The sequence below is a fragment of the Colossoma macropomum genome, unplaced genomic scaffold, assembly GCF_904425465.1.
Source record: "Colossoma macropomum unplaced genomic scaffold, Colossoma_macropomum, whole genome shotgun sequence".
Lineage (NCBI taxonomy): Eukaryota > Metazoa > Chordata > Actinopteri > Characiformes > Serrasalmidae > Colossoma > Colossoma macropomum.
The window spans coordinates 55,788,915-55,845,710 of NW_023494792.1; the positions used below are offsets into that span (position 1 = coordinate 55,788,915).

Genomic DNA, 56,796 nt, shown 5'->3' on the forward strand with positions numbered 1-56,796 from the left:
GAATGGAACCAGACGTCTGAAGACCGAAGACTAATGCCTCTAAAAGCTCCCTCACAGAAAGATATTACATGAAAGAAATAGTTATGTTGCCTGATGTCTGAGACACTGATTACAAAAGTTTTATATTAAAAAAAAAAAAGCTTTTGGCCTACAATGTACTTATTTGTAAATCCAATCACTGCAGAGAGATAGAAGCAGCGCCTTACCCTACACAAAGCACTCTGAATTCAACAAATGAATTATGTAGAAATCCTGTAAAATTATGCAATTTCCCCTTTAATTTTAGACCCCAGCTACATAATTAGACACTACTGGAATTACTGGACTGGAGTTAGACAACCTTAAAATCAAAATCTGAAATACGTAATAATCTATTTTGATCTTAAAAAGGATCAGTTAAGAGCTGAAAAAACAAGGTTAAAAAACATTCAAAAGGTTCAATAAAAGACACTTGATTATGAAATAACATGTATTATAATAGTCAACCGTTTACACCATGAGGCAAAAGTGCACATCTCAACATCATTCATTTAAGGGACAATGGTTAAACAAGATCTTAGTAGAAATGGAAAAGTGCCATTACAAAAAACAACCGATGTCAAACAGTTCCTGCAGCTACTTGTGACTGGTCAGATAAATAGGCTTAGCAGGTCATCCTCTAATCTCTGAATCATTACAGAGAATAATAATATGAATAAACATCACGTGTAACATTTTCCAAACGTGACCATCAGTCAAACGTCCTGGCACACCCAATCACTCGGGAGCAGGTTTCAACATCATGAAGGAATGTAGTGGTTCTGACACGTAGCGTATGATGTAATGCTGCAGTCTCTGGTGAGTAGACCAAAAAATACTTTGCTGATGACAGAAGGTGTTTTAAATGAATGCATGGAATTGGACGGCAACTCTGGATTGAACATTAGTGAAGCAAATACACAAAACGAATCCGCCCTCCTGCCCTTTGTTCCTGAGAAAGACGATGGTAAAATGGGGCAGTTGAGCTCACTTCCTCTTGCGTGGGCTTTTGTCTGAGTCCTGCTTCCTCTCCTCGGAGTTGTCCTTCTTCCCTCCCCGACTGGGAGGCGCACGGCTTTTCTCAGAGCCTTCGTGAGCCTCTCTGGGTTTCTTATTTTTGTGCTCGGACACAGATTTCGGCTTCGGGCCTTTGGGGTGGTGGGGCCGAGAGAACAGGGCTTTTAGGAGGAGGATGGAGACCACGGTGGCGAACAGAGTTAAAAGCACCAAGGGCCCAGAGAGGCCCCTCACATGACCGCGTAAGAGACCCAGGGCCTGGGATACAGGTGTGTCTGAACTGGGCTGGACTGGAAATTTCCCCTGGATAGAGACAGACAAAGAATGGACACATACATACTCAGCAACATGTACTAGATACATACATACATACATACATAGTCATTTGCAAAAGTCTGAATACCCCCAGCTAAATTATGTTATGTTGAAGTTAACAAACGCTTTACTTAAATACAAAGAAAACGAATTACTGCACAATTTCTATATATCTGCGGAGTTTAACATACTGGAAAAAAGACACATAACATACTAAATGTGCCATAACTTTTGCACAGGACACGATTTCTCAAATATATTAAATTCAGAGTAAAAGTGCAATAACATGTGCAGAGGAAATTAATTTCACTTAGAAAACCAACAAAACATTATTTTAACCAGGGGTGCCTAAATATTTGCATACTGTATATAAGACGTAATAAGCCAATAAAAACACAGTATAAGATGATTATAACTAAAGTCTGCTGCATACCAGGGGAGCCATGCTAGGGCAGATAATACAAAACACAACTACACACAGTAAAGCGTCACAGTGACAGTGCTAATAAACATCAAGCTCATTTTACACTTTACTCGTACATATTTAATGTAATAAAACATTCAACACAATTTATATGTTTATCACGTATGATTTTAGCTCACCACCTCTTTACAAACTCACTGTATTCGAGCTAAAAGATAAGGTGTAAAAAGACTAGGCTAACCTCAGCTCAGGTAACAGGCCATTAGCACTTTATCTAAAACAGCAGTTCTCAATCGTTTTTTTAGTCTAAGGCCCCTTTAGTGGATAGTAAGTACCACTGTTCACACCCCTTACCCTACCCCGCTGGCCTCCTTGTATCCCAGTACTGCGGTATAGTTTAATACCATTATACCATCCAACCCTAATCGCCTATACGTCCCTCAGTCTCTTCCAGTGGACTCATTTGCTGTGTTTTGTAGACTTTGTGTAAATTTTGCACATATTTCAGTTTTAGTTTTGTGACATTTTCACATACCAATTTTAGGGAGTTAAAAACACTACAGTTTTATATGAGACAATTCAGGTTTTTGTATGACTTACAGCTGAGTTGCACCGTTTCTTACACAATAAAATTCTACTTTATAACCTTTGGTTCTGAAATGAAATTAATATTCAGAGCCAAACCAATAATGTATATAATTAGCACTCTGAAGCTCAGAATTGAGAAATTAAAGCATTAAACATCAAAAATCAAATCAAAGTTTATTCTCAGAATCCAAAATCGTTATCAATCTGAAATTAGTGCATCTTGGTCAGATAAGGATGACACTGTGGTCCATCACAAGCCTCAATTACCTTCAGTCCAGCATCACTCAGCAGTGTATCAAGTGTAGGGTCACCCAAGTGCACTGTGGGAAAGAACGCCCTCACGTACTGCCTTTTCCACCAGGCCTGCGGATGGGTCCTGCCACACAACACAGTTACAGGAATGTCTGAGTATCACTTCAACCACTACACAGCACATAAAATCCTCTCGGTTCCTCTCTCAGGCTTTCGTTCTGTTGCTCTGAGGGAGTTTTTCCTTCCCACAGTGTCTGTATTTCTCTGGATGTCCGTAAATGCTGCTGTAAAAAGCACTATACAAATAAATTAGAAGTCTGAACTGAATAACTGATTTCTAAAGTAGACAGAAGCTAATGTCAGTCTTTTAGAGAATTTTTCATCTTTTTGACATGAGGGTGAGCATTTGTCAGTGTTAAACGACCAACTCCTCCACTTCTGTGGTCCAGTGTCAATGTTAATTATGTCAGAAAATATCAGGCCTGCAATCACTCTGGAGCTGGACTGGAAGAGTGCCTCGTTTCCCCTCTCACCCTATCAGATCGTCCATGCATCAACTGCTTCCGATCGAGATCCTGATCTGCAAATTCACTTACGTTTGTCTATACAGGGTTCATACATCTTTTCCAAGGTCAAATTCAAGCACTTTTCAAGCACTTTCAAGGTTCATTTTCAAGCTTTTCCAGCCCTTTACAGCTGTAGTAAATTACATATATCCGGTGTCCACCAGAGGAGGATGGGTTCCCCTTTTGAGTCTGGTTCCTCTCAAGGTTTCTTCCTCCTGTTGAGGGAGTTTTTCCTTGCCACTGTCGCCAAGGCTTGCTCACTGGGGGCGTGGACTCTCTGTAAAGCTGCTTTGTGACAACATCTGTTGTAAAAGGCGCTATATAAATAAATTTGACTTGACTTGACATATTTATCCAAATACAAACATACTCAAAATAATTCATTCACTTTGTATCACTTTAAAAGAGATGGTATTATGCTATGAACAACCAGAATTGTGTTTGGTGATAGCATAACAAATGAAAGGAAAACATACGGTTTATGTTCCAAAATGTGTCACCTGTTTGTAAGTAGACTTTCCTTGCTATCTAACCCTGCTGAGTCAGGATAAAACAATTTCCCAAAAACTTACTCAACAAATAACTTCACTGAAAATGTCCAAAACAACAACATTCACCTCTGAGGTAGGGAGTCAATCAGCTCTGTAACTTTCCACAGTATTGTGCAAATCAAAACAATAGGAATAGTGGCTAGAGATACAACCTGAAAACAGACTGGCAGATCGCAGTCACACACTAGCTGGCGGTGTACGGGTTGCGAACGAGCTCTTTGAGCAGGTCTTTTAAGTCAGAGGTCGACAACCCAAATGCTTAGAAGAGCCATTTTGTCCTTTCAACAAAAACCAAACCACCTTGTTAGCCACAATATTTCATGTCCATTTTAACATCTTGGCTGTAAATATGTCTCAGTATGTGCTGATGTACTAGTATAAGCTAAAACATATATAATATAAAACACAGACTTACTTTGCTCTGCTTTAAGCTTTAGCTCAGCTATAGCTGCTTTTCTCGCATCTTTAGCAGGAAACTTTTCAACAAAAGTAGAACAGTTTCCTGTAAAATGTCTCTCAATGTTTGACTTTAACGAGGCTGAAGTCGCTTCTCATGCACCAGCTCCTTGTTTTAATTTTTCCGTTGCACCTTAAATGGTGCCTCAAGTGCCAGAATGCAACTGCTGCACTATTTAAAGTGGAACAGGACAATTCTAACAAGAAACTGACTTCAGCGTCGCGACTTTTTAGTGTTTGACAGTTTCTCGTTGCAGATTAAACGTATCTGGAAACCAGCTGGAGTGATTATAAATGCAAGCAAGTCATTTAATCTCCAAATTATCGATGTTCGTCTTAAATCTTTCTCTTTGCCATTTCGTTAGCTACTAGCTAGGCTAGACTTGTCTGCGTTGCTGCGGTGACCAGCAGCCTGTGCTGATCTTCAGGGTTAAAGCATGAATTAGCAGTTATATATTAACTGCAGCGTTTAAGATTATTTATTGTTAAAACTGTGTTGAATGATCAGCAGAGCTTTATTTTACTGTAAAGGATTTTTACCTACAAATCTAATTCTGCTGTGGAGCCACAACAGGGCAGTCACGATGGGAGCCGGCTCCCGTCCAAGAGCCGTTTTTCTGTCTTTCTTTTTTGTAACTTAATAGTTACAACGGCAGAGCCATTTGGGAGCCAAAAGAGTCGCCACGAGACGAAATTCACATCATACACACATGCAGGCACGCAAGCGAGGCCAGGCGGAGCAGTTTTCATTTTAGGCTGCGACTTATTTTATTTCTCCATCTAATAACCGAACTATTCAGTCAGAGAGCTGTTTGCTGTGAATGAAATACATTATCAAGCACTTTCAATTCCAGCACTTTTCAAACCTGAAACATACAACATTCAAATTCAAGTATTTGCAAGGATTTCAAGCACCCGTACAAACGCCGTCTATATTTGTTGTGAAGGGCAAATCTGGGGGTTACAGGGGAATTCCACTGATTTTTCTAAATTTCAACTGTCAATATGCAAAAAGTAATTCAGAGTGTTTTGATGCAAAATGATTAATTTGCAGAGACTTTGTCTTTACAGTGGTGGTGATAGGAACCAGGAGTCACAATGTCTACAATGCAAAATAGCAATTTTATTTACTATCCAAAATAACCAGTGGACCCTTTTTTTTGAGGTTTTATATTTTGATAATGATAAAATAGTAGTGATTAGAAAAATGTATCATTTAATGATAAGTAAGTTTTAAAGGACAAAACTATCATAAAACAATGTCATCAGGCAGCATATTCAAGATCATTTCATTGTATGTAATAACTTTCGGTGAGGGAGCTTTTAAAGGTGTATGTCTGGTTCCATCACCACCACTGAACAAGTCTGACTTTGTAAGTTTCTCCAGAACGGACCATTTCACACCAAACCACTCTGAACGCCTTTATTTACATCTTAATGATTTAAAAGTATGCAGACGTTTTGCAAAATTGGTGGAATTCCCCTTTAAAATCAGGCTAAAACCAGTGTACCATACACCTGTCATTATCTATGGTGGAGCAGGAGCAGCCGTCATCTTCTGTATCCTTTTTGTTGAGCTAAAGGTAGCAGCTTCATAAAGCTGATGTCTACCTCATGTATCTTCTGCTTCACAACGCTTGTAATGTAATGTAAATGTGATCATCCATGCATACATGAAAAAGGTCATTATTCAGTATCAAAAAAACGCTGGCTGTGTCTGCGTTCAACTCACCCATCCTCGGTGGTCCGGGTGAAGTGGTAGTGGTAGACTTTGGCTCTAATGAAAGCTGGTGGAGTTTGGCTGAAGGGGTACTGAGCTTCATCCACCTGCAGCAGACTCACCACTACAGCAGAGCAGAGACAGACAGAAACAGCTCAATAAACCCAACTGATTCAGAAGAAAGCAGCCTGTTAGTCTGGCTATGCATTCTGCATCTGGACAAGAGAAGGTTAAGTTTCAGGATTCAGTGCATCAATCCGGAATCCTATCAATACATTTAAATAAGGGTACAAGAAACCTGAATTTGAAAATTCATCATCTGATATGAATAACTGCTTTTGTCCATGTTAAATTTACTGTATGACTGCATACGAGAAAACAAAAGTAAATTTATTTACTGGCTGTTTTCTTGTTTTCTGGGTTTCAGCACATTTAATCATTTATTTCCCATTTATTGTCAACATTTATATAATTCTGAGTGGGGCGTCTGCGTGTTGGTGACAGCCGATCTTTCTGAGATGAGTGGACCGTGTTATGCTGCATTCGACTTGGCTCAAAAGAGGGAAGCTGGAGTTTGTACGTTTTTTTTTTTAAGTGAACTTAATGTTCAATGTTACAGTTTAATAAAATACTGTGTATGTTAGAGCAGTGGTTCTTTATTACTGTTGACTGTGTGAGCCATGTTGGTTTGGTATCATACGCTGATCCGAGTTGAGGACACCATCCAAAATTTCTGAGCAGGAATTTCCAGCTGATCCTAGTCAGAGGTGAGACATTCCAAGTTATGAGCTTCAGTCAAATGCAGCATTAAACTGGAACCTTTTTTTCTACCGCTTCATTACTGAATTTTGGCCTTAGTATGCAATTAACTGTACTGCATTGTGCTTAACATCACTGCAATGTTCCTCTTTTCCATCACGTGTTCTGATTTCTAACATGCAGCCTATCCATTACATTTACAGTGCTGACATTAACTTAAGCAAGTACACTTTCCCACCATCAGCAGGAGTAGAAAACATGTTGTAACTCAACCGTTTTTGTTTCGTTTCTTAATCCTTGTCATTTTGCTGTGACATGTTACCTCTGCTTTGCATACTGTGCTTTGCACGCTGTGCCTTTTGTGGCGTGTTTATCTCTCTTTGCCCCCAACACTAAAGTTCTGTCTGTGCCATATATGATTTCTTCATATAATACAATGAAAAGACTGAAGCTGCACTGCCCCCATGTGACTAGAGTGCATTGAAATCTGCAGGAATTCACACACAAATATTAACATCATAGTGTTTTACAAAGTAAAAAAAAGTCTTATAATAGACGTAGAAATCTTTGCAGCCCTATATGAAATCTCAAATCTCACCATGATTTGAATAGATTCCATTATTTTAGCAGGACTCAGAACTATTTTTAAAAATATACTGAATACACAAATGTGACTGGAGAAATTCCATGGTGGAACATAGAAAATAGTCTGACCAATAAATGACCAAGATTTTGAATAAATGACTACAATTATAACATCCCAAAAGAGATGCAGCCTTATCGTCACCTTCAGAGTGATGCTTAACACCTACTGTACGACAATGGCCTGTGTAACTGCTCAGATATGGCTCACCGTCCTGCTTGCCCTCCAGCAGACGCTGCATTAGGCCTGTAAACCAGTGGTTCTGGTCGTGCTCCCCCACAGCAGCCTCCCACAGCAGCCAGTCTAGCCGAGGCTGGTGAGGCCCCACCACCGGAGGACCTTCACTCAGACTGTCCGGTTTGTACATGAGGTTCAGTTCCTGAAATGGGACAGGAAGACGGAGAGTCTGTATCAGCAAAAAGAGCTTGGGCACATGCTGTTTCCTGACAGACACAGCACACAATGTGGCTGCTATGGTCTCTGGTGGTGATGTGGTATCACATGTGATTATACATGAATAACCCTGAGCTGAGAGAGGAAATCAAGGGGAAAAGCTGCACTGGCCAATATGTTAAAATGCAGTTTAACAGAGAAGCACAACTGTTTTAAATAGGTTTAAAAAGTTTTAAAGAAAAAAGTTTAAAAAGGTAAAAGTTTACATTTAAAACAAGGACAAAAACTGCTATTTTTTTCTATCTGCACTCAGGACTCATGGAAATGTGTTACACAAATGTTAGTCCTAGCTTTGGGTCGATAACCAATATTAAGGAACACTGCAATAATTTAAATAAGAGCTGATATTATTCAAGTTATCATTCTTTCGTTCTCTTTGATATAACGATTTTTTTTTAAAGCTACGCCTTTATTCCTTTTGTACAATCATTCTAATCTATGGTTAATCCAAAAATGCATACAGTAGAAAAGACTGCTTTTGATTGGCTTTAAAAACAGAAAATCACCGTCTACACACACACATACATACATACATACTTGCATACAGACAGTCATATGCAAAAGTTTGGGCACACCTGGCCAAATGACATTTTGTATGACTTTCTAAGTGAAATTTTTCTAAGTGAAACACACTTTAATAAACAATTACCATTTATCTCCTGAAATTAACATATTGGTAAAAAATGAAACATAAAATGTGGCCTGTGCAAAAGTTATGGCATAGTGTTATGCTGGGGAACATTCAAATGAAACAAAGAAACTCTGCTCTCTGGTAGAGAATAAAATAGATGAGGTTTTCAAGAAGAAGGGTGTCAACATTACAGTTTGGCAATACTTTGGTTTCCAACCAAACCAACCATGAGAGCCACTGGATGTTAACAATGTTACATGCTGTCTGTGTAGAATGTAGTCATCACTATCATCATAAATGATGAAGCAAGTAATTTTACAACCTAGCTCACTTGGTAATTATATTACTATCAATAAAAATGTAAGCTGTGGGGCCAGGTCTTAATCAAATTTGGATCACAGGGATATTGCTTTTCATGATAATTCTGCAAATGACCATTTGTCTAAATTCATATTAGAATTTCTATTCATGTGTTACTTATTTGAGGCCAATTCATGTACATCACTGCGAACTGTATTTGTGAGGGGGAGTCACCTCTATCAGTGCATGGAAAGCAGCCAGACCTGTTATTATGTAACTGTATTTATTACAGCAGCTTTATTACAGCAGTTTTATAGCTATTTTCATACACCTGCACTCTTCATTTCACTCCATTTTCACTAAGGTAAAACGGTATTTACCACTACTGAATTTAGTGTTACAGGATAATGTCTGCTAAACCAGTTAGACACATCATAATCTATACATTAGAGCCTAGTCATAATTATTTGAGCTGAATGTAGTTATTTTTCCCCCACAGATATTTTCACAATGATTTTTATGTCCCTAATGGTAACTGAGTGCATTTTTATTCACTGGTTTGAGTCAAATTAATGTAAATAATAACAAAAAAAGCAGAAAACTTGTTGAGACACGTCGTGAGTTTTACAAAAAACAACAAACAACTGATTTGGTGCTTTAACAACTTTAGGGGGCAGCGGTGAGTAGCGTTTGTTTATTTGAGCTTTATTGGGTGCACAGTGGGAGCTACTAAGTGTCGACAGCTAGGAAGCAAGACAGCTAATCAGCCACTTTAATCTTGTACTTTCATTTTTGCAAACAATGAACAAAAACGAGCTCTCATTAAAATGTTAATCACAAGACTTTTTAAAGCAATTAATCGTCAGCTAAAACTTCAGGATCGTGACGGACCTAGAATACTTCAAAGCCTTGCTTGCTGACCAGGGGTGTGTTCCACGAAGCAGGATTTCGCAGTTAGCCAGATAACTTAAGCCCAAAGATGAGGAGTGTCCAATGGGAATGTCCCTCAGCTCTTTTCCTATTGGACAGGCTTGACGTTGGGCTAAAGTTATCTAGCTAAACAGAGAAATCCTGCTGTGTGGAATATAGTTTTCTTTTCATGACTTTTACTCATATCTGTGCTTATGCTAAAATGATTTTAATTCGGCCCCACTGGAATGACACTTTAGCTCTTCTGAGTATAAATGACTGCTCAAAATGACTATAAATAATTATACAAGCAATAAAATATTCATGTTGATGTTTTAGCCCTTGTGAACCTCACTAGCCTTTGTTTTGATGGCCCCAGGTCTCATGTATGCAGTGTTGCAGGTGCTCTCATGAATATTTAAAATCACGCCCACATAAACCAACATTAGAATTCAAGAGCACAGAATGACTGCTGCTACTATACTACTGTGCATTAGGCTTTATTTGGCTAGTTTCATCAATGTTAGGCAGACGAGCCGAAAACTCTCTTACCGTCCATGTCTTCTTATCCGCACTGCCTTCAATGACGATTTCAGGCCGTCCTGCAGGAGGGACCATTCTGTGCTGAATGCCGTACGCGCTGACCAGCTGATACTTCTCCACAGCACCGTAAGCCTTCCTTACCTCGGGTAAAATTTTACCGCCAGACATACCAGCCATGGCAGTGTATGGAACCTGGAGGTGAACACAAGCAAATCAGACTTGCACAAATATAACAGTAAACTGAGGAAGCACAGAAACCTAATTGTGTAGTTTTCAGCCTTACAAGCAAAATAAACCATTGGCCATTTCATGTTAGTGTGCACAAATCTGAAAACCTCTCTGTAGACCAGTCAGATATCATATACAGTCATATGCAAAAGTTTAGGTGCCCCTTGTGAAATGAAACATTGTTGAATTTCTAAGTGAAAATAAGCAAACATCCTCTACAGAGAGCACTTTCACATATTTATATGCATACGTTGTTTATTTTCTGAATTAAAATACTCAAAAAATTATAGCACATTATATTTTGTTTTCCATTTTGTTAAACTTAGCCACAAAAAATAAACACACACAAAACAAAACAACACCCTGCACAAAGATTTGCAAATGAATAAATAAATAAATAAAAAAATGTTAAATGTCATTTAAAAGGGATGCTCAAATTTTTTCAAATGACTGTATAGTGGCCTCAAAAGTGTTAAACGTTTTATGAAGAAACCTAAAGAACATCTTTGAAAGAAAGTACACAAATAAAGTTGTTTTTTTCATTTGAGAGCATAATTTTAATTCATTATAAGTCATAGTTTTATTAATTTCTTTTCCATAAAAATAATAATACTCATATGTAATTTCCTTTGGTACCTTTCGCTACTAAAATAACTTAAAATGCTAACAGATTAAAAAAAAAATAATAATAATTATGTAACAACCCATTTGTTCTCTCCTTGGGTTAAAACATCCCTCTGGCGGACCAACTTAGGCCCACGGACACCACTTTGTGCAGCCTTATATATTTGTTTTGTCCAAAACAAACTGATCTTATCAAACACCAGAGCACCAAATGTTCTGTATCCCAAGTTACTGCTTAGAGAAATTAAGTTTAGAAGAAAAAACACTCAAATATGGAAATACTACAAATTGCTTTGAGTTTTTACTTACAAGACTGAGAGCGAATACAGCTGCAGCTGCAGCAGTGAAGACGGCCCACTGAATGAGACTCAAGAACTTGTTCAGGATGCCTCGAGCACATACACACCTGTGACAGAGGTTTACAGACAGTTTGGTAACATTTTTGCAAAGGTTCATTTAAAAAACACAAAAAACAAAACATTACAAAATAAAACACAGATCTTACTTGAGCAAAGCAGCCACCACTTCCCAAGTCAGAGAAAGCACGCCCACCCAAATGGTTGGAACCTGGATTTGTTCGACAAACTCCTCAAAGCCCTTATGAGAGAAGGCTGTCAGAAGGAAACGGCAATGGATTGTCAGCAAATGTATTAAATAAGCAATAAATATTCTGGACCTTCAACAAATGGCAGTAGAACAAAGAGAGACTGTATGACTGTAAGAGAGAACAGTGAGAACTTCAACAGGTGTGCTTGGGCGGCTTCTGCTTAAGGCTAGAAGGCCGGACCCCCCCTGAAAATCTGAAGGATTGGAATGAGGAAGAATGGCTGGGGTGTGAAATCTTCATCACAGGAAAGAGAAGTTAGAGCAAGTAATTTGCAGGAAGTTGGATAGGAAGGAGAAAGAGTTTTAAGTGTTGATATTATTGCCATCATAATTATTTCTACATTCTGACTGACTTTCTATGACGGTGCAACCTAAAATTCCTGAAGTCCTAAAATTGTCACTGAAGAGAAAAGCTGTAGCAGCACAGAACAAAACATTTACAGGACAAAAGTTCAATTCTTTGGCAATTCAGTGATTCATTTTCCTTTTTAATTTTCCATTTTTGTGGCATTAGAAAATGCACTTTTGAAAATATGCATGTTCATTTCATAATGAAACAGCACCTCCTAATTTCACCTTTTGTGAAAGTACACTTACTATATTACTATAATAAAATAAGCTTTGCCAAACAGAATCTCGGGTCATCACTGCAAGTTCTCTAAAGCCAGAGTTACACTACACGACTTCCCCCCCCCCAGATTTTAGCCCTGATTCTCAGTCTGGCCGAGTCTGTGCTAGTTGGCTCTAGTCTGCAGATTTTTAGGTCAGTCAGAGTCGACAGTTGGAGAGAGAATCGAGTCGTGTTTGAGGGGAGCAGACTCAGATTTTTGGCTTCCTGATCGCGTTTCAGACCAGCTGGAGTTTATCAAACGTTTGATTTTTTTTTTCGACACGACTCGTAATCTAGCGTAAACTGATCAGCGACTCAATCTGAACAATTCATGCAACAGCCAATGAAAAGAGAGTGAGAAAGAACAAAATACGGGGAGTAAACAAAGAAAAATGGCAAAAAGTCTCTCACGTGTGGAGTGAAGCTGTGTAATGAGCTGAGTTTAAGGCTGAAGCTCAATCGAGTTCATGTACATTTAAAACTCTAATAAAACACACTTCACATTTTTAAATCCATGGTCCTCACTTAAACATATTTACCTGCTGCTTCTTCACTGTGTCAGAGCAAACAGTAGAGAAAACAGCATTAGCAGCAGAGGCAAGCCGCTAACTCTGTTTATTTGCGTCTCCTGGTCACAAGGACTCACGAGAGAACGCGTGAGTTTGTGTGAGTTGCGAGAGTTCAGTGAGCTCCATTCGATTCTGCGACGGCTTAAAAGATAATTAGTGTGTGATCCCCAATATTTCAGTCACCCAAAATAATCTGCAAAAAACACCCAGACAGTGCGAGATGCCCAGTCTGTTTATAATCTGTTAAGACATTAAAAGTCGTGTAGTGAACCCAAGGCTTAAAAAATTGTTTTTCCACATTAACTTGGCACACATCCTGAAGTTAAGGCTAAAAATGACTCATAAGCCCAGACCCATCTACTAATTGAAACTCACTTATTTTCGATGCTACAATCTTCTTCTCCCAGTTGATCTCCAGTTTGAAGAGCTTTACGGCACTGAACAAAATAAGGAAGAAGACAGCCAGCTTCACCAGAAAAGACAGACACGAGACCAAAAACTGGCTCCAAGCTGAAAAAAAAAGATAAAGGTACAGAGACAGAACTATCAACAAAGTATAGAAGATGATCAAAACTCTTGAGATCATAACTGCAGTCATATGCAAACATTTGAGCACCCCGGTCAAATTACATGTTTTCTTAATTTTTCTCAGTGAAAATAAGTTAGTCACCACAGAGAACGCACTTAAATATGGCATTTTTCTGCAATTTTAATGCACAATTTATGTATTTGCTGAGTTTAACATAATATTAAACAATAAAACAAAATATATAAATGTGCCTTTGGCACCATTTGTGCCCCCAATACATTACATTCAGCAAATAAACAGTAATTGTGCAATAACATGTGCAGAAGTGTGTTCTCTATAGAGGATGTGTTATTTTACAGATTTTCAGTTAGAAAATCAACAAAGCATGTCTTTTGAATGGGGCGTCTAAACTTGAACACTTAACTGTATTTCAAGGCAAGTTTACTTATACAACACACACACACACACACACACACACACACAAAGGCAATCCAAACTGCTGTATATAAACAGAAGCAAAGTAATTACAGCGTTGAACAATGCAAGAATGAAATAAGACGAATTAGAAATGTAAATACTGTTTTTTAAAAGTGCAAATCTAGACAGAAAATGCTTAAATGTTAAAAGCACAGAAAAAAAGAGGCGTCTTCAGTCTGGACTTAAAGTCAACTTAAAAGACGTATCACGTAATGACCGGTCACCACACGTAGGCGTGTTGAATACACATCATTCCAACCCAAAGGCACAAGTCTGATCCAAAATGACAACACTTAGGGGCTGGTTTACTAAGAGAGGCGCTAATTACCGACTGTCTAATGACACTTTGCGCTGATGGGGGCGGCCACTACAGCAGGTTACCTACTAATGGTGTTGATGTACTTTCTGTTTTGAAACACAAGCTTGAGTTCTGTGTTGGGTGCATTTGGAAACCATGTGATATTGTTTGGTAACTGTGTGATTTTGAGCCTAACTTTTCAACTACACACAGTACACAGAAGCCACGAATAACAAAGTAACGTAGCATTAGAAAAGCAGGGATTATAGAATAAATAAGTTCCAATATGTGCTTTCAGAAAGAAAAAAGGAAAACCTGCTTCTTGATTGTGCTGTACAACACACTGATCAGGCATAACATTATGACCACCTCCTTGTTTCTACGCTCATTGTCCATTTTATCAGCTCCACTTACTATATAGGTGCACTTTGTAGTTCTACAGTTACAGACTGTAGTCCATCTGTTTCTCTGCATACTTTGTTAGCCCCCTTTTACCCTGTTCTTCAGTGGTCAGGACCCCCATGGACCCTCACAGAGCAGGTACTATTTGGGTGGTGGGTCATTCTCAGCACTGCAGTAACACTGACATGGTGTTGGTGTGTTAGTGTGTGTTGTGCTGGTGCGAGTGGATCAGACACAGCAGTGCTGCTGGAGTTTTTAAACACCTCAGTGTCACTGCTGGACTGAGAATAGTCCACCAACCAAAAATATCCAGCCAACAGCGAACTGTGGGCAGCGTCCTCTGACCACTGATGAAGGACTAGAGGATGATTAGCTCATACGGTACAGTAAGAGATGAGCTATTGTCTAACTTTACATCTACAAGGTGGACCAACAAGGTAGGAGTGTCTAATAGAGTGGACAGTGAGTGGACACAGTGTTTAAAAACTCCAGCAGCACTGCTGTGTCTGATCCACTCAGACCAGCACAACACACACTAACACACCACCACCACATCAGTGTTACTGCAGTGCTGAGAATGATCCACCACCCAAATAGTACCTGCTCTGTGAGGGTCCATGGGGGTCCTGACCACTGAAGAACAGGGTAAAGGGGGCTAACAAAGTATGCAGAGAAACAGATGGACTACAGTCTGTAATTGTAGAACTACAAAGTGCACCTATATAGTAAGTGGAGCTGATAAAATGGACAATGAGCGTAGAAACAAGGAGGTGGTCACAATGTTATGCCTGATCAGTGTATACCCAAAGATTTAGTCTAACAGGTTTTCATAGTATCCATAAAATGCAATTTCACACAAAACCGCCTTGATTTTTAGTATTTTTCATTAAATTAAACTAAATACCCAAATATCTGCCAGTGCTATGAGGCCTGCAGAAAGATGTTAACATTCAAAAACTATTTATTTGTTTTTTTCTAAAACTATTTTTTTATTTATTTCTGTCATCAAATTAAGAATAATGTGACTTGACAGGCATTTAATAGGGCATCTGTTCTATCAACATGAAAGCGTTTGAAAAACTCTCTTTTCTCTTTGAGCACAAACAACTGCAGCCATGTTGGTGCCAAAATAAACAAGCTTTTCTCAGGCGTCAAACAGTGCACAGACAATATTTACCATCGGTCCTAATAAATCAGAGTAGGTGCTTCATTATAATAATCTCCTCTCTATTTATTTTAAAACACGACAGCCACTTTTTAATGCCAAAATGGAGTTTACGAAGGCGCAAAACGTTAGGAAATCTGCCCCATATGGTCAAATACACTTTGCTAAGAAAGAGGAGATCATACTCTTAGTCTTAGTCTTTTTCTTGTGGCAGCTGAAGTGATCATCATCCAGGAGAGAGAAGCTCAGTGCGATGGTCAGCAGGTGCAACAGGCTGAAACCACCCAGGAGGATGAAGCACAGCTGGAGAAACACCTGGAAAAAAAAAAGAGACAGCAACATATAAAGGCTGAGGTTCCATTTTAATGGCTGCCATTCATTCTACAGTCACTGCAGCAGTAATGAGAGTTAATCCATCACCCAGCCATTCAACACACACAGCACACAAACAGTGAATGAACTAATTTGCTATTGACATTCATTTGCATTCTTGCTTTTTCTCGATAAGGAACGTAATCACACCTCTTTCATCACTCGTTCACGAGTAGGAGTGAACGACTGACCTGGACATAAAAAGCGCCGATCCTCAAGCCGCGCACAGGCGCGAAGAACATCAGCAGGGGAACGGTAATCTCAGCCGTCAGCACGTAAACCGCTCCGAGCTTGGACAGCCAATCAGGGAGCTGGTGGGCGTACCAGGCCAAAGGGGTGGGGCTGGCTTGGGTCTCATAATGCCGACTCAGCGCTGCAAAAGTGATTCGTAGACGGTTTGTGAGAACTTGATGAGAACTTTTCCACCTGGCCTCAACGTGGCCAGAGATAAAGGACCCAGAAGGAAATTCTGGGCCTTTCACTGACCTGTCAATGATTGAAAATCATGGTCCTGAGGTGACCCTGCCTGGGGACCAGCATTTTTCCATTCAAATATTCACAGTAGTATTTCAATATGCCAATGAGAACATATTTTGTATCATTATGAATAAAAACTACAATATGGAAGGTTTGACGTCCCATATTAATAATAAAAAAACATTGTCAAAGTTTTAAAACATACCTTTCACTACCCAGTACATACAGTCTATATATGGAAACTAAGCTGCTAAAAACAGCCTGTTGTGAATTCATTATTTCCGTGATGCCATGAGAACCGACTCATTTACATACAACCACCTACAGCCTACAGCAGCGGAGCTCCGCTCATTCAGATTGTAGCTATAAAGAGTGTTTCAGCTCTGAGTGCTTTCGGAATGAGGCCCAACACAGGGTAGCCAATCAAGACAGAGCTCATTTGCATATATCAGTCTTAAATGTGCAGCAACAAAAAAGCCTGTTTAATTCTAAGGGATAAAGTGAGGCTATAAAACAGTCATGTAAAAATGATTTATGACCATTTTTGGTACATAAAATGATACCAAATCATTAGGGGGAAAATAAAATAGAAGAAAAGTGTAGCATATGAGGCGTTTAACATTTGTTTAAGAGGTAATTTATAACTGCTGGTTGTTTTTTATCTTTGCTTTAGATATATGTGATCTAACAAACTACCAGATGACCTATCAACTATCTTACAGTACAAATAGGTCATTTTTTTGTTTGCAATATTTCCATACAGGGCACAGCAGGGCGTAACCTTTGTTCACAGATTTTATTATTATCATTAGGCTCTGCCTCGCTCTCCCCTATAGGTCCACACAGACGTCTCCATTTCACTTAATGTGAGACACAATAACAGACGTGTCCACACATTCTCTGCGGTTTTACTCTCAGTCAAAAATGTAAAAATTACAGGTTAAAACTTGATTCATCTCATTTTTCTTTATTCCAAACTACACGTCCTGTTTAATAACTCGATTAAGTAAAACTGTTTGGATATCTGTAAGGACCATTCTACCAAATTAGTTCAAACTAACAACATAAAAAAATTATTTTAACTACATTCGTACATTTTAGAAGAAGTGAGGCTGCATCCCTGTCCCTCATGGCCACATGGTGAGCAGTTAGATCCCACTGTTTTGAAGTAAATGTGTCCGAAAGTCAGAAAATTAGTGTGGAATATTAAGAATTGTCACTACTGAAACACATATTTTCAGCAATTAAGTAAACTTTGCGTTTGATGAAAAAACATTATGATTTTTGGAGTGGGAGGGGCTTCTTAATTAGCTGACTATTAGAATCAGGTGTGTTAAGACAAGGAGAAACACCAAACTATAGCTGTGTCCCGATTCAGGGGCTGCATTTGAAGGCCGACTGGGTCACAGCGGTGCGACAAGACTGTCCCATTTCGAAGGCTCCTTCATACGCAGCCGAGAAATGTGTCCTTTTCCATGGCAACAAAGGATCCAACGGGTGGATCGTTTGCCACCCAACATATCCCGAGGTTCATTGCATGCCGGCAAGAATTCGAGAACATGGCGGCACCAGCAGAGGAACGAACGGCGGCTGAGAAGACACTTTTAAATGTAAGCATTGGGTTTAAACTGAGTCGAATAGCTAACAATGCAAATATTTTAAAAAAAGCCAAGCTGCGTTTCATGACGCAACAGTAAGGGCAGGAACAGCAGTGCTGCGTCACAAACATCTGCCATAGAGCAGACTGTCTCATTTCGGTTCAGCCTTCGCGGGTCTGCGCAGCCTTTGAAGGACACGCCTTCGTAGACCGCATCCTTCGAAGGATGCAGCCCCTGAATTGGAACACACCTTACGCAGTGCAGAGGTGCTCCAGAACCAAGGCTTCAAAGTTTAGACCACAAAAAACAAACCTGTGAGGTCCCACCAGGAGGGGTCGCCGCTGGCTAGCTTGCTCACTCCTGTACAAAGCACAAGCCTGAAGAACAGCCAGCGGGTCAACCAAAAGGTCACAGGGTCACTGTGGCCGGACGAGGAGATTCTTCGCAGTAAGGCACACGGGGCTACCAGGACGGCCAGAAACCCCGCCTCCAACAGCAGGTTGTCCCTGAGAGACGAGGAGCAGAACAGAGGAGAGACAAACATTGTCAGTTTTCTCTCAGTCGTCACAGGTGAAAGTAAAAACTGGCCTAAAACCTAAACGACATCGAAGCAGGTCAGGCCTGTTATTTTGGTAACCCTGGCAACCTGACTTAATGAATAAACGTGATGACGGCATCTTACAAGCACTTAGTCAGAACAGCTAAGAACGTGCAAGCACAGGCAAGTTTTTCATGCCTGTTACTCTTGCACACAGCCTGAAACTGCTGCAGCTGTTGATCATTTGACTTGCAAATGTACCTCAATGGATTTCAAAAGGATTAGTGAGATTACAACTGGTATCTAAACCATGGCTGGTGGACGCACCAATGCACAGGAGCCGTCCAAATACAAAGCTACAGGACTTACCACTCAGAGTGAAGGAAGTCTCCCCCAACCTACACAAAAACAGTACAAACATTTAATCAGTCAACAGCAATGATGGAGCTACACTTCACTAAGATTACCGCCGTACACAATACCCCCACTTTGAATACTGCTAGTGTCACTGCTTTGCATATTTTATGGTACATAACAGCAAAAGCTGTTTACAACTATAAAACTATACAGCCAAGCAACACGTTCAAACTACTTAACGTTTTAAGCTCTTATGCTTGTGGGTATATTTCGGTTTTTCCATCTGAATTTACCTGCCCGAATTCTAAGGCAAATTATTCAGTAACTGCATGAAAATAAATCTGTTTTTTCCCCCTTAAAATTAACAGAACATGTTGTATATGATCATAAACATAAAGCTAAATGCTTACAATCTACTTTGCTCCTGAACTCTGGCTCATCGTTAGCCACGTTTACATGCAACCTAATAATCCGTTAATAATCAGACTAACAGCTCAATCGGAATAGAATACATCCATGTATACACTTCAGTTGGAATAAACTAGTCAGATTGAGGCCATTCAGAATACAATTTCCATCTGATTGAGCGAGGTGGGTAATCTTCTAAAAAATCCATTAAATAGAAGAATAATAAACGTGTAAACACCAAAAATCTTAGACTTTTTTGTATTATTTTATAAAAATAATTTTTACAGAGCAGATCACTGAAGAGACGCCATCTGAGATCCAGTTTCTAGCTCAGATTTGTGGAAAAATGGGTCGACTTTCAGTAGAAAAAAAATTGTGAGGTCAGCTTCTTTTATTATAAAGTTTTAAAATTACATCGCCCATCTATTTGACTAGAAAGAAGACAGTTACAGCTCTCATATGACCCCCACCTTCTGAATGAAGCTTATGAAATATGAAAGTTATGAAGTAAAGAACATGACGAAGTGCGTTTTGGAACGTGGTTCCAAGGAGGTTAACTGGGATTTCAAGCTCTGAACAGTATCATACTGATACTGAGAAATACTGAGAAAGATAGTGAAAAAGGCAAAAAAAGTTGGGGCAACGAAGTGAAATGGGTTATTTTGGTTATATATTCATAAAAAAATTGTAGTCCAGATGAAAAGATCAGCATGAAAGCACAGAATGCCAGCTTTTATTTCTGGCCACAAATCATAAACAATACAGCAATTTAAAGTAAAATAAAGTTGTTTAAAAGTTAAGATTTAGTCCCAAACTCTTATGCAATACCTGCCTCAAGTCTGCAATTCCATGACATCACCAGACTCTTGATAACTTCATTTGATATGCTCTGCCAGGCCTTTATGGCAGCCTCTTTCAGTATGTTCTTATTTTGGGGATGCTCTGGTTCATTTTCCTCTTTAACAGGTGAAATACACGCTCATTTGGGTTCTGTACTGCATTATGTACTCCTGCCCACTGAGGCATTTGTGTGGACATGGGAATTCATTCTGCTGGTAACAGCAGCTGTTACATCATCAATGAAGAGCGGTGAGCCAGTTCCAGAAGCAGCTATCCAAGCCCAAGCCACGACACCGTCTCCTCCAACCGTCACAGATGAAGAGGTGTGCTTAGGATAATTTGCAGACCCTCTCTTTCTCCATCACTTCCATAAAAGATTCATGTTTACCTCATCTGTCCTTAAAAACTTTGCTCCTGACGAAGGTTACGCTCTGATCTTTAAAAGACGGTGGTGGGACGGACGTCCAGCTTATGTGTCTCAGAACACGACGTCTTCCTCTCGGCCTTCTTTAATAAGGACATGTGAAGGACGTTTTCCTGAGTCTGACATCATTTTAAAGTGATTAAAAACAGAAGCACTGCTCACTGCTGCTCATCTCACTCTGACTGGACTCACATGATGATCGCTGTCATGGTAACGTCTACACTCAGTGTTTCTCTACTCATGTATGTAAATTTGGATCGGATTACTTGTAGTGAGCATGTAAATGAAGATTTATCAGATTGTTGAGTAGAGTGGGCATAAACACCTCAGTCTTAATCTATAATCGGAATAATATATTAAATCAGATTGGCAAAAATCTTTGCATGTAAACACAGCCATTGTGCTTCATTGTGAATTCCAGCCTTCTGTTCTTGGTGCTGATGAGAGATCTTGTATTGTAGCTTCATTATTACTAACACTTTCTTCTGAAACACTGAGTGTGTTTACATGCACTCCTAATTCTAAATATTTCTGCAGTTATCCGATCATTCAAATGGCCACGTAAACACCATGCTCTGATCTAGAAATCCGATTAAGAAATCTGATAAAGAGAGCTGGATTTTAGCTCAGTAATCAGATTTCTCAGTGCATGTAAACTCTTACTCTGACTTCTATCGGATTTCTCAGTCTGCGCATGTGCAAGAACAGATTGTGGATGTTGCGAGACGCAGCAAAACACTGCTGGAGCGGCGCTAAAACCAACCACGAAATAAAGGGTTTGAATATTCTTCATCTTCTAGATGATGTATGTTCATAGTTTCAGGTAAAGTGGTGCAATACTTTAAAAAAAGCTACAGTATGAAGTTTGAGTTTTACGTTTTGTTCACGTCACGTCTTCTTCTGTGAGTTAATCGGCTGGTTGCACAGCAGAAATCCGATTACTGTCTGACTCATGCAGACCTGGAGTCTCCCATTATCTGATTACTCAAGTGCATGTAAACGTGTTGATCGGATTACTGACAAAATCTGATTTTCTGCAGTTATTGGATTACTGAGCGCATGTAAACACACACTCTGACACGTTCACCTCTGAACTCTGTATACCGTCTTATTTCTCTGGATGTTGTTTTTGGGTTTTTCTTCACAGCTCTAACAATATTCCTGTCATAAGCTGCTATGGTCTTCCTGGAATGGCCTGCTAGTCGCAAATTGCTTTTCTATGATTAAAGTATTGCATACTGTTTTTGGAATGCCGAGCTGTTTCCCTATGGATTTGCTTTAATCTCAAGTTCAAAGCTGCTTGCTTGTCCATTAGCCCTAATGCAAACTCCATTGACTACAACTATCCCTACACATGCACAGCAACACCTAAGTAATCAGAATCTCCTGTCATTCATTTGTCCCAGTACTTATGGCTCAGCTGAAACTGCTGGATTTCAGTTGGAAAAAAAAAGTATGATTTACTTGGTATGGAAAACAATGCCCAGAAATAAACAGTGTCTCTCTGTTTTAGTCTCATCTTTTGATCTGGAATACACATTTAATGAATTTATAACAAAAATAACCCATCAGTATAAAACTGTTGGCAATAATCATTCAGTTCAGTATTAGAATGTGACTACTGTACAGCTAAAGTCGCATGAAGTTGATATGGTGATGCATGAATTGGACCAGACCACCTTCTAAGCCCCAGATGAACTGCAAAGATCATAATTTTCACTGCAGTGCTGCTCATCACGTCTATAGAGAAAGAGAGAATGTGAGAGAGAGAGATACTCACAGTGTACAGGGAGAGGTAAAGGGCCCAGAGGCAGAGGTAGACCAGGCTGTCTCTGAGCGCTCCCAGCAGTACGGCTCCCAGGCTCAGCAGCACCCCCAGCAGGCTAATGATTTCCAAGGCCTGCTGGGGCTCGAGGCCCAGGGTTGGCCCCAGCCACAGGAGGGACGGGGAGGCCTGCAGCTGCTCCAGCAGAGGACTCTGCACACCGGCCACCTGGAGACGCACAGGCACTAAGCCTTCATCCCCAAAAAGACCTGCAACAGACACAACAGCTTTATGTAGACCCAACACAGAACTTATAAACTTGACAATTTCAGCTGGTAACTAAAGACACTGGGTTGGGCTGCAGAATGTATTTTAATCAGTATCCTGTGATACTGTTATCACAGAAAGCTGTAATATGCAAATGAGTCTCTAACAAATTATAGATTTTTTATTATGTACTTTGAGTGTTGAGCATGCTGACCAACCTCAGATGGTCCAGATTTGTTTTCTGGGTGTGGGAACGTTGTTCACAATCAAGCAAATTACTGAAAAATTTGTATCTCCATTCTTTATGTTTTCCAGTTTTTGACATAATCTGAAAATGTCCGTTACCCTTTACAGTGTGCGTACATTTCATGATGAATGGATTTAAAGAAATGACCCAAAATGACTTGGAAAAAAGTCTGGTTCCATTGACTTGCATTAAAAGTAAAGTAGGTTTTTTCCTTCTCCTGTAAAGTTCCACTTTGGAGATACAAGGTTTTGTTCCGACATCAGCGAAATGTGAATTATTAGGGATGCATCAATAAGGGAAGCTGTGGGCTGATGCAATTCCAATTGATGCCGAAATCCAATATTTCTCATATATCTGTCGATGATGATATGTAAATATTTATAAAATGCAGAAATAAACGTTCTGCTCTTCCCGAGTACAATAAACATGAGTAAAACGGATCACAAAACTTACGGTTCGGAAGGTCACAGCCTTGTAAATTAGACGGAGCGACTGAATAATGTCTAATAAAATTAAAACTGAAGCTTGTGATTTTAAAGTTGCAATTTTTCAAACTGCACTTTTGGTATAAAAAGGATTAATAGACGTCTGAATTTATGCATCATTCTGTAGTCGGCGTCATACCCATTCAGAAAATGGCAGAAAAAATGGGATTTTCAAAATTGCTGCTATCGCGCCCCACGATAAACAAAAAAGTTTCCAAATCTGATACATTTTCTCCTGCATACATTTTTCCACTGAATGTTACTGGATCTTTTGAATTAGGACTGAAAAATTAATCGTTTTAATATCGAAATTGCAAGAGAGCTACATTACCAACACTGTTGTCTTGAGTTCGAAATGCGTAAAGTTAACCTAATAACATCGAGCTTGTGAGCTGCCTGTAGATGAGATAGACCAATCAGAAGCAACCAAACTCCATGGTTTGCGACATCAAAACCACAACTTACTGGCAGTTTGCCAAACTACTTTCAGGGTTCAAGCCTCAAGCTAGAAAATGTGGATATTCTGGTCATCTTGGCCAAAAAACCTGGCCTGGACATTAATTTACAGAAAATAACCACAGCTTAAATCGCAGTCGCTATATTAGCCAGAAAAAACACAACTAGAAATTTTTCCCAAATCGTTCATCCCTACTCAATCATGAGACTGTGAAGGCTGTAATATGAACACTGTTACATCAATGCTCAGAGCAAACTAACACTCCTGCGCACTGACATGACACTGCATGAGAGTAAGCCTACTATTGAACTTCAGCACTTACATAATAACACCAGCTACCCTAATGTACTTCACTACTGCCAAAGCATTTTAATTACCAGACTTGACAAAGCTTGCTGGATTGTTTGGGGTATTTTGGTGAGGTTGCCAGACTTATGAAGTCAACTGAGTGAGCATGGAGTAAAACTCAGAATTCAACTCCTTAATGACTTCATAGTTCAGAAGGTCCAGCAAAGTTCTGAGAAAAACAGTCCAAACAGCAAAACGTACCGGATTTGGAATATTTTCGCTCACCAACAGCTGATCTTATAGATTGCTGATTTTAGAAAACGCCATTCATTTTTGTCTCAGGCAAATCCAGCTTGACCTCTTCAACTCCTTGAGACCACCGGTGGTCCAAAAACGCACTTCGTCATATTCTTCATAACTTTCATATTTCATAAGCTACATTCAGAAGGTGGGGGTCATATGAGAGCTGTAACTCTCTTCTCTCCAGTCAAATAGATGGGTGATGTAATTTTAAACCCTGATAATAAAAGAAGCTGAACTCAAATTTTTGTCTACTGAAAGTCGACCCATTTTTCCACAAATCTGGGCTGTAAACTATAAACAGATGGCGTCTCTTCAGTGATCTGATCTGTAAAAATTATTTTTATAAAAAAAATACAAAGAGCGTCTAAGATTTTTGGCTTTCAGCAGTAAATTGTAAGCATATTGAAATATGTGTATGATCACAAAACACATGTTCTGCTAATTTGAGGGGAACTTTCAAAATAAATAAATAAATAAATAATAACTGTCTCAGGTTAATCGCTAAAAACGCACAGTTGACAACAGAAAAAGAAACCATTCTTCCACATTTTTGGCAGCAGAGTGTCACTGCAGTAGTGAGCCTTTTATGGGGTGTGTGTTCAGCAGCCTGGTAACGGTGCAGGATCACAGTGAATACTGTGCCAAGGCCAAATGTGTGAGTCATGGCATTTTCATTCAGCTCTTTTTCTCTCTCTGACCTACTCTCTCTCTTTCTCTCTCACTCTCTCTGGCACAGGATCTTGCTTTGCCTTAAGCTACTCCACCCAAGAAAGAGGAACGTATAATCAGAGCGGAAGACTTTAAGGCCTCGAAAGAATGAAGAATGACTGTAAAGTGAGCTCTGAATTAGAGAAATCTATTAAGATGTCTGATTACTTGACTGCAGCTGTGCCAGTGTTCTTCCCCACAGCAGCTTCACACGTACGCCTTAATGTAAATCCCTGCCAATATATGACAACAGTTTATCACACAGAGATAAACTATGTCATAATATGCCATAAGCTTTTCATGGATATTATTAGTACTTAAAGAACACTGGCCTGCATGTTTCATTACAAAGAGAGCAAATTCTGTTTCACTGGATTTAGTGCAGCACAGTGGGGTTGATCAATTTGGGGAAAATGTCAAGAGTGATATTGTGACAGCGAATCAAATTGCAATTATTTTCTATAATTTAAGGTCCACTGGCCAATTGCATAAAATATCTTTATGATGAATTTTGTGAATTTATGTTTTTGTTTTACCCTAAGTAAGCTGTGTAAAAAAATCCATCATTTTAAATTAAATTAAACTGAGTTTCTCAGTTTAAGTTTCAGCACTTTTTAAAAGTTGCAAAGTTTACATTCAATTTTCAGCTTAAACTGTATCATTTAAGCATTTAACTTAATATAAATACCTAAAATGTTTTGTGCAAAGGGTCACAGGCCTGGTTTTTAGCCAAGAAGGACAGCACATTCACTCTTTTCTGGCCTGAATGCTCGACATGCAGTGTTAGAAGGCCAGTTTGTTGTGGTTGTGTTGTCATGTTCACAACACACAAGATTTGGATGCTTTAAACTTAATACAATACAGCTGATAATGTGAATTGCACTCATTCAAATTGTGATTTTGATATAAAAATGATTAATCTTTCAACCCTATAGCACAATATGTGAAATACTGAATAACAACCACAGGTTGTGATAATATTTTTTGAAATTTAAAGCTTATTAAACCTCAAAAAATTCATATTGTGATGCACATCATGTATTGTTAGATAGCTTAAAGTATCGTGATACTATATTTCTGCCAGCTTTTATTTTTATGCTTAAAAACAATCCAAGACTTATTTTGACAAAATGTGCATGCCTTCTGAATATTATTAATTGATTATAATCAATTCTGACATTCCAAAATAAATGCAGTTGATTAACCATCTACACCCCTGAAGCACACAGCAGTCTGGCCCAATCCGAAAGAAGCGGCAACCTTTGTCCACAATGATTAGATCAGTCCAAACCGAGTCACTGATCTGTATTAGGCCCGATCCACGTCTTGAAACGCAAACCAAACCCCTCACGTTGTCGCAAGAGGAGATGTGTTTATTTTGATTTCCTCTTCACCAACAACTACCCGCCACACGAAAAACCGCAGAAAGCAACCAGACAGGAATGGCAGCCTCACCAACGTACGAGTGAGGCGCTACAAATCTGAGTCACTGTATCATCCTTGAGCTTGCTGATGAGCCTCAGGCAACTACAGCGCAGTTACGCAAACCACAGGTCATTTATATGTAGGTCTCCCACACAGAAGACAATATAGGTACATATACATTCTCGTATATGTACAAACAGGGGTGGGTGATACAGTAAAAACAGAACAGGGCAATTTGACGAGATTTTCACTACACTTTAATTTATCTACTATTACTATCAGTATGTTTTTGTGTGTGAGACCTAAACATCAAACTGGACTTTCTTCTGAGGCTGTATGTGTGACATTAATGCGTACATTCTGCAATCTGACTCCTCTGACTTTTAAACTGTTATTTCAGGATTTACAGCAGGGGTGTCAAACTCAATCCCTAACAGGGCCATATTAAAAAATCTCACCAAATCTGTGGGTCAGCTGTGTTTTTCTTTTGTTTTCACTTAACATTTTGCCACGAGCCCAACTGGCCATTGTTTATTCAAAATGTGCCAAAACTACAACAGCAAAAAAATAGGCACTTAATCTTTGGATGATTCAAAAATAGTTTTAAATAAAAACAAATTGTTTAATATAAAACATTCGCTGCAGATTAACTGTTAAACCTCTTTTAATGTCCCCAGGAGGAAGGTTTTTAAAACTGCCTATTTGCTTGGTGCTTTGTGTGACCGCTGGCCCATATTGCTGTTGGGGGGAAGGGGGTCAGAGCACACATTGTGTTGCAGTGCATGCTGGGAACTGTAGTGCAGCTCATGTTGAAACAAGCTAATATTAACAGAGAATTAAAATAATTTTGCGGGCAGAATAGGATTGTGCCACGGGCCTGATTTGGCCCACGGGCCACACATGGGCTTTACAAGGAGACTAAGTGATGCTATTTCCTTCACTTTTCACAAACAACATCAACTTTTATGGACATTTAGATTCCAAATGTGTTCATAATATATTCAAAATGATAGCTAAACGTTTTAAATGAAATGTGGGGGGAGGGGGCGTGACTTGGGTCTGCGGTCGCCGCTGGCGCTGGTTTTCATTTGCATATTGGCATCCCCTGCATGAATACTGTGTTCAGTGCGTGTCTGTTACTTGACTTTGCTGTGTTAATTACAGTCATTGTGTTATGTTATGTTGCTGTGCTACAGAGATCATTTTCCTCAGGCAATTTTTTTTATCTGGAGTCACTCCCACACCATCGCTGTGACGCCTGGTTTGTGCAAGTAAAATGCTAAAATAGAACCCAGCTAGGGCTGGGCAATATGACAATATACATCATTGTCATAAATTATCATACTTTTCTGAAAATATCTTTGATATCATCAGTACCTAAAAAAAAAATTGCAATATTATATTTTTGCCATATCGCCAACCTCTAAACTTGATTTAATCCTGTAATCCTGTAACCAAAACCAAATTCCTTGTATGTGTATGCATACCTGGCCAATAAAGCTTGATTCTGATTCTGATTTACAAATTATCACCAAAAATGAGGGAAAGCTTAGGCTCAGATTAACAGTACTGAACGTAGAGCTAATTTTCATATTTTCTTTTAATATGGAGAGTCACGATTTACTGCTAGCAGCAACAATTTAAGTGCATTATGTTGCTACCATGGTTAGTAGTGAAAAAGTAATGATGGCTGAATATCATCCTAAATGTATCCAGTAATATATTTCATTACAGTACATAAAAAGCAACATTTTCAGAATATATTTCGAATTTATATTGATAAAAACCTTTTATATTGGAAAAACCCTTTTCTCTTACTTTCACACAGTTTCTGGTCGGCAGTTTTCTTAATACAATTCCTGTCTTGATATATTTCAGGAAAAATTCACTTATCATTTAAACTAAGTTCTGAAATTCTCAACAGTTTTTCTCTCTTACTGCCTGCTTCAGTTCACTGCTGCGCCCACAATCCGAGCAGGAGTTTTTATTGTATTATTATATCTCAAAAGATCTCAGCAATGCAGAGATTAATAAGCGATCATGAGTTTGGTTTATCAGTCCACTCAGTCTTTAGCAGAGCTCAGTAACACTGAGATTAATAACTGATCACATTGATTTATCAGTCTACTCAGGCTTTAGCAGAGCTCAGTAACACTGAGATTAATAACTGATCACATTGATTTATCAGTCTACTCAGACTTTAGCAGAGCTCAGTGACACTGAGATTAATAACTGATCACATTGATTTATCAGTCTACTCAGACTTTAGCAGAGCTCAGTAACACTGAGATTAATAACTGATCACATTGATTTATCAGTCTACTCAGACTTTAGCAGAGCTCAGTAACACAGATTAATAACTGATCGCATTGATTTATCAGTCTACTCAGACTTTAGCAGAGCTCAGTAACACAGATTAATAACTGATCACATTGATTTATCAGTCTACTCAGGCTTTAGCAGAGCTCAGAAACACAGATTAATAACTGATCACATTGATTTATCAGTCTACTCAGGCTTTAGCAGAGCTCAGTAACACAGATTAATAACTGATCACGTTGATTTATCAGTCTACTCAGGCTTTAGCAGAGCTCAGTAACACTGAGATTAATAACTGATCAACACATTGATTTATCAGTCTACTCAGGCTATAGCAGAGCTCAGTAACACTGAGATTAATAACTGATCATCACATTGATTTATCAGTCTACTCAGGCTTTAGCAGAGCTCAGTAACACTGAGATTAATAACTGATCACATTGATTTATTAGTCCACTCAGGCTTTAACAGGAACGCCAGTGTTTGTGAAGAGGCTGTGAACTGAGGCCCTCCTTTGCTACACTGTAAAAAACAAACCTGGGTGTTAAAACCTAGTTAATGAGTTTCCTTTAAAATTCTGCATTAAATTAAACTTTGAATAGTAAGTTATCAGAACAAGACTCTGGGTTTTATGCCCTGCCAACTTACTACGTGACCTTCAAACAACTGAAAATGTAGACGCAGCCCAGTAACTAATCCCGTTTTTATTATTTTAAAATCAGTACACACCGTGCGCTGATTTAAAATAATTCATCAATAAGTATTAATGGTGTTTCTTTTAAAGATCGTTTATATATTTTTATTTTAATCTGTAAGTATTCTACATTTGTAAAAAGATGGTTCTTCAAGGGTTCTTTACTAAAGACAATGGTTCTTCAGATTGATGAAGAATGTGTTGTATGGTTCTATATAGACAAGCCTGGCATCGTAACAACAGCAGAACCCTTTGGTGCTATATAGAACCATATCCAACACTCTCCATCAGTCTGAAGCACCATTTAGGCATGCAAATGGTTCGTTACATGTTCCTGGTTCTGTATAGAACCACTGGGCCTTATTCACCAGCATCTTCCTAAGTTTTTTCTTAAATTTGTTCTTGAGAAAGGTTCTAAGGAAAGGTCTACATCAGATTCATGACGTGTTCTTAAACCGCAGAACTGTATTCTGAACACTGCCTTTACTAAATGTATCGTGGATTAAATACAGACAGTTAATGTCTGTAATCTCGGTACTTGTAATCCGTTACATCCCAGCCCTGGTTGCTAACTGACTGATGCGGAGTCCCCACATCTGCCTGTAATTACAGCCCAGTGGAGGAGCGTCTGATGACGAACGTGGACACGGAGAGTGATGACGGGTCACTTTTGTGCTGGAGGGAGAGATGCTGAGCCCATCTGGCTAAAGTTTCACACTAAAATCCTCCCATTTGCTGAATCAGACAGACTCTGCTCCAACTTCACCACTACCGCTTTCGATCAGATGGATTGCGGTCTGCAAAGCGAAGCTTCCTGTTCGAATCTACCCGGTCCACCTTAAGTAGTACATTCTAGCGCCTGCACATCAGACGCGAAAATGTAACTACTGCACCATTTAAGGTGGAACGGAGAAACTCGAACAAGAAGACGCCAGAATGTAACTGTTGCAACATTTAAGGTGGAGCTGGATTCGAACAAGAAAGCACCAGTATGTAACGGCTACGCTATTTAAGGTGGAACGGTGAAATTCGAACACGAAGGCACCACTACGTAACTACTACACCAATTAAGGTGGAACGGGGAAATTAGAACAAGAAGGGACCAGAATGTAACTGCTGCACAATTTAAGGTGGAACTATGAATTTCGAACAAGGCACCAGAATTAACGTTAACTGCTACACCATTTAACGTTAAGGTGGAACTGGAAACTAGAAGACGCCAGAATGTGTATGCTTCACCATTTAAGGTGGAACGGTGAAATTATAACACGAAGGCTCAAGTTTGTAACTGCCGCACCATTTAAGGTGGAACTGGAAGTTTCAAACTAACTACAAGACGCCAGAATGTATCCGCTGCACCCTTTAAGGTGGAACTGGAAAATTTGAACAAGAAGGCGCCAGAATGTAACCGCTGCACCATTTAAGGTGGAACGGGGAAATTCGTACAAGACGCTGGCGAATAGGAAGCCAACTTCAGCCTCGCGTTTGCAAAACTCGTCAAGCCAAGTTAGTCACTGCATGGCAGCCTAACAGGGCTGATTTCGTTCCGATTGGCTAAACGTGCAGAGCTTTTGGCTGCCAGATGGTCAGAGTTTGAGCGCTGGCATCAACGCAGAGTGCGTAACTGCCACGAGGAGAGTAACGTAGAAACTTCAGCTACTTTTTCTCAAACGTTCAGGTCCTCACCAGCCGCCCACCGGCCCCAGTCGACTGAATGAGCCGTGCGGGGTCACCTTAACGCACGGCGCTTTGTATGAAATGCATATGAAGAGCGAGAGAACTTGGACGTGAACTTTTCCAGCAGGACCCTGTCTGGCTGCGCTGTGAGCGCCGCGCCCAAACTGCGCTACCGTCCTGTGAAATAAGCAGAAGTAACACTTCCTACCTGGCGCTTGGATGTAGATGGATGCAAAGGCGAATAAATACACGACGGATAAGCTCCACAGAAAGATCTGTGTTGGGACTCGGACTTCCCCCATTTTCCCCTCTAGGCTAGTGTGGAAAAGCGCGCTGACAGTTTCCCCTCAGAGGCGCAGGAGTCAGTGTGTGAGCGGGAGTTTGAGCTCGGAGGAGGAAAAACGAGGCCAGTGGGAAGAGCAGAGGGGGCGGGGCTTATTCTGCACATGGAGCACATGCGCCTGCAAAGCAGTAACGAAAGCAGTAGCGTAGTGCTTTCAAGCTTAAAAGCCACTGTTTTAACACTTTTTGATTACCCTTTTAAACCGGACGAGAGTTTATAATAAACTTGATCATAGTAATAGCTACCTTTTTACACATAAGATCAAAGGTACCAGAAAAATACCTTCACATGTGACCTTCGTGCACACAGATCTATGTAATTATATGCATATTTGTAAACCCGTTGTTGTGTTAAAGTTCTTCACTTTTATCCAAATCCCAAATGGTATTCTTTTTTGTCTGTTTTTTTTTTCTTCTGTTTTTTTCCCCTCTGAAATTCAGTTTGATATGTGAATGTTGAGCTTTAATGTGCCCTTCTGTTATTGTATAAATAGTAATTCGCAAAAGGTTACTTTTAAGCGGAGTCGTTCACATGTCTGACTCGTGGAACGATTCATTCGTTGGAACCGACTCGTCAAGGCCAACTGGATCAAATCGTTTGTGCTACGAAGTCGAAACCATAATAAAATTCGAATGCATGTTTTTTTTTTTTTTTGCAATTTAATCCAAAACACAGGATTAAACTCGACAAAACTATATTTTAATTTCGTCAATCGGACGCTCGGTTCTAACAAAAACGCGCAGTTCGAACGAATCGGTTCACTGAACCGAATCGAACTTCCTATCACTGCTAACGTAGCTTTACGCGGATGGGCAATTTGTCAGACAGCCGGCGTCGTCTAGACATGCGGAGGTCAGTCAAGGTCATTTCTGCCGTCTGAAGCTTTGAGACCTAAAATTTCACTTTCCTTACACACCTCTGAGGAGAAACTACAGAATAAGAGTCATGAAAAGAGCACCATTTCAGTCCACAAGATTCATCATATAAGAAAAAACCTTTATTATGTAACATTTTGTCCTGGACCCTCTAATTAACCTTTTGGACCCCCTGAATGTCTCATAATGAAATTTCTGAGGGGTCCCTGAAAATAAACTTATCATGACGTTGGTCAAATACGAATTCAGGGAAAGGTCATGGTTTGCTCAGGGGTGTCAACCAGTAAAAGGGCCATATTAAAAAATCTCATTAAATCTGTGGGCGATTTGAAAGAAAAAATGTTTTTTATTTCATTTTTAATTAATGTTGTGCTGTAACCCGAACTGGCCATTGTTTATTCAAAACATGCAAAAACCTCAAAAGTAAAATACAGACACTTGTAGTAGATCTTGAAATATTACATGAATACTTGAAATATTAAAAAATTAAATGTCCCCAGGCTGTAGATCTTTTAAACCTACCTGTGTGCTTGAACTAGACACTTGGCACCTTTCTTTGCTGCAAGTTCCTTAATACTTGGGCTCCACTTCTGAGCTGTTGAGCTGATGTTAAGTGTTTATGTTGGTTGAACTGCAGCTGAAATGCATTTTGGTCATATGACTGGTGTGGAATTGTGTAGAATTGTGTAGAACTGCTGTTCCATAGACTGTTATTGGGGTAGGAGAGTCAGAGCTCACACTATGTTGCAGTGCATGCTGGGGAATGTAGTGCAGCACATTGTGAATTAATAGAAAATTAAAATACTTTTGCAGGCCGGATAGGATTGCGTGGCGGGCCTGATCTGCCTGTGGGCCTTGTGTTTGACACATGGGGTTTAGCTGCTTCACCCACAAAAAGAGCTTCTGTCTTTGGTATTATTAAATAACTGGAGTTATTAACTAAGCAGCACTGTTCTGCCTCAGGCTGGCATTGTAGCAAATTGGTTCACCCAGTTGGTCCTTTCTTAGCCTAGCAACTGTAACTATGCCTGGGATACATAGCTGGCGCATCAGCAGCAAAACCTCCCCTCTTCAGGAAGCAGCCGCCGGGCCAACCTTATACATTATACATATATACAATGGTGTGAAAAAGTGTTTGCCCCCTTCCTGATTTCTTATTCTTTTGCATGTTTGTCACACTTAAATGTTTCAGATCACCAAACAAATTTAAATATTAGACAAAGATAACACAAGTAAACACAAAATGCAGTTTATAAATGAAGGTCTTTATTATTAAGGGAAAAAGAAATCCAAACCTACAGGGCCCTGCGTGAAAAAGTGATTGCCCCCCCCCCCCATTAAAACATAAATTAACTGTGGTTTATCACATCTTTGGAAAGCTGAGTTCAATTTCCCTAGCCACACCCAGGCCTGATTACTGCCTGTTCTCAATCAAGAAATCACTTAAATAGGACCTGCCTGACAAAGTGAAGTAGACCAAAAGATCCTCAAAAGCTAGCCATCATGCTGTGATCCAAAGAAATTCAGGAACAAATGAGAAACAAAGTAATTGAGATGTATCAGTCTGGAAAAGGTTATAAAGCCATTTCTAAAGCTTTGGGACTCCAGCAAACCACAGTGAGAGCCATTATCTACAAATGGTGAAAACATGGAACAGTGGCGAACCTTCCCAGGAGTGGCCGGCCGACCAAAATTACCCCAAGAGCGCAGCGACGACTCATCCAAGAGGTCACAAAAGACACCACAACAACATCCAAAGAACTGCAGGCCTCACTTGGCTCAGTAAAGGTCAGTGTTCATGACTCCACCATAAGAAAGAGACTGGGCAAAAATGGCCTGCACAGCAGAGTTCCAAGACAAAAACCACTGCTGTGCAAAAAGAACATAAAGGCTCGTCTCAGTTTTGCCAGAAAACATGTTGATGATCCCCAAGACTTTTGGGAGAATACTCTGTGGACTGACGAGACAAAAGTTGAACTTTTTGGAAGGTGTATGTCCCATTACATCTGGCGTAGAAGTACTACAGCATTTCAGAAAAGGAACATACCAACAGTAAAATATGGTGGTGGTAGTGTGATGATCTGGGGCTGTTTTGCTGCTTCAGGACCTGGAAGACTTGCTGTGGTAAATGGAACCATGAATTCTGCTGTCTACTAAAAAATCCTGAAGGAGAATGTCCAGCCATCTGTTTGTGACCTCAAGCTGAAGCGCACTCGGGTTCTGCAACAGGACAATGATCCAAAACACACCAGCAAGTCCACCTCTGAATGGCTTAAGAAAAACAAAATTAAGACTTTGGAGTGGCCTAGTCAAAGTCCTGACCTGAATCAATGATGCTGTGGCATGACCTTAAAAAGGCGGTTCATGCTCGAAAACCCTCCAATGTGGCTGAATTACAATAATTCTGCAAAGATGATTCGGCCAAAATTCCTCCACAGCGCTGTAAAAGACTCATTGCCAGTTATCGCAAACGCTTGATTGCAGTTGTTGCTGCTGAGGGTGGCCCAACCAGTTATTAGGTTTAGGGGGCAATCACTTTTTCACACAGGGCCCTGTAGGTTTGGATTTCTTTTTCCCTTAATAATAAAGACCTTCATTTATAAACTGCATTTTGTGTTTACTTGTGTTATCTTTGTCTAATATTTAAATTTGTTTGGTGATCTGAAACATTTAAGTGTGACAAACATGCAAAAGAATAAGAAATCAGGAAGGGGGCAAACACTTTTTCACACCACTGTATACTTAGACAGTGTGGTGTCAATGTATAAAAGATACAGGAAACATTGCACTTTAAAGGTAAATGCACAGGCAGCAAGAGAGAACTGCCGCTCAGCACTCAATGACACGGATGAGAAATAGGCAAGTCACTTCTAGCCACACATCTTTACTTTATGGTAGGCACTAACACTGACACTACTATCCCACAGCCCAACATAGTAAAGCATGAGCAACACCTCAGCACCTCATTAAGCTAACAACAAATTAGTTAAGAGGAATATCTCTCCTATCATGGGTGCAGGTCAATATTCTTAATAATTTTATTAACAGGAATCACATATGTGGACACTTTGTGGAGTAGATTGAAAATAATCATGTAATGTTGATACAAATAGAAAGTAGTGCAGTTAACTGATAGGCTAGCTGCTTCACTAAACACTGCTGCATAACTCTTGGTGCAGCTCAGTGTACACACAGTTTAATATTCACACTTCTACAACTGTCCTGTATTTAAGCTTGTAATGATAAAGTATGACTGCTGTGGGAGATTTAGTGGGAAATATTATCACTAATTTAAGATGTGTAACTTTTTTCAATAACCATTTTGCTACCTTAAAAAAATGATCTTGCGTAATTTCAAAAAGAGAGCGTGTGAGCGTGTGTGTGGGAGGGGGGGGTTAAAATAGTATGCCCATTATTTCCTGGAATTATTTATAAACTGCTTTGCAAAAGAGACTTTTAATAGTAAGAATCCTTGGTGTTTTTTTAGACCAGACTAATATGGTCTTCAAAGAAGAAACAGCCACCATACGAGAGAAAAGCAAATATGTATACAAATATATGAAACAGGCATTTTTTGGTTACTGTGCCTTTAAGACTGATATATGTTAATGATCTATATTTTGATTGGCTGTGCTGTCCTGTGCCTGAGCTTGAAACATCCTTCAGTGTGTTAACTAACTTGAACCTAACTTCAGTGTGACGCTCAGCTAAAGAGAATACACCAAAATAGTTTTCCGGTTTTCAGTCATATTTCTAGCAATTAGTCAAAACTAGTCTGCGGGCTATGAATGATAAAAATAAAATAACAGAATACATGATATGTATCACAATACTTTGTTTTTCTGAGGTTTGATAAATTGGAATAGACAAAATACACCAGTAGTGCCACCATTTAGGATCTTTAGGATTTTTCAGTATGTTACAAGAACGTCCAGGGATCTCAGAGTTAGACATGTACAGTTTAAGATCCCGCACTGACTCTACTGGGTAGCAGTGAATTTAAGGTATCAGTAAATTTGAGGTGGCAGTGAATTTAACATGGTAGTGTTTTTAAGGTATCAGTAAATTTAAGGTTGTAGTAAATTTAAAATATCTGTGAAATTAATGTGGCAGTGTATTTAAGGTATGAGTAAATTTAAAGTGGCAGTGTATTTAAGGTGGCAGTGAATTTAAGGTGGCACTGTATTTAAGTTACCAGTAAATTCAACGTGGTAGTGAATTTAAGGTAGCAGTGAATTTAAGGTAGCAAGCTTGGTCTTTTAAAATCACCAGGGCTAAATCTCCCTTTCTTCCTCTACAGTGCGCTATGTAATTTTTTGAAATTCTTTTTTCTACACCCAAATAGTGCATATTTGCCAGGTATGGAATCGTACACACGTGGCTGAATCCCAAATGACTGTTTGTTAGTCACATTATGCTCTGTTCAGGAGAAGGAGCCAATATTTTAATTCCTATGTAGTTTACTATGTAGGGAGAAGGGAGTTTAGGATGTTGGTGTCATGATGGGGGTACATGTCCTCTGGTTCTGTCCTAAAGAACAACCGTTCTGGCTTTGTGTTCATTTTTTACTTGAAATAATGTAAATCTCATTTTCCTTTTTCCTAGACTGGATGTTTTTGGAGACCCTGCAGTCTCAGCTCATTGTTCAAACTTCACAGCTGACTGGATTCATACCAGAATTATGATAGGAAGTCAAGTCTTGGCTCAATGAACCGGCAAAAGTTGCAGCATAAAGGATGTCCTTTAGGATATGGGAGAAAATGGACAGGTATTAACCAAACTGAGGAAACACTTAGCTTGTTTTGATATATATTGTTATATTGTTGATTATATTGTGAGCAGCAAATGTTTTTCGTGTTAGTTTTGGGATAACTATTGTGCAGCATTTATTCACTGGGCCACTCATACAATATATACACTATATGGAGAAAAGTATTGGGACACCTACACATTACACTTACATGAGCTTTTATGACATCCCATTTTAAACCCATAGGCATTAATATGGAGTTGGTTCCCCTTTGCAGATATAACAGCTTCCACTCTTCTGGGACGCTTTCTACAAGATGTTGGAGAGTGTCTGTGGGTATTTTTGCCCGTTCATCCAGAAGAGTATTTGTGAGGTCAGACACTGATGTTGGACGAGAGGGTCTGGCTCACAATCTCCGTTCTAGTTCATGCCAAAGGTGTTTGATGGGAACAGAAAAGGTTCTTCCCCAAACTGTTCCCACAAAGTTGGAAGTATACAATTGTCCAAAATGTCTTGGTCTGCTGAAGCATTAAGATTTCCCTTCACTCGAACTAAGGGGTCTAGACCAACCCCTGAAAAACAACCCCATAGCATCATCCCTCCTCCACCAAACTTTACAGCTGGCACAATGCAGTCAGGCAGGTAATGTTCTCCTGGCATTCGGCAAACCCAGACACGTCCGTCAGACTGACAGAGAGAGAAGCATGATTTCTGTCACTCCACAGAATATGTTTCCACTGCTCCAGAGTCCAGTGGCGGCGTGCTTTTGTGGCAGAAGTGGCATCCTAAGACAGTCGAAAGTCACTGGGCTCATCAGTATGACCTGTTCTACTGCCAGTGTTTGTTTATCGAGACTGAAGGCTATGTGCTTAATTTTATCCACCTGTTAGCGATGGATGTGGCTGAAATACCAAAAGAATGTCCCAAAACTTTTGTCCATATAGTGTACACGTATACGAACACACACACATACACACATATTTCCTAAATATATATATTCAGAATCATCCGCATCCAAAGTTCTAACTTGACTTGGAGCTTCGCGATGCATTTCCCCCATCCCTAATATATATATATATATATGTATATAGGAAAGTCTCTTTAAGAAGGCCTCGGCTGTATTTATGAAGGAGAGTTGAACATGCAGTATTGACAGATTTCATCAATCCAGGAACTGAACTTTGTCCTCACCACATTTTTCATGACACACTCACTCTTCTTAATTATACCTCACTGTCCTCTTCTATGTTCCTCACACTTTTTCTTTTCTGACAGTTCATAAGATGAATGTTGGAACTGATGCACAGTCTGTAGAGAGGAACCTGGTTTCAGGGCATGACCACGTCTCCTGGACTGACGTAACCTCACATAATCACTCATCAGCTCATGTCTCGTCCTGTGAAACTGGACAGAAAACCTGTCAATAAGGACACAAAGAGTGTCACAAATTCACTGAATATAAACCAAAGAAAAGACGCCGTCTGTACCTCACAAGCATCATGGATGGATCATGATCCTGCAAGGCCCCTGAGCACAAGAGTCTATGGAGGCCCCCCACACTCCAAAAGTAATAAAAGACAAAGATGTGAAAAGTGAGATTAAACAGTATTTTACATTTATGTACACAAGATGCAAGGCTGGAATTTTTATTTTATGTTTTGAAATTTAGATTTATTCATGTGTGATATCCTATTGTGTCCACATCATCACAGTTTGTGGTTTTGATGTCTGTGAGATGTCTGTCACTATTATTACATAATTGCCTGACTGCAATTATTTTTCCACAGTTGTTAGTTTTCACAACCATATATTTATGTTGCAACAAACAGAATGTGAATTAGGTGGTTTTATCAGTGGAGTTGAGGGAAATGGATGTAAATAAAAGAAAGCAGAAAACCCCTTTACTGGGACACGTCATGAGCTTTACCAGCAACCAAAGTTCTAACTTGACTTGGAGATGTAACACCTTTAGAGGGCGGCGGTGAGTAGTGTTTGTTTATTAGGTGTTTGTTCATAACACCTTTGGGGGGTCAGTGGCGTGTAATGTGTGTTTATTTTCATATTTGTTCATGTCGCCTTTAGAGGGCGATGTTTTTTAATAACACCTTTAGAGGGCAGCGGTGAGGACAAACACACACACACACACACACACACACACACACACACACATCATCTAAGCCACTTATCCTTCTGGGCTGTGGGGGTGCTGAAGCCTAACCCAGCACTCATTGGCCGGAAAGCAGAAAACACCCTGGACAGTTCGCCAGTCCAGCACAGGGCAGACAGACAGACACATACATTCACACACACTCCACACATAGACCAATTCAGTATGTCCAATTAGCCTGACTGCATGTATTTGGACTGTGGGAGGAAACCCATGCAGACACGGGGAGAACATGCAAACTCCACACAGAAAGGACCCTGGTCACCTGGCCCGGGGAAACCCAGGCCCTTTTTGCAGTGAGGCGACAGCGCTACCCACTGACGCTTTTAGAGGGCAGCAGTGAGTAATGTTTGTTTATTTAATGTATGTTAATAACAACTTTATAGGGTCACTGGTGTGTAGTGTTTGTTTATTTGAGCTCCAGCTGTATTTGTGGTCAGTTTGGAACTACTAAGCATCGACAGCCAGGAAGCAAGATAGCTAATTAGCCAACTTGGCCACTTTGTCATTAATATTTGCATTTAGTTTACAAAAACAACAATTCAGCAATCATTATTTATATAACAATTAACTGTCAGCTAAAATTTCATGACTTGGCAGGCCTGGATTTGAATCATGACCGCTTTTCTTTTTCTTTCAAGCCAAACCAAACATGATCATGCTCCGCCTAAATCGGGGACGCTCAATTTTTTTGCCTTGAAGGGGCCAAAGTGCAATGTTTGTGGTGGACAGAGGGCCAAAGAGACAGAACAGCATACAAATTTAAAAGGAAAGTAAGAATTTAAAGTTATATATAGTAGAATATAGAATAACATCTGCAGTGCATGGTCCTCAGTATTTGAGCCACCTTAAGCCTAGCGGCAGAGGGCCCACCAGGACCCGTGGCAATCAGAGGACCCTGGCCCCACTGGCCTGGTCACTAATCTATCCCTAACAAACATCCACAATTGCCACCTCTGCTGCCCACAGAGAGACGGATCACCCCTCCATTAATGGATTCCAGTACAGTAATGTTAATCTCTTGAGGTGTGTTAACACAGAGGTCGCCTGACAGTGTGGCAGTGAGAAAGTGTCTTGGCACAAAAGCTGCGATGGCAAAGAGTCGCTGTGGATGTTCTCCAGCTACGTCAGTGTGTCAGCGAAGACGATGAGAACTTCGCTGTGCCAAGACCACTAGCATTGATCCAACAGCAGTGTGAGAGCTTCAGTGTCCTCCAGCTCTGTGTCTGCCTGGTGAATCACTCATTACAGAAATGCTTACTCACTGATGGAGCCTCAATCAGCGACAGTGCAGCATTTCACCGAGGCCTTCGTCACAGACTGGAAAGGGTAGGTTTGGGACAGATGGCAAAAACGTCCGGTCACATACATGAAGACATTTTCTCGATATGCATCACAATATTTACTTTTCCTGAGATTTGAAAAGTTGGAATAGACAGAAGAACCAGTACTGCCACAATTAAACGTATATGTACTGTGTTGCAGTGGATCCAATGCAGAGCTCTCTTTGTATTGAAGTTGCAGCTGATCAGCTCTGAGCACAAACAATATCAACAATATGCTCAGAAAAGTTAATTGTGATGTAATGTGGATACATTATTCATCATAACAAACATATTTTCAGCAATTTGTTAATGTTCTATTGGGCATCTATTTGGAAGTGTGTTGCTTTAATGATGAATAATTAGACATCAAACAGGGATTAACAAGCATCTCTTAAATGAAGCATCAGCATTTATTAAGCAACAGATTACTCAGCAGCGCTACTGTCACTTCTGCAGGACAAACAAAGCACCTGCCAGCTCTGAGTAATGATCTCGCTTTATTGTGAATGAACAGGCTCTCAGAGTTAAAGGGGAATTCACAGCTGTTCAGAGTGGTGTGAAGTGAAATTGTGCATCATAGAGAAACTTTTTATGAGCATATTGTTGATAATGTTTGTACTTAGAGCTGACCTGCTGCATTCAGCTTCAGTACAGCTTATTGTGTTGTAATGTGACATCATTTATCACAATAATGATAAATATCGTCCCAGTGCTCACCCCAAGAACTGGGCCTCTGGAAATGGGGGTCCGCAGCTTCACTAAGGTAATATGGAGCTCCTTTGTTACGCTGCTGCAGGCCTTGTGAGCTGCTGTCGTTGGGCAAACCCAAAAAATAGACGTTCAGAGAACAAAAGCAGGACAACAAACATAAATGGAAATGCATATTAAAGCAATAAGTCATGAAAAAATCAAACGTATACATCCACATATAGTCACTAAGCCAAGATAAACCAGTCCTGTAGCTCCAGTGCAAATCTAAGTGAAATCTAAAAATCTAAGTCAAATGTAAAACTGTAAGTGAAATCTAGTTAGTTGAACAATCGTATAATATTCCTACAACAATCTCAAAATGACAAATATTAGTTATTTCGACTAGATTTAATAGGATTTCACTTGCCAAAATATAATTTATTTGTGCTACCTAGTAGGAACAATAATTTACATCTACAGTTTGGTGAAAAAAAAAGTAAACAATTTTCCTCATGTCCCAAAAGTAGCTGATGAGTGACGACATGATTAGTGTCTGAGTTTGCTTCTTTAGTCTATAAAGTCTATTGCAGTTTATTATGCTTTTATACTGCGTTAGTCTGTCTTCGCTCATATTAAACACGATTCAAATGATATATTAACTACAAAATAAAATTCATATTTTTCCATAATCTTTTACAGGACTTTTGCCCGCCCCTAAAACATTTTCTGATTTTTGTTTACGTCACACCGCGACCCAGAAGGATAAGCGGTTTAGATGATGGATGGATGGATGTTTACGTCACTGCACTGGAAGGCTGGGAAAAATAATATTAACCAAAAGCATCATGTTTCACCCCCATCTTCCCAACACCCCACCCCCGAAACACTCAGCTAGCTCAGAGACCCCCCAGATACAGCATTTAACTTGGAAATGTATCACAGTACAGAAAAGGAAAACGCATGATGTCCAAATTCATGCTGACTTTAACACCTGTAATCACATCAGACTCACTGAGTCACGTCTGTGGTTATAAATAGTAGAAAATTCCTCTTCACACCACAGTGGGGCAGCAAAACATCACACGATGGGCCTCCAGCACTCTAAATGAACCAAATCCTCAACAGAGAGGATTCATTATTCATTATAACAAACAAATTTTCAGCAATTTGTTAATGTGCTATTGGGCATCTATTTAGACGTGGGCTGCTTTAGTAATGAATAATTAAACTACATCAAACAGGGATTAACGAGCATCTTTTAAATGAAGCATCAGCATTTACAAAGCAACAGATTACTCAGCAGCGCTACTGTCACTTCTACAGGACAAACAAAGCACCTGCCAGCTCTGAGTAATTATCTCGCTTTCTCATTTTATCATTTATTTAACAGGTTCTCAGAGTTGAAGGGGAATTCACAGCTGTTCAGAGTGCTGTGATGTGAAATGGTGCATCGTAGAGAAACCTTTTCATTTACAGTGGTGGTGATAGGAACCAGGAGTCATGATGTCTTCTGAGTTTTTATATGTCATGTTCCTAATGGTGAACTGATGGTAAATCAGAAAAAATATTTCTTTGGAGGCTATTTTGCCTTACAACACCCTGCATGTACCTCTCGGCCAATAGATTTGAAAAAAATATGTTTTAGGCCAAAGTCTGACCTCAAAACATCAGACAGTGTATTTAAAACCATTTCTGTGAAGGCGCTTTTAGGCTATGTTCACATTACCAGGCTGAAGTGGCACAAATCCGATCTTTTGCCCTAATGTGACTCAGATCTGATGTTTTCAGGGCTGTGTGGACACGCAGATCTGATCTTTTCAAATCCCACCTGAGACACTTTCATATGCGGTCCTAGATCGGATACGAATCCGATTTGTGGCCATGCGACCTTAATGTGATGTTCAGATCAGAATTCATGTGCTTTTTTTCCACTGAGCATGCACCATCATTCAGCGTTACCATGGCAGCAGCGCCGAACAGACGTTAAAGCCTGTGAACAGTGGAAAAGCAGCTCATCTAATCTTTTCGCCTTTGTCTCACTCTAATAATGAAGCTGAGAGCTGATCAGAGTTAATTATCTTCTCAGCGAAGCTCGTTCTGCTCGTTAGTTTGTGCTGATGATGCACGTGATTCATTCATGTGACCTTACTGAGTAGGATGTGCGCGTGCGGGTCATTTCAGGACGCTGATTTGTTCACATCAATGACAGATTTGAATCACTTATCTAAATGAGTGTGAACCATCATGTCAGAGAGATCGGATTAGAGCAAAAAATCAAATTTGAGCAACGAGGCTTGTGATGTGAACGTAGCCTTAGTGTTTTGTTTACTTTACTTACAAAACTTTCTGACTCACAATCCAAAGATTGAATTTTACAGAACATACAATATATACTACAAAATATATAAAATAATGCATACACAGATACATGTACGCCACACTACAATGAATTAACCCTTGTGTGGTGTTTAGTCTGTGGGACTCATTTTCAATGTTTACCAAAAGAAAAAATGATGCGATTTATTATTATTCCAACCTCTGATTCTTGGTCTTTGCTCATTTTCTGTGAAGAACATATAAAATAACCCATTTTCAGTGTCTTCACTCTGTTCACCCCCCACACATTTATATTACACATGTGGTGTTGGGTGAACCTGTGGGGAATAAAAGTGTGGAGGTTCTGTGTCCTTCACTGTGTTCTCCTCCTACATGGCCTGCTGTTAGTGTGTGTGTGTGTGTGTGTGTGTGTGTATGTGTGTGTGTGTGTGTGTGTGTGTGTGAGGGTGGACAACATGGACAGGCTGCTGACTGGCTACAGCTGCTAAAGGAGAACCCTACGCTGGACACTTGTGATATTTTAAACATCTGGTATTTTTACATAAATTGTTATGGCTGTGTTGATTTAAAAAACAATAATGTGGTGGGTCACCAGACCACTGAGTAACAAAACACATCAACACCACACAAGGGTTAACCAGCCTGATGCCTCATGAAATAGTGAAGTTTCTTAGTCTATTGGTGGCTTAAAACTCTTCAGACATCTGGTTCCTATCACCACCAAATACTCTGAACAGCTTTGTTTACATCTTAGCGATTTAATTATTGACAAAATATTAAATAAATCAGAGGACCTCCCCTTTAACATTCCAACATAGCGCTTTAGAGTACATATTAATACAGGTACACTTGTTCCTCCTAAAAGAGTAAACTCAGTACAGTCTATATGAGCCACATATAACACCTTTAATAAGAGGCATTCTGTGTTGGATGTTCTTTATTAAATAATGATGCATGATTTCACATTGGTTTCTGGAATGACGTGTGACGCACTGTGTGAGAGCTGCTTCTTTTATGACAGCATAAGAATCATGAATAGAATTATGGTCATGATTAATATGGCTAAAATGTGTATTATGGTGGTGAATCTCAAGCTTATCTTGATGTCTTTTAACTTCATTTACACAATCCTCATCAATATACCTGGTGGAAAATCAGAAGTGCTTGATATGCCAGTCATTGCACAGGTCATTACAATATGCCTTTAGTCCTTTGGATGTTTCACATTGAGAACAGCATTTACAGTAAAGAGAGAGAAAAAATCGAATTAAAATGAATCACATGAGAGAGGCGTTCCTCTCTCTAGCAAAGGGGTCGGCAACATGCGGCTCTTTTACTGCCCTGTTGCGGCTCCACAGCAGAATTATAGGTAATAATAAAATGATCCTCCTTTGCAGTAAAATAAAGCTCTGCTGATCGTTCAACACAGTTTTAACAATAAATGGTCTTAAACGCTGGAGTTAATGTAGAACTGCTAATTCACCCTTTAACCCTGAAGGCTGGCGCACAGACTGCTGGTCACCATAGCAATGCAGATAACAGTCTCACTTAGCTAGTAGCTAACGAAAAGACAAAGAGAAAGATTTAAGATGAACATTGATAATTTGGAGATGAACGGACTTATTTGAATTAATAATCACTCCAGCTGGTTTCCTGATACGTTTTAATCTGCAACAAGAAATTGTCAAACACTAAGAAGTTGTGGAGCTGTGGTCAGCTTCTCATTCAAAATGTAATATAAACGATAATGCAGACTTACTTTGCTCTGCTTTAAGCTTTAGTGCAGATATAGCCGCTTTTCTCGCATCTCCAGCAGGAAACTTTTCCTTAGAAGTGGAATAGTTTCCTGTAAAATGTCTCTCAATGTCCGACTTTTTATGAGGCTGAAGTCAGTTTCTCATTCACCAGCTTCTTGTTTGAATTCTCCCGTTCAACCTTAAATGGCGCAGCAGTTACATTCTTGCGCCTCAGGCATGATTTAAGGTGGAAGGGGAAAATTCGAACAAGAAGCAAGTGAAAGAGAAGCGACTTCAGCCTCGTAAAACGTCGAACGTTGGGAGACATTTTACAAGAAACTATTCTACTTTTGTGGAAAAGGTTCCTGCCGGAGATGCAAAAAGTGGCTATAGCTGAGCTAAAGCTTAAAGCAGAGCAAAGCAGGTCTGTGTTTTCATTTATAGAACTTTTTTTATACTAGGACATTAACACACACTGAGACATATTTACAGCCAAGATGGTAAAATGGACATAAAATGTTGTGGCTCCCAAGGTGGTTTGATTTGAAAGGACAAAATGGCTCTTCTTAACATTCAGTTTGCCGACCCCTGCTCTAGCAGAAAAAATGACCCTGTTGTTTCTTTTTCTTTTACACTGAGCCAATTTATGTACAATTGAAAGTCACTCGTAACGTCACACATTAAAAAAAAAAAAAAATCACACAAACAAGCAAAACACAGCCAAAAGCACTCCCTCTCCTGCGGATCCTACTGCATCGAATGAAGAATGTGGCCATGTTCACAGAACACAGTTGGAGAGCATCTCCTGTAGCTCCTGTCGTGAGATTTGCAGTCACTGAAGCTGAGAGGAGCTGGAGATTTGGAGGATAGCTCCTACAGTGCGTCTGAGAGTACAGCGAGTTAGAGCCAAGAGCCTCTCAGGGATCTGCTCTTCTGCATAAATCGACGATGATTAATCAAATCCCTCTCGACGGGGGGCACTCATTAAAAGTCCTTTGCCTCTGATCAGAGAGCAGATCAAGCTCAGACAGGCTGGAGGAGGCTGAGCCTTCAGACGAGTCAGTGGTGCTCAATATGATGCAACCCCCTCTGCTGCGGTATTGACGCTGACCTGCATCAGCAGGGTTGGTCCTTAACATCAGCCCACACATCAGTCTCTAGGCTCGGGCCATCTCGGGTCACAGATACTGTGGCACCATTGATTGCGACGGAGGCTTTTAAGGCAGCCACCTCCCCAGTCTAGTATCTCTGTCAGTTCGCGGTCTATTTATACCCACCAGGTTATTGTACGTATCTCTGTCTGTTGGATCTTTGATTGGAGGTCCAGAGCCAGCCTGGCCATTTAAGTCCCCTGCAGTTTCTTCTCCAGCCTGTCCAGCTTGGCCAGGTTCTCCTTCAGCAGTTTGGAGCCAGGAGAGAGGAGGAGAGCTCTTTGGTAGTACATTCTGGCTGCTGCATAGTCTCCCTGAAAGAGTTCAGAATGTGTGAGTAGGTGTTAAAGGATCCATATCCTGCACTTTTCTTGTATTTTGTCATCTACTTATGACATTTGTGCATGTTTATGTAACAAAACACTCAATTAATTTTCACATGCCCTCCTTTTATTCCTTAGAGTTTTTGTTACTGTGCCTTTAAAACCCACTGTGTGTAAATGATCTCTGCTCTGATTGGCTGTCATGTATTGTGCCTCATTCAAAAAGCAGTCCAGTCTGAAACACTCTTTATAACATCAGTGTGAATGGGCGGGGCTAAACTGCTGCAGGCCGAACAGGCAGATATATGTAAATGTGTTGGTTTTCATGACATCACAGAAACACTAAATTTAAAACAGGCTTTAATGTCCATATATGGACTGTATGAATTGGGTTGTGATCATGCAGTTTGAAATTTTCACAATGTTTACATACTATATCATAAAAAACCAAGGTTTCAGTTTTCAAGGAAATGGGCCCTTTAAAGCCTGAACAGGAAAGGTCCTCCCAGGCAAAGCACAGTGTGATGGTTCATCCAATTATCTGATTTCCACATTTTATCCTCAATGACTAATGCAGTCGATCTGGAAAGACATGTTTGGTGTCCAAGGTTTTCTTGTTTACCTTTGGTTTGGAGTCTTATAGCTAATGAAGCTAAAGCAAGGCAAGCTTATCTACACTGAACTGCACTGCACACACTAAATGCCTGTTTTTGTTACTGTGCCTTTAAGACTGATCCTAGTGAATTACCTCTTTTCTGACCGGCTACCCCGTGTTGTGCCTCATTAAAAAAGCAGCCAGTGGGGTATTTCACAAAGCAGGATTTCTCAGTTAGCCAGACAACTTAAACCCAAAGATGAGGACTGTCCAATAAGAATGTGCTTCAGCTTGTTTTCTATTGGACAGGCTTGACTTTGGGCTTAAGTGATCTGGCTAAACTGAAAAATCCTGGTTTGTGAAACAGCCTAATTCAAAACTAAGCTTTTTTTATCATATAAGCCCTTTAATCTCAGATAAGACTTGGACGGACATACATCACTTGGGCCGAGTATTGGTTTTTTCATAATCAATACCATGACTTTGACACGAGTCCATTATTTTATTTTAAATTAACCACCAAAAGTGGGTGTGGCTTAAATCAGAAATGAGTTAGGTGCTGGAAATAGGGCTGAAAGATGAATGGTTTTTATATTGAGATCACAATCTTAAAGAGTGCAAGTTTCAGTTCACAATAGTTGCAATATTATTTGCAGTCTATAGCACATTTATATATATCGACCTATTTAGCCTACAGCAGTTTAGCCCTGCCCATTCACACTGAAGTTATAAGGAGTGTTTCTACCTGATCTGCTTTTCAAGGCGCAATACAGGGTGGCCAGTCAGAATAGAGGTTATTTACATATGACATATGTAACACATGACCTACACAACAGTCTGTTTTTAAAAGGGAAAAAAGAGAGCTTGGAAAATCAGTATGTTTCTGGTACATAGATGTGCAAAAATATCATAATTGGACCACAGGAATAATAATAAAATGCAAGAAAAATATAGGAAATGGGCCCTTTAAGCGCTCAAATTTAACCTAATAACATGGAGCTTGTGAACTTGCTAGATTTTGGAACAAGAAAGCTTATTGGCTCACTAATGTTGATAATAATGAGTAGATATTGAAATTTGGTACTGAACAACATCAAATTTTTAGGTACTGAATGTAGGGCTGGGAAATACAACATATACTGTTATTGTGATAAACTGTCACAATATAATATGCTTTTCGGAACATATTGTGCATATCGTCAGTACTTGTAGACACTGACCAACTGCATGTTTCATTATAAAGGGAGCAAAATTAGTTCTGTTTAACTGGATTTAGTGCTATACAGTTTGCCAAATACTGAATAAAATCATTGTGCGCACGGTTTTTGATATTTTGAATATTTTTTTTAAATATAGCACTGCTGGTTCTTTTTTTCCCGTTAAAACTAATTAGATGTTTGAAAAAATGGATATTATGACATCACATATTGAGAAAATTTCTTAAAGTACTGCAATATTATATTTTGGCCACACTGCCAACCTCTAACTGAACGACATCCAACTCAAAACTCTCTGGTACTGAAGAAAGTCTGGCATTGCAGAGGTATTGAGGTCCAGTGTTCAGCCCTATACATCACATAGTTAACAACAGTAGTAGCAGTTATGTTGCAGCATTTTGTGTGAACAGTGTCAGAAACCACACATACAAGTCTGTTTCATTCAGTAGCTCCATAAATAAAGAAGCAAATTTCGGACACCAAATCTATCCTGTCTAATCGACTACATTACGGTATAAGGAGAAGATTGTGTAAACATAATTGCTTTAATGAGTCTGGGCACAAAAACGACTTTTTTATACACAAGTCAGCACTGATTGCTCTCCTGTGACCAGGAAAGCACCCATGCTGTTTGAAGACAAGCTATGCAAAGTAGTCGTACCTTTATATGCTGGATCCCCCCCATGTTCATCCAAGCTTGTGATTGGTCAGGCTTGAGGGCAACAGCGAGCTTGTAGTTCTGTGGAGAAAAACGCATCACTACTGCTGCCAGTTTTAGCTCAGTAACACTACTGGCACAAAACAGCATCCAATGTTTGCCTTTATAAACCCTTCAGTGCTTTTAGAAATATAATATCTTCATGATCAGAATGAACGCCGGAACCTCATTTCACAAACTTAATGCCCCCACAATGGTGGTATCATAATACACAGTATCTCTGCATTGCTTAGGCTTTTGTCCTGAGCCTGGAGCTGCCTAACGGGATCGAATATGTCTTAATTGTCAAGTGAACCTGAAACCAGTCAAAACAATACATGGACCAGAGGCCTAGAACAGCGAGAGAGCTGGCGTGCGTCCAGAGCCGAAGAGAACAGTCAAACGAGCTGTGTTTACAGGAAACGTTTGTGATCAGACTATCAGGCCAGAGCTGGTAGAAGAAAGTAAACAGAGGACAATTAAAGCATCCACCGGAGTGAGCTCTGCTAAAAGGAAGAGTGTTTGTGTGCGGAGATAAGAGGAGAGTGTGGTTATTTCAGTGTTGTTTATCGGAATGAAGGAGACATCAAGAAGAGGATGTCTGTTTGAAGTGGCTGCTCGCTCGCTCGCTCTCTCTCTCTCTCTCTCATATGAACTACCCCTCACTGCATAGGAATTCTGTCGTGCTTGTTTGTGAAGGCAGGCTTTGAGCTACTCTTGAGCAAAGGCTCTTCTTTTCTTTCATAAAATCCTTTCTTAGGCCCAATCCCATTTCTTATTTTTTCCCTACCCCTTGTTTCCTAGTGTCACTGCCTCTTGGAATTGAGTTACAAGTGACAGTAGTTGAAATCTTCCCCTACGGAATGGAACAACACTCAAATAAAGAGAGCATTACTTCATTAACAGCTACTAGCGCTGCTCTGTAGGCGACCCTGCCAGTCTGCAGTGACAGCAGAGGAGGGTAAAGTTCAGCTCCTCACTGCTGGGCTTTAGTTACATTTAGGGCATCATATGTCTTCAAAGGGGGGGGTAATTATTTATTATCGCCCACCCCTAATTCTTCAGTGATATGAAGCTGAAGTCAGCTATTCGCCAGCTTCTTGTTCGATTTTTCCCGTTCCACCTTAAATGGAGCAGCAGTCATATTCTGGAGCTTCAGGTGTCAGAACTGCTGGACTATTTAAGGTGGAACGGGAAGTTTAGCTAGCTAGCTACCAAGGCATTAGCATACTATTAGTGATTTTTTATGCTTGTTATGAAGAAAAGGACCAGAATACATTGAAACGACATTAAACTAAGATAATACAATGGTTATCAAACATTCTTAACAGGGGAAATTCTCATATTTGTGGGTTTCTTAGGGCGCTTGCTCTGCCATTTTGCCGGTGTTTCTTTTATTCTGACAACACTCTGTTTGGAGTCTCTGAAAAACCTCTGTTTGGAGGGCCGTGTAGCCCTAACACTTTGCCCTACTCCTCTGTCTCAACAAAAATCGGGAACCCCTACCCCTAGACGTGAAACACGCAAAACAGAGGGGTAAGGGCTAAGTGGTAGGGGCGAGGGGTGAAATGGGATTGGGTCTTACTGTTTGCCTTGTACCCTAAGGTGAAAGAGAACAAGTGTGTTCATAGTAGACAACAAAGAGAGACTTTGACTGTCTGGTAAAGAAAGTGGAGGAGATGCAAAAGGAAGCAGGCAAGAAAAAAGACTGAAGTAGCGAACAGAGGGAGGAAAAAGCAGAAAAAAGGTGTGTGAAAGAGGAGAGGTAGAAAGCGAAGGGTGAAGGCACCTCAAAGGCTCGGTCTAGCTCATTCATCTCTCGGAGCTGGTTGCCTATGGAGAAGAGAAGCTCCGCCTTCACTGCAGGGTCTGCTGGCTCCTGCTGCAGCGCTTTATCCAAAGCCTCCAACGCCTGAAACGCACAGACACACAATAAAATACAATTTCTCATCCGCTCTGTTAGAGTCTCACTCCATTAAGAGGGTCTTTTCTCTCTGAAAGAGTGTCTGTATGGATGCAGTCACAGTAATCAAACAATTTATTGCTTAATGTTCCTTTGTAAGATTTAAAAAAAGAGAGGAGTGGTGAATAATTCGTTCCTGCCTCAGGGAGAGCAGAACCCCCCTAAACCCGAGCGAAGCACAATTCCCCATTTACTTTAAATGACAGGAACCATAAACGGTTAAAGACTAAGTGGATATTAATTGATTCAAGGTGTTTAAATGAGCGTGTGTGCATGCACCATTTAGCTCAGAAAAGCACACACACACACACACACACACACACACACACACACACACCTTGGTGTGGTTCCCTCGTTTGCTGTAGATGGCAGACAGCAGGCGATAACACTCTATGCAGCCGCTGCTTTTGGAAATGATGCCCAGAGTCATTTTCTCTGCTTCTTTAGAGCGGCCTGCCATAGCCAGAACCTGAGCCTGAGAGAGAGAGAGATAGAGAGAGAGAGAAAGAGAGACAGAGACAGAGACAGAGAAAAAGAGAACAAGGGAGACAGAGAAAGGGAGAGAGAGAGAGAGAGAGAGAGAGAGAGAGAGGGAGGGAGTAAGAAAGAGACGAGCAAGGTGATAGAGAGACACAGAGAGAGAGAGGGATCGAGAGAGAGACACACACATAAAGGGGACAGAAGGAGAGAGAGAGTGACAGAGGGAGAGAAAGAGATGGGGGCAGGGAGAGAGAGAGGGTGCAAAAGATAGAGTGAGAGACAATGCAATAGACAGAGAGAGCAAGTGAGAGAAAGAGGTGAGGGAGAAAGAAAGACGAGCCGCGGAGAGAGAGAGGGAGACAGAGAGAGAGAGAGGATAGAAAGAGAGAAATATACAAACGGGAAGGAGAAAGATGGGGCAGGAAGAAAGAGAGAGAGAAAGAGAAAAGGAGAAAGAGAGTGACAGAGGGAGAGAAAGAGATGGGTGAGAGAGAGGGTGCAACAGACAGAGAGAGCAAGCGAGAGAAAGAGAGGTGAGGGAAAGAGAGTGCAAGAGATTGAGAAAGAGAGGGAGATGGAAAACAGAGAGAGAGAGAGACAGGGAGAGAGAGGAAGATAGAGGGAGACAGAGAGAGACAGAAAAAGAGAGAGAGAATGGGATTACAAAAGAGAAAGAGGGAGACAGTGGGGGAGAGAGAGAGGGAGAAAGAGAGAGGGGAGGAAGACAGAGACAGAGAGAGAGACAAGGAGGGAGAGAGTGTGACAGGGAGAGAAAGGGATGGGGCAGGGAGAGAGAGAGGAGGGGTGGAAAAGAAGGCCAAGAGAGAGAGAGAGGGTGAGAGTAAGAGAGGCAAGGGAAAGAGAGTGCAAGAGATTGAAAAGAGAGGGAGATAGAGTGCAAGAGAGAAAGGGAGCGAGAGAGATAGAGTGCAAGAGAGAAAGTGCACAAGTGAAAGCACATGAGAGAGAGAAGACAAAGAAAAAGCGTGAGAGAAACAGAAAGAGAGGGAAGGTAGAAAAAGACAGAGAGCGAGGGGGGAAGAGAGCAAGGAAAAGAAAAAGAAAAGAGACAGAAAAAAAGAATGAGAGAAGAAGAAAAAACAGCAACAGAGAGAAAAAAAAATACACGTCATTTTTTGTGCACCAGGCAGCTTAGCTGGTTTTGGTCTCAGCGGCTGTGACAGTGATGGGGATCACAGTGGAGGGTCTATGGAGGCTTCATTAGGCTGAGCTCAGAGCTGAGAGAATGCCAGGCGTTCAGGCTCTGAGCCACACGGCTCTGCGGGCACACAGCTTTAATGATGATGCCTATTTGTTTTTGCCCACAAAAACACACCACTCGAGGAATTCCCCACCACCGTCAACTCACATAACATCAAATAACACGTTTTATAACGTCGGCATTTGGGATCGATGTAAATCAAATAATCTCTGTTCAACAGTGCTGACAGGGATGTTTTTCAAAACCAAAAGAAAATCTTTAAAGCGCCGGGCAGCGCAGGACTGAAACGCGTCTCACCAGAGCCAGCCAGATGTCCGGGTTCTCCGGCTGCAGCGAGGCGGCCTCTCGGTACAGCTGCAGAGCCTCTTCATATCGGCCGGTGTTATAATACAGCGCTCCCAGAGGAGTCAGGATATCCACCTTACGCACCACCTGCAGTGCCCTGCATACACACACACACACACACAGGCTTAAATATGGGGCCGTGCTGAGAAGTTTCCAGTTCAGCAGTGATGCGAACTGAATTTAGACCTGAACATTACTGACACTGTGAGCTGCTAAGAGGGCTGTAGTTCATCAGCTTACCGCTTATACCACAGCTCAGCCTCCGTACTGCCGTTCGAGGAGCGCAGCAGACGGGCAAGATTCACCATGGCAACATAGTGAGACGGCTTCAGACGCACAGCGTGCTGGTAATGTACGGCAGCTCCATCGCTATCACCTGAGAAAGAGAGAGAGAGTGAGATAAACAGTAAGTGATAGTCACTTAGTGTCATATAAACATGTAAAAACACAACCCCATTTCCAAAAGTTGGGACGCTGTGCAAAATGTAAATAAAAACAGAATGAAATGATGTGCAAATCATTAAATGTATTTAATTGAAAATAGTACAAAGATAACATATCAAATGTTGAAACTGAGAAATTTAGTTCATTTTTGAAAAATATTTGCCCATTTTGAATTTGATGCCAGCAATACGTTTAAAAAAATTTAGGACACTGCAACAAAGGACTGGTAAAGTTCTGTAATGCTAAAAAAACCAAAGGTCAGTAATATGATTGAGTCTTTCAGAAGTGAAGATGATTGGTTCACCACTCAGTGAAAGACTGTGTAAGCAAATAGTGCAACAGTTCAAGAATAATGTTTCTCAGCTTAAAATAACAAAGAACTTGGAGTGTTTCATCATCTACTGTACATAATATCATGAAGAGAAAAAAGATTTAGAGAATCCAGTGAAATCTCTGTCCGCAAGGGACAAGGCCGAAAAACAATATTGGCTGGCTGTGATCTTTGGGCCCTCAGGCAGCACTGCATTAAAAACAGACATGACTCAGGGACACTTCTGAAAACCACTGTCTGTGAAAACAGTTCATCACTGCATCCACAAATGTAAGTTAAAACTGTAAAACGCAAAGAAGAAAGCATATAAAAACAAGATACAGAAACGCCGCCACCTTCTCTGGGCCTGAGCTCATTCAAGATGGACTGAGCTGAAGCGGAAAAGTGTCCTGTAGTCCGGAGATTTGGAATTCTTTTTGGAAATCATGGACACTGTGTCCTCCAGGCTGAAGACCACCCAGCTTGTTATCAGTTCAAAAAGCCAGAATCTGTGATGACACAGGGGTGCATTACTGCATATGGCATGGGTGACTGGCACATCTGTGAAGGCACCATTAATGATAAACAATAAATACAGGCTTTGGAGCAACATATGCTGCCATCCAGACGACGTCTTTTTCAGGGAAGGCCTTGATTACTTCAGCAAGACAATGTCAAACCACATTCTGCACGCATTACAACAGCATGGCTCTGTAGTAAAAATGTCCTGGTGCTAAACTGGCCTGGCTGCCGTCCAGACCTGTCACCCATCGAAAATATTTGGCGCATTATGAAATTAAAAATACGATACAGGAGACCCCGAACTGTTGAGCAGCTGAAATCCTATATCAAGCAAGAATGGGAAATCATTTCACTTTCAGAATTACAGCAATTGGTCTCCTCAGTTCCCAAATGCTTACAGAGTGTTGCTAAAAGAAAAGGCGATGCTACACAGTGGTAAACACGCTCCTGTCCCAACATTTTTGAAACGTGTTGCTGGCATCAAATTTAAAATGGTCACATATTTTTCAAAAAACAATAACATTTCTCAGTTTAAACATTTGATATGTTTTGATGATATGTCTTTGTACTATTTTCAATTAAATATAGGGTTTAAATGATTTGTTTATTATTGCATTCAGTTTTCATTTACATTTTGCATAATGTCCCAACTTTTTTGGAAATGAGGTTGTACACTTTATATAATATTTTTATAGTATTACACAATCAAACACACATTAGTTCAGCATTGAGACACACTATAAATGCATAAATGCTGTTTGACGTAGTGCAGCACTACACAGAGACAACTGCGGCAGTACCGTGAGTGCTGTGAGATGATGTAAGAGATGTGCCACTGACCCGTGTCCACCAGAAACACGCCGTAGTTGTTGTGGAGGTCTGAACTGTCTGGGCAGTTCTCAATGCCCTTTGTGTAAATCTCATTTGCTTCTGCTAACCGCTTCTGCAACAAAATACATTCACACGCTTCAGAAAGGTCGCTTCTATTGTTGGACTAATGGCTGAGGAAATAGAACTGACAGAACAGGACTAAAAATAATAAACTCTGTCTGGGCAGAGACTACCAGGCGCAATGCAAACACACAGGAGTGATATATGAAACAGAAAAACATTAAAACAGTGACCTACAAATAGAGCTGGACAGAGAAACAGAAAAGGAAGAAAATGAAGCTGTGGGAGAATATATATATATATATGGAGAGAGAGAGAGAGAGAGAGAGAGAGACAGATATGGGGAGGAAGAAGAAGAAAGAGAGAGAGAGAAAGGAGAGAAAGAGAAAGATGGGGAGGAAGAAGAAGAAAAAGAGAAAGAGACAGAGATGGGGAGAAAGAAGAAGAAAAAAAGAGAGAGAGATAGGGAGGAAAAAGAAAAAAGAGAGAGAGATGGGGAAGAAGAAGAAGAAAAAAGAGAGAGAGAGATGGGGATGAAGAAGAAGAAAAAAGAGAGAGGGAAATGGGGAGGAAGAAAAAGAAAAAGAGAGAGGGTACAAGAGACAAGGAGAGAGAGAAAAGGAAGATTAAGAAAGAGAGAGGGAGGGGGAGAGAGAAAGAGGAAGAGAGAGACGGAGGGGGAGAGGAGAGAGAAATGAGGAGGAAGAAAAAGAATACAAGAGTACAAGAGATAAGGAGAGAGAGAAAAAGAAAGATTGAGAGAAAATGGGGTGGAAGAAGAAGAAAAAGAGAGAAAGAGAAAGAAAGATTAAGAAAGAGAGAGAGGGGGAGAGAGAGAGGGAGAGAGAGATGGAGGGGGAGAGATTAAAAGAAACGGGAGGGGCAGAGAGAAATGGAGAAGAAGAAGAAAAGAGAAAGAGAGAGTATAAGAGATAAGGTTAGGGAAAAAATAAGATAGATAGATAGATAGAGAGAGAGAGAGAGCAAGAAAGAGAGATAAGTCTTTTCCTTTACTGATCACTAATAATCCCTTAAATAAGTTCCAGTGTTCTGCAATTTGTCTGTATTTCTCTTATTTGTGTTTACATGTTTACTGTTAACAGCTTTGGCA

At 40.2% G+C, this 56,796-nt stretch overlaps 2 protein-coding genes across 3 annotated transcripts in view; both read right to left on the bottom strand.

Moving 5' to 3' along the window:
* Positions 1–455: 455 nt before the first annotated feature.
* On the bottom strand, positions 456–31,734 carry lmf2b (lipase maturation factor 2b). The gene is made up of 14 exons (XM_036577622.1): positions 31,511–31,734; positions 22,448–22,701; positions 19,008–19,036; positions 18,413–18,606; positions 16,217–16,398; positions 15,839–15,968; positions 13,158–13,292; positions 11,503–11,608; positions 11,307–11,403; positions 10,155–10,337; positions 7,520–7,688; positions 5,920–6,031; positions 2,630–2,738; positions 456–1,338 (listed from the first exon to the last, which is right to left on the bottom strand). Exons 1-14 carry the CDS (start codon positions 31,602–31,604, stop codon positions 1,006–1,008), a joined length of 2,127 nt encoding a protein of 708 aa, XP_036433515.1. The 5' UTR covers positions 31,605–31,734; the 3' UTR covers positions 456–1,005.
* A 14,325-nt stretch (positions 31,735–46,059) lies between these two features.
* The window catches only part of tmtc1 (transmembrane O-mannosyltransferase targeting cadherins 1), an 80,858-nt gene continuing 70,121 nt past the window's right edge, over positions 46,060–56,796 (bottom strand). For both annotated transcript variants that reach the window (XM_036577623.1, XM_036577624.1), the window contains 7 exons: positions 55,635–55,737; positions 53,759–53,894; positions 53,471–53,615; positions 51,809–51,946; positions 51,298–51,420; positions 49,473–49,550; positions 46,060–46,990 (listed from right to left, as the gene is read on the bottom strand). In XM_036577623.1, the coding sequence (XP_036433516.1) occupies positions 46,868–46,990; positions 49,473–49,550; positions 51,298–51,420; positions 51,809–51,946; positions 53,471–53,615; positions 53,759–53,894; positions 55,635–55,737 (846 nt within the window). In that variant the 3' untranslated portion in view covers positions 46,060–46,867. The remainder of the gene's footprint in view (positions 46,991–49,472; positions 49,551–51,297; positions 51,421–51,808; positions 51,947–53,470; positions 53,616–53,758; positions 53,895–55,634; positions 55,738–56,796) is intronic.

Excerpts from the sequence above, each read along its gene's own strand:
- lmf2b (XM_036577622.1), bottom strand. The coding sequence starts at position 31,604 with ATGGGGGAAGTCCGAGTCCCAACACAGATCTTTCTGTGGAGCTTATCC. Across the intron at positions 13,293-15,838 it reads GAAAAAGACTAAGACTAAGA|CTTGGAGCCAGTTTTTGGTC; the intron begins GTATGATCTCCT and ends TTTTTTTTTCAG. Across the intron at positions 11,609-13,157 it reads GATTGTAGCATCGAAAATAA|CCTTCTCTCATAAGGGCTTT; the intron begins GTGAGTTTCAAT and ends TCCTTCTGACAG.